The sequence below is a fragment of the Apteryx mantelli genome, chromosome 26 (assembly GCF_036417845.1).
Source record: "Apteryx mantelli isolate bAptMan1 chromosome 26, bAptMan1.hap1, whole genome shotgun sequence".
Classification (NCBI taxonomy): domain Eukaryota; kingdom Metazoa; phylum Chordata; class Aves; order Apterygiformes; family Apterygidae; genus Apteryx; species Apteryx mantelli.
Window position 1 is genome coordinate 4,095,778 of NC_090003.1, and position 71,400 is coordinate 4,167,177.

A 71,400-nucleotide genomic window follows, 5' to 3' on the forward strand; every position below is an offset into this window, starting at 1 on the left:
CAGCCTTCCTTCTAAGCTTGGCTGGGAACTAGGTTGTCTATTACACTGGATGTTGTGAAATATTTTTAGCTGCAAAATGAAAGATAATTGAAGTTTCTTGTAAAATTGAATTCAAAAGGAAGGGAGAAAGGACAAGGGTAAAGGAAAACTCGCCCTTCTGATTTTGACTAATTTCAATCTTTTTTATAGTCTGTTCACATTCTTTGACAATTGTTTTGTGCTGGAATCTGTTTTAGAAAACCAAACGTTAAGAACATTCATCTCAAATTTTTTAAAAGTTCTCCTAAAAGAAGAGAATCCTATTAAACAGCTGCTAGTGAAATGTCTTTTGTACTAAATGTCTTTCGCACTAAAAGGAAATTTTACAAAAAACAACACTTGGAAAATGTTTTAAACTTAAAACAAGCCACTATTTTTGGGTGGAAAAAATAACTTTTGATTAAAAATAGCCAATTGGCTATTGAATCAAGAGCCAAAGCCAAGCTACTTGTCAGTGGTATAAGAAGAGGTAAAAAAACAAAAAAGCCCCCTAAAACAGGACACAAACTTATTCTGTCATGTCCATTTATGTGTGCCGCACCCTTCTCTTTCTCTCTCCATTTTATATTGTGCAACAGAAAATGACAACTATAAATCCTTAACAATGAAATTATTGCACAATGAACGTACACGAGACAAACTCTTTGTTGCTTCATTATGGCTGCAGGCCTCAGCATAGAGATTCTCTGGCAACGCATCAGAACAACACCTTCTGAGCCAACCATGAAATTTTTCTGCAGGAAATGGAGAAGAACTGGATATACAGACAAAAGTGTCCCTCAAGCAAGATGCCATTTCTCTGTCTGCACTTGCTCATTTGTCATGCTGTATCCCAAACTGGGAGAAAAGGGGAACAAAACTCTTTGGTTAAAGTAAGTTGGTGTTTCTTTCAACATCTGGAGGCAGATTATGGAAGTAACATTCATGAGAGAGTCCCTTGGAGTTGCAGAAAAAAGACCATGCTATAATTATTTGCAGTGGGGCGGAAAAAGTCTATTAGTGCTAGTAGTAATGTATGGGGGGAAAGAGTAGGTATATTACATGCTTGGTATAGCAATGACAAATGTCAGTGGCTGAATACACCTTCTGGACATGTTATTTTTTACACAGAATGATGCCTTCCACAGGAGTCTTCAAGCCCCTTTACATGGGACAGTTTGTTCCACAGTTTGGCTGAATGGAATGACATCTCATTTTGTTGACCAAAACAGCATGGGTAAGAAAATAAAGGAATCTACCATTTCACTTTTAAACATTTACACTGATGCCATGTATTAAAGGAACTGTCCACATCCCACGCTCTTGACCGTTGGCTCTACACTAGCAAAAAATCTATTCTGTGAATCAATGTTCCTCGTGGAATGGACTCAGGCCCTTAGGGAAATATGTTACCAGATGATAATTTTTATCCTTGAATGTTTACCTACCGCTGGTGCATGTCAAAAAGAAGTTTTATTTGCTCTCCATGGAGTAAACCTCTTGTAATGCTGACTTCAGCCACACTAGACACTAAGCAGATGAACTGTTCAGACAATGTTCAGTATGTAAAAATTTCAGCGTGCCTACCCCTAATTACGTTTGTTGTCATAACAGGCTTCAGTTAAAAAAAGAAGAGTCACAGATTAAGCTGCAGAATTTTAGTGATGATCTCTAGCTAGTCCCTCTTGCTGTGATTGGCTAGTTCTCTACAGCTCAAATACTAATATTTTGTCCAACTTTATTTTAAATGTTCAAAACAAGAGGTGCCACAGTGTCTGGACTTCTTGTAAAAACAATGAAATTAGTGAGATCAGTCTGATCAGACAGATAAGAGTGTTTTTTCCATTCCCTAAATTACACCCTTCCCCCCCCCCCCCCCAAAGTACTTTTGCTGTGACCCTGCAGCTCATTGAAGCTCCAACAAGGAGCTGTGCTGTTCAGCTTCCATAGGAACAAGAGGGGACGCTTTATCAGCTCATTCATCAAGACTTTCCCAGTTCTTTGAAATTGCTTGTGCTGAGAGGCCTAAAACAGATTATCAAACTGAAATGACCCATCAACACCCTCACACTTTTAGCAGCTTTACTTGCTGCCATACTGCACTGTAAACTTCACGCTAATTTGCTGTCCACTAACCACACAAGCTACCTTTCAGCTATTAACTTTTTCCCTCTTTGCATTTGTTTCATATTATTGTGATCTCTCACACTTAAGTGTTTCATTAGTTTGTATTCTTATTCCCAAACTTGCCTGTGCCTTCCAGATATTCTCACTCCTTTCTCTATACCTTTCTTCAGTCTGTGAACTAAGAAAAGCAGCCTTTAGCATTGTTTTCCCTAGCAGTGGAAGGGTTATGGAACAGATCCTGCACCCTCCCTCTCTTCAGGAGGCTTTGTAGGTCTGAAGTTTAAACCTGGCTTTTAGCAAATCTTGCTTTACTCACGTCACTTGTACCTACATGGATGGTGTTTATTCCCCAGGGTACTGTCAACTCATCTTCCTACATATTCTCTCTTATTACACAGGTCACAGCATATCAACCCAGTTTTCTTAAGTCACAGTTTACCTCACTCTGAAATCAGCATGACTTGCCTCCTCAGGTTTTGTGGAAACTCCCTCAGAAGTGCCTTCTTCGTGGCCACTAGACAAGCCAGTCTATTTCTCCTCCCACCCAAAAGCAGACAAGCTTCTGTGGGCAGCTATGGAAAAAGAGAAATTCCCAGAAATTCCTCTTTGCATTTTTGCTTGGCTGTGCTGTGCTTGGACTTGAATTTGCATGCATCAGACTGCCTCCTGCATTTTTTCTAGTTCTTACTAGCCAGAACCACTTTCCCTTCTTTTCAAAGCAGAACACAAGTCTGTGCTTCTCTGCTCTCCTACTGGAGAAAGGAGCAGTACTCAGAGGTATTATGGAAGTGCTGACAACCTGTTCAGTTCTACACAAGAGGTAGAAAAAAGGCAATCCCTGCCCTCAAGAGCTTTCAGATATTGCTTAATGTCTCCTTTTGATCCTGCCCCAAACTTTCCTGTACTGACTGTTTTTTCAGGTGCTTTCCTCATCTCCTGGAATCTCTCAGTGTTGACGCTCTCTGTTCTCCAAAATTTCTTCCGAGAACCTTGACATTTATTGCTTTGCTTGTTTGATGCTTTGCGCCACGGCTGAAAGAATCCATAGCTTGAAACCACAGCCATATCTGCAAGAATAGAGTAACATTGACATACCTCAGCTTCCCTTCTGTACTGGTTTTCATCTAGCCAAAGAAGCTTCAAGTGCTGCAAAGGCTGCCAAACCTGCTCAAGGAAGTAGGTGAACACACCTTAACTTGTGCTGAGCTCTTTGGTGCTCTGGTTTGATCACCGTCAGTGCCTGAGCTAGCAAGGCTAAAGCTGGCTGGGACATCCTGACAGAACCAAGAAATCCCAACAATGAGCACATATACAATCTGCCCGTCACCAGCCATTTAAATATTCTTTAATTACAGCCCTTGTTATCATGAAGAAGCCCCAAATAACCCCTGCTTTTCATTAAGCCTCCACCAGAGGCGCATGGAGCTAAAAATGAAGCTTCAGTAGCAAAAACTTGTTCACTCCTGTATGACCAAGCATTCATTTCCACTCACTCACCTTTCTGAGTAAGATGTCTGTAGCTGCTCCTGTCATCCCTCTGGGATAAGACTTGCTTTTTTCTTTCTCTTCCTGTTCTCTGCTCTCCTTGTTTCTTTAGTCACAGGCCTTTATAGATGCTGCTCCACCCATTCCGACCTGTCTACCCCTCACCCATTTCAAAGATTCACAGCCTGCTGAAATCCCACTTTCCAGCCTTTTCTTATCTTCCTCCAGCTCAGACGTAGTATCTGTAGGAATGCTGATGCAATTAGGACTGGCAGAGGTTGGAGAACACCAATAAAAGCTTCTTGTTCTGTGGACATGCAAGACAGCCACCTTGGAATCACAGATACCATATCTCCATCATAAATGAAGCCCAAATCTCCCTGAGCAGTTGGCCAGACTCCTGGAGAAAGTGGCAGAGAGTATCTCCGGCTCCTGCCTTCTCGGAATAGGCATGTGGATCTCCCCTGGTGATCCCTCTTCCTCTTGGTACCCAGGAGAGAGACTGCAATGCACTGCTTGTTAGTGATTCTATGGGTTAATCAGTCCAGTAACTTCAGACTCTCTTACTGGAAACCAGAGCAGATGTCAACAAGAGGAAGAGATACTACAGTAAGGCAACTAGGGAGGAGGGGAATGAAGAAACTGAGAACAAACTGCGCAAGGGCAAAACAGTCATTAGCGAATCAGTAACTGAAACTAGCTATTATATAAGTGCCTGTGTCAGCTGTCATACATCTTCAAATGGATGCTTTTGGGTTAAATTCAGGTGAAATACTATATTTTACATAAACAACCTTTGAATGATTCCTTCACCATCTAGAGAACAAGTTTATCTGCATTTGAGTCTAACTGTTAAGTCACAGAGCTGGTACCACAATGGCAAACATGCACAAACAGTGCTAAACAGTCTACCGACACTCAAAACTTTTAAAAGCATAGTAATAATAGTCTGGATTCATAGTAATAATAGTCTGAAAGAATAGTCTGAAAACCTCAGGGAAGCATTGTGGCTGAAGAGAAGACCTGTTTTTAAGAAAACACAGTTTTGTAACTTTGATCTTTTTTCTAAAAAAACCCAAAATAAAACAAAACTAAAGGTATACATGAAATGGTGCCAAAAGCTGCCAAATGTGAGGATTATATAGGTGACTTTTTTTGATTAATTCAAACTGCAGAAGATTTTGTGGGAGACTTGTGAATGTTTGAGAGTCCTGGGTCTGTTTGCTGCAATGTGTGGAGAATGCTTATTCACATGGAAAGCACCATATTCAACTGGTAAGCCCTAGGATTTGCTATTAATTATTCATTTTTCATATTTTTTATGATCAGTTTTATCTGCTAATCAAAGAGCAGAAATGCTGCCATATGACTTCCACGACCTGTACATCACCATGAGTAATGTGGAGTGAATATTGCACCTGAACAGTGCAAATACTTCTGGTCTGACCTGTCTGCTGAGCACTAACAGAAATCCTCCACAAAAGTCCCCAAATAAAACCTAAAAGATATATCAGGAATGATTTGTAATCAAAAGGAGCTAAACTGGCCTAGTGATGTTTTCTCACTGAATTTACCCAAGCAGCACCATATATAGAACCAAAATAAAGGCAAAAATCTACAAACTTTTCAAAACCATTCATTTAAAATGTAGGCCCTGTTTACTGGAGGGTCACTGCTTGCCAAGGATATTTTGTCCAATCTCTAGCACATTTGCAAAGAACAAATGCAACAAGAAGATACCAGTTTTTTTCTCTTATCCACCAGGACTGGGAAAGCAAAGGCAGTAAAGAGGATACTCCCCACACAGATGAGGATAGAGTCTGCCACAATGTGGACAAGAAAATACGAAACTGAAAGCCTTAAACTATTGAACTTTTCTCCTCTCTTGCTGTGCAATCTTGGGCAAATCCTTTTGCCTCTCTGTGTTGCTTCATCTCTGAAACGGACATAATGACACTTTGCAGCATTGTTGAGATGGTTAATTGGTGTTTGTATAAAGCTTTGGTGATGTAAGCTGCCATGTAAGCATGATGATGACTATTGCTTTGATACTGCTGGTTAATTGCCTCAGGATGGGTAGTAACCATGTGTGGCGGATTGAAACGTAAGTTTTTCAGAGATATTCCTAGATCTCAGCTGACATTTTAAGGTGATCTGTACTTACTCCTGTATTAGATGAACAGGTCACAGAATTCTTTGTGCATTTTACAGACCTGCAGATATTTTCTGACCATGTGCAAAGGGTACTCCCCACACCAGATCCTATAGATTTGGGCCTTTAGCTTTCAGCCTCAGCAAGTAGCTATCTCCTTAATGCTCATTGCTTAATATCATAGACTTCTCACTTCACAGCATGAGAGGATAAGACCCTGAGATTATTTTCATTCCTAAAGCCATTTATAGTAAAGAGGTCTGTAGGTCAAGAAACCTTAAATTTTACATTTGCCATCCAAGCCATTTAACACGCCTCCAGAAGTGATTGTATATCATGACGGCTTCGCTCCTTTACCTGATACTTCTTAAATTCTCTCTCCCCTGTGACAGAATGAATTCACTTCTTGCACAAGGACTGATATTTAGGCCTACAAAGTAATTAAGCAATACATTTTGTATTACTTAATTTTGAGAAGTTTCTTAATGTCAAATATGCTGGTTTTCTTCATTGCCCCTGTCATTTTTCACTGGAGTCTTCTAGCAAGTATCAGCTTCATATTGCATTTCATCAAAAGCCTAAATATTGGCTTTGACTTGATAGATCAGCAGCAATTACCTATAAAACCTCTCTATCCAGGATATTCCCTGCTTTCCCATGCCCTGCATTACCAGTGCAGCTAGATTAGTTCTTTGTTCAAGAATACTGTATACATGTGTGCACTGTACATTAAATACTATACTGGAGCTACAAAGAGGCTAAGATTTTTTTTTTGCTGTTGGGATGAACAACAGCGTATTATCTTTGCTCTGTCACAGGCTTTACCATATGCCTTGGGCACTCCTCAGGGAAAGACCTTCTAGGACATATTGTCATGAACATTCAGTGTAAACTGTAAGATGGGGTGTCATTCTGTTATTCTGGATGCCATCACCATGCCTTGCTGGCCTACATCTGATAATATGTCCTACATATATTTATTTTAAGTTTCCCATGAGGCTGTGCTGGCAGACAGAAATTAAAAGCATTATTTATATCAATAGTTCCAATTGGCTTTCCTGTTCTTCTTCAAAGTTGTGTCTTCCAACTGCAAGGCTGAACCATCTTCAAAAGCTTGCATCAGTCAGTGAGATGTCATATGCTTGAACTGCTTATCTACACCTGAACTGATCATAATCTGGCTGGATAAGACTGTATGTGGTTCTATGTCTGTTCCAACCATTCTGGCATCTGGTGGCATTCAGTGCATATCCATTTCTCTTGCTGGGCATAAAGGAAACAGCAGATGAGAAAGTGCAGTGGAAGAGCAAGAATTTCAAACTCACACTTAGTTTAGCAGACATTCTGTGTTGCTTAGTAAGCTCTATAAAGCAGGAAACACTTTATCACTAAAAGGCTCAATTCCTCTTTACAGCACTGTGGGCAATTCCTCTAGGTCAAGGCAGAGGCATATTTGCCAAAGAAATTTAGCAATGCAGCCTATTCAGTGAGGCTCATTTTGTGTCTAACCACATAATATCAAACTACTGGACATCTCAGATAGCGTCTGCCTGTAGGACTAAATTAATACTTCAAACAAGTAAGAAAAAACATTTAGACACAAAAACTTGCTGTGAAATTGCAAATCATCTTTGTGCAGAATGATTATCTGTAGAGATCCATATAGAGATAGCCTTCTGAAGGAAGTTCAAAAGTAATGAAACCACAGCCATTATAATCTTTTTGAAGGCACCTGTTCACTTGCACAGTAATAGCTTAATAATGTTCTAATATTAGGCATGCTGTACTTTGATTATAAAGAGCAATGTAATCATACAAATATCAAACACCAAAGAGGAGCATGTGAAAGCAGTGAAAGGCTCTGAGTGAGAGTGATCAACAGTAAGGAGAAACTGGCATGTAGTACTTTTTGTCTTAGCATCTAAAAGTGATGCCATTGTAAGACCACTTATATGACCACTGATGGTTATGTACCGATTATCATTGGGGAATATAAGATGGAGAGGTAAATGGGCCAGGTGATGGAGCTCCTTGTCTCGTAACAGTGGCATAAACAAAGAAGAGGACCGACCTTTCCTCTTTCTTACCCAGAAACAAGCCAGAGTTTCTAAGTAATAATATCCCACTGTCAGCCATCATGAAGGAGGTCACTCCAGACCTTAGCCAGGCAGGAGAGAAAATCAAAGGGAAAAGAAGCTTGGATACAGCAAGTTTATCAAGGATTCCACTACTAGTGCTGAGGCTACATTGTCTGTGATTTTTCTGGGTCATCTAAGGCTGTCTATACTGTTTGTATATATATATATATATATATATATATATATATAAAAAATACAATAATTCTAAATACTATAACTCTAGAGAGTACCAAACCTTATTGATAGGAAAGCTGATGCTAAAGATTACAAAAACATGTTGCCCAACATCTAGGACCTTCTGTTTATAGGGAAGCCTATTAATGTGTCCCAGTCATCTACTATCTTTTGTACACTTTTTTCAACCTTGGAAAGCTTTGCATGTTTAAAAAACTGGAAGGGAAACAAAGCACAAGCATTGTACTTATCTACAGACAGTGTGAAATATTCATTTATTCTGAGAAAAAACATGCACTGTAGTGACAAAGCTTTCACTGAAGGAAAAGAAAGTCACCCTTCTTTAAAAAAAGTAATTATCTCAAGCTAAAATACATAGGACAACTTCATTCAGTAAATGCCAGTATGGTAGTTAAAGCAATAAAACCCTTCAGAATGACAAAGAACTAAAAAGAAGAAAAATAAATAAAAACACAACACTGCATACATCTAAATTGCTTTTAGGCCAAATATTAAGCAGGAGCAAACTTGGCAACTCTTTATTAGAAAACCAAAAGAAAACCCACTTACAAACATTGTTTCATCCATCAATGAAATGGAACTCCTTCTAGATGGGAGAGGAGCAAGATGTTTTAATGCAAATGATATTGCTCAATAGTGTAGGCCTGGAAGTGACACATCTCATATGCATTTGAAATTGGAGGGGAATTCAGGAAGGCAGGATACCATTGCTTGAATTAAATCTGGCCAAGACATTAGCATTAATGTCCTGGGCTCCTACAAAAAGATCTCTAAAGGACTATTGGTTGAATTCCTTCCTGGCTGTTGTCTTGGGAAGGATATTCCTTAGTCTGAATGCCAGGTCAGACTGTGGAAAATGTGATCAATTAGTGCTCTGTTACAAACATCAACCTGGGCAAGCAATTTAGTTTCCTGGTGTCTCAGTTCCCATCTGCACACAGTTACATTTGCAGTGCATCCAGACATCAGAGTGAGGAAGACTCACACTATTTCTCTACATTAAGCAGCAGATATCCTTCTGCCTTTAATAGGGTTCAGAATTCCAAATTTCTTTTGTGAAATCCCCCCCAAAAAGAAAAAAAACTTGTAAAAGTTTGTCATCCCCCCAAAATGAAGAAAGACACTTTTAAAAGTCATAAGGGAATACAATTCAGCAATATTTATCAATGCCCAAACACAATACAAAGTCAAAACCCAAACCAAGGTCTTTCAGTGACCCACGAATGACTGGAACACAAGTTTTACTCAGCATATGAAAAAATGGCTTCACCAGCATTATTCAGCCCCCTGCAACTGTGCCCCATCTTTGGCAAACATGGACAACAGCCATGCTGATAAATGGTGTTCCCCTGCTGAACAAGAGGAGAAGACGGCTTTGTAGCTTCCTGGGCTAAATCACCTGTTACTCATGGGATGAATTTTGCAAGGTGATTGCTCAGCTGCCACTTCTTCCTCAACAACATCATAAATATATATTCTTTCCTCCCCCGTGCCTTTGCAAAAGCTCAGGCCCATGCCTGACATTTCTTCCAGCCCATTCAGATCAAGGTTGCCAGAATCTCCTATTTTCTGAGGCCCTGGAGTATTTTTCCCCATTTGTTCTTTCCTTCTGCATTCTATCCAAGTTCCTTGCCCCCCTAGCCAAACTCTGTCCAACTCCACCCTCACTTATATGTGCTTAATAATCTCTGCTCACACCTCTCCTACTTGGGCATAAAATACCCAAGCCTTCCTCTTCACTGATCACTTGTGGCTTTTGCCTGCTCTGAATCTTGGATGTATCTTTGGTTATGGAGCAACCTGCCAGTCAGGGTTGGCCCAGCACCTTCAGTTCCCTGAGGCCCCTGTTCTAGGAGGCAGTCAGGCATAAGAGGCCACATGACGCTCTTGCCTTTACTCACTAGGCAATGATCTCTTTAACGCATCTTATGCCTGTAGGCAATAAGCTCTTCATAGCTAGCAAATTCTGCCTTTGTACACCCAAAATATTTATATGGTGCCAGTTACCACGGCCTTTAGACAGTAAACAAAATGAATAGATCTGTGGTCTGACTATAAGACAAGCAAAATAGTTAAAGAAAACAGTAACTGACTGATCTTGCAATTCCACAGGTAATACAGAGACTGCAAAACTAGTAAACAGCTTGAGGGGTAGTTCTCTGTATTCAAGGTAGAGGTGAAGATTGCTGACTCTTTCACTACTTAAGCTAAGAGACCTATCTTGGTTATCTGAAGCAGCAGTGGGCTCATTAACATCAATGGTCAACTCATGTGTTACTGAAGGAGAAAACTGCTGACAGAGTATATATGAGTTATGCAGTTAGGTCCTCTCTTGACCCCACTGTAATATGTCTGTTGGTAACAGGGCTGGGGAAACTGCTTCTCCATGGATAATTCAAACATCTCATGATGGCTCATCTAGATGGTAATAAGTTAAATCCATGTTTGACCAACAAGGCCTTCCAAAGTTGCAGCATGTTCTGAAAGTCAGCATTTGGCTGCTAGAACACCAGAGACTACAAATCCAACAGCCTCTGTTAGACAGATCCTGCTTCTGATCAAACTAGATTTGGGCCATGAAGATATCAATAAATATCTAGAGATATTCTATCACAAGCACCAAAAGATGTTGTCATGACCTTTAACCACCAATGCGATCTGACTGAGGGGCCCATATCAAATTAAAAATCAATTCCAACGTTTATGAAATAGTGTATTTCTATATAAATGCATGGCATATTCTCCAGTGTACTGACAGTTCAGTTATTTCTGTCCTGGAGTTAAGGGCTTTCCAAGTTAATTTAGGAATATGTACTTACCATTTATTTGGCGCACTCAGTGATTTAAGAACACAAACTAGGAACTCCTAGTGACTTCCCCAGCCCAGGTTTAAAATACACGTTCAAGACTTGATAGCAGTATGCCAAAACTACTTTTCAGAGAGAAGCAATTCTACGGTGTGATTCATTTGCATTCTGGAAAACAACTGTGAACAAAAAATGAAATTACTCTGAAAGAAGTCTCATTCAATACTATCATTAGTGTTTAGAGTAACACACCAGACAGATGAATGGAATGTTAATGACAACACACTTACGCATGAAATACTTCAGGCTTGAGGAACATTAGAGAGAATGACAGAGGAGTAAATATAAGATCCAGAATCCCTTCTTATAGTCTCCAGGTTTACATGGTTCATCACATCTCTAAATTTAGATGACTTGATAGGAATTCCAAGGTAAACATGAAAAGACAAAACAGTGTGGCTGAGGAAAAAAAAAGTAATTGTTCTCAGGTCAAAAGGTGTAAAACTAGGTCTGTATTATACTGCATGAGTTACCATGGGGAATTTATTAGGTTAAATACATCTAGGCTAATACAACAAGCTAATAATACCTTCCATTTATACAGTCCTTTTCATCTTGAAGCATAATAATAACTTATAGTTCCTTCTATTCTGCAAAACCTTTAAGCATCTGTAAAGAGATTAGATATATCAGATTAGATATAAAGATGAGTGAGTACAAGAAATTAAAACAAAGCAGGTCAACTCTTACTCTTTTTTGAAATAAATCATTTTTCCATGAAGAATTTTATGGCATTGAAATCAAAGCAGTTCAAAGAAAACAATATGGCTTGATAAATTTCTAAAATTAAAACCACTCAAAGTTGTGAAGCGGCAACAGGGGCGACATGAGATCATTTTGTGTAAGAAAAATCCTGGTACCGTGATTGAAGTTTGAGCTAATCGTGGAAAATATCAAGCATTTGAAATGAAACAACCATGAAATTGCAATTCTGACTCCCCTCAATAAACTGAAAATATTTTTGTTTGGTTAAATTCTCTCTTCATCAAGATTTCTTATTGGCAACTTCTTTCTAAAATCTCAATGCTTTTCCTAGTTTTTGAAAAATATTTCTTGCCCATGTTTGAAGTTTAAGTAACAAAAATGGTTACATCTCTCAGCGTGGTTCTGTAAGTCCAAATGTCATTTCTGTTTGCTACACAAATGTAGATCTCTCTGGGGGCTAATACAACAGTCATTCTGCATCAATAACACTGCCTGACTGTTTAGGAAACACATGAAGACTAAGTACTCCCACTGAAATTGCTGAACAGAGATGCTTGAGTGCGATTTTTTTTTATGAGGACATGGTATCTTGCAATCCCCAGCTTGTAAAAACAAAGTGAAATTTACCATGTATAGATGGTTCCAAATTTCGTATTCACTGATAGGTACTGACTTCACGCCCATTTGCTGTATTTTTCCTGCCTGCCGTTGACTAATCTTCGTTTAGCTAAGCCCAAGATTCCAAGCGAAATTACAGCGCAAGTCTGGACAGCAGTCTATGCTATGCTGCCAACAGAAAGAACTAAGAACAGAGCTTAAGTATGTGGGCTACCACTGCCCTCTATTGGATACAAATGCAGAAGTGCACAAACACATAGGAGAACCGTAGTAATTGCAAGAACTATTCATATGGGAGATGCCTACATCTTTTGAATCTTTAAGAAAAAAATCTGATCTTTATTGTAATCATGCAGTTCTGACTATGGCTCCATTGCATACTCTTTGAGCAACTCATTCATTTGCACTTCTGCCTTTTAGTTCTGTTTTAGGCAATAAGGTGGATTACAAACCCAGCAGCAGAGATACACTGTCCTTTGAACTAGGCCATATGTTAATAGTTAAGAATGCAACACAGTGGCTATGTTCTACACAGTGGCTATGCTCTAGATTGCTAAACACAGATTTATCAATCAGGAGTCAACCTCTTCCTCACTTTTTAAAATTAAATATTGGAGAATCAAAATTTCACGAATCCCCTTTCAGAAACATTATCTGAGTTGCAAATTTCAAAAGCCCTGAAGGGACAGCATTGGAAGGGAGCTAGCAAAAAATTGCTCTCAGTTGAGATAGTAAGTTTGTATTTATCCATTCTGTGAAAAATTGTATCTCAACTGAGATACTATTCAGTATGTAGGTGACAACTGAAATGCTAAAACCTTAAATATTAACCTTAAATAGGTTATTTCTTAGTCTTTTGAAGAGGATTGGATGAAGACTTTTGTGTGTGAACAAATACAGTAGAAAATACAAGCATTCAGATTCAATTTATTTGAAAATCAGTCTCCAGCTGGACTCAAATCACCAAAGATGACAGATCAACGTAGCCTTGACATTAAAGGCTGAGGTGAAATCTTTTTTTTTGTTTGTTCAACTGTTCCTCCACGCATGTGAAAGACTGAGTTAGGAAAAGGCTGTCATGAATGATGCCTGCTAAATCCTGTCTTGCACAAAGTGGCATATGATTTGAGAGCTAGCAGGGACAAAGTAAGCAGATGTGGACCTATTTCATCTGTTAATCAGCTTCTGTAGAACAGTACTCTCGTTCAGCATGCTTATTGTGCCAAGGATGAGGTTAAAGCCAGGTGTTCTTTATGCCAAGTCTTATTTCCTGAAGCAATCCTTGATTTTTCTTTTGTGTGTGTGTTTGCTGACAGACGGTGTTCACAGTCTCAAATTACAAATATTCAGAAAAATCAAAACATACCTATACTTGGGGTTAGTATATAGATGAATCATTTTCTATACCACCTGTTATTCACATGCTCTTTGTTCTTTTAGAGTTTTGGTGTTAATATCCCTGCACTCCACACTCACACCTTTGCTTCTTTTATGTAAGCAAGCCTATTGTGTTTTAAAACAGATACAATGTGTTCTGGCAGAAGGGCTGCTAGTCTATAGATTCTCATGGCAAGATACAGTGGGAAAGAAAAAACTTAATGTTACAGCAAGTGTAACCTCACTACTTATGTTTCTATACTGGTTTCATAAAAACCAAAACATTTAACAATAACCATGCCATTAAAATGTTTTAATTTTCAGCTGTAGGCATCTGTCAACTTTTATGGAATCCTTTAAGAGGGCTGTGTGCTGTTGTCCTAGACAGTGAGCTAAAGATTTAAGACATAGGAGAACTTTGCGTTCATTTCGATGGAGCAGGATTTTGCAGTGTTGTCTCAACACATGATCAGGATATGCTATTTTAAGTTAAGGAAGACAGAACACCTAATCACTCTTTATCACATTCAGCTTCCTAACTTATAAGGGAGTAATTTGCTTTACTCTTCTAAAATAACATTGAAGCAACAAATACACGTGTATGACACAAAATGTTTTACTATATTTTTATGGGGCTATTACTGGAATCTTGTGACAACAATACTGACAACTCTTGTGTACTGAATGACTGAAAGTAAGTTTGCATTTATCCATTTTGTGAAAGACCACTGGGGGGGTCAAAGAAAAGAATCAGGACACATAGCAGAAAAAAACCACATAAAATTAGAGGGTTTTTTTGCGTGAGAGAAAAGATTAGACAACTTTGAGGACCTTTCCAAGTATAATTTTCTGTGTTTCTACAAAGCTACGTTAATGCTGAATGCTATGTCAAGACACGAGTGACACTTCTTTCGTCACCGTCACAGGCTGTTCCTTGCAGTTGATTTTCTACCGTGACAATATGGCCATTCACACCCGCTTTTCCGGTTGCGCAGCCTACTCGACATTCGCGTGGTGCCTGGAAAAAGCCTCATCTAGCAGCAACTGCCTGACGATGCACAGCACCCCTCGGTGCTGTAGCGGGTCCATCCGCAGGCGGGGAGGCAGCTCACGCCCGGGGCTCCAGGCACGACGAGCGCCGGCCTCCGGCCACCGGGCCGCTCCTGCCCGCGCCGCAAGGCCGCAGCAGGGCAGGCAGGGCTGCCGGCGCGCTGCGGAAGGGCTGCCGGCCCGGGGCCGGGCCCGCTCAGCTCACACTGCCCCACTACACGGGCGGCGCAGCGCGGCCTGGTCCGGACGGCCCCCGCCAGCTTCGGGGCTCGTGTCCACCCCGCCTAGGCCGCCATAGAAGGGAGGGGGGGGGGGGGTCTTGACGCGCCAGCGGAAGTCAGCTGAACCGGAAGTAGCGCGCTCCTTGCCCCGGAAGCGGGGTGGCTCCCTCCCGGAAGGAGAGGCCGGTGCTGCGCTGGCCCCGCCTCGCCGGGCCGCCATCTTGGCTGGGAGCCGCGGTCGCGCCGCAGCGGGGAGGTGGGGGGGTCGCGGCCCGGCTCGCCCGGCCCTGCGGCGCTCGCTCGGCCTCCGGCTCCGGCTCTGGGCAGGCGGGGCGTCCCGGCGGCGGAGGGACCCGTTCTAGCAGGGAGAGGTGAGCGGGGCCTGGGCCGCGCCGGGCAGGCGACGGCAGGGCGAGCCGAGCCGAGCCTGTGGGGGACGTCGTGGAGCCGAGGGGCTGGGCTGGCTGTCTCTCTAACCTCGTTTCCCGTGCTGGCCGGGCCCTGTGGCGGCCCGCAGCCCGACCGCCGTCGGAAGCCTGCAGAGGGTGGGCCGTGGGCTGCCTTGTTGTCCTCTTGCCCCTTCTCCGGCTCTTTCACCTGCTGCTCGGGCACTGAGCAGCCGCCGGCAGGGCCGGGATCACCCTTCCGCGCAGAAGGAGGTGCCGGCTGCGGGATGTCTCCTGCGCGGCTGTCTGCCCCGTGGCCCGCACTGGGGACTGGGGGCTGTGGCGTGCCCTGCTTTAATTACCTGACCCCCCCGCTAGGCTGGGAGCGGGGCCGGCAGGGCCCGGTTGCGTTATGGTTCTGGTCTTTGGGCGTCTCAACACTGACGGGTTTCGTGCTTGCTCCTGCTGTTAAGCTGTATTCTTGAAGCGTGAAGGTCCTATGTGCTGAGGTAACTTTTGTAAACATTTTCTTTTAACTTATTTTTTGAGTTTAAGAAACAAGTATTATTTCAGATAAGGTTTTGAGGGTTGTCGGAACCCCTGTAACTGTATATTATAGAGACCTTAAGTATATTTTTGCAGTCTATAGTGCGGGACTCCTGTGTGAGACTTCAGAACAAACAATTAAAAAAGCGTGATTTAATCTTTATTTTAAAGTCGAAGCTGACTGCTTTAGAAAGAGTCCCTTTTAATTTTCAGGTTTCAAGAACAGACTTAACAACATGTGTGACTTTCTTCAAAAAGAATACTGCATATTTCAAATGACAATTAGCAATACTTTTAACAAAAGTTAGGTTAAACGTGTTCAGTTTGAACATTTGACCACATATAATTAACTGTAGTGGTATAAATACAGCTTTTCAAAAAATTGTACTTGGTGTCTGGTTGAAGTGAAAGACTAAAAAGATTATTCAAAGGCACTTAACATAGTTTTAGTGTCAGATGCTGCTATCACATACTTGAGCATGGTTTTACCTCTTTATACAAGCTGTTTGTAAGTATTTCCTTTTTTGAATTGCTAAATGTAAGCCTCAGTTCCTTGCTAGATTTCTCTAAGGGCAAGTGAGTTAAATGAAAGTTATTAATTGGTATGTGTTTTGTAGATGTGTTGTAAGGCCCAATACTTTGTCTTGTAAGCATCATGGAACTTCTTTTATTCACTCTCGTTTAGAATGAGCTCTTTGCTTATCTGGAAAGGAGTAATCTGGCTCAGATGTGGCCTTCTATAAGTTTAACTGACTCCTAAGCAAGCAGCAGATTTAACTTAAAATCATTCACCACAAAGTCAGAAATAAGTTTTTTCTTTTTTCCTTTTTTTAAAGTAACTGGAAGTGATAGAAACAGCAAATGGATTTAAATTGTGGAGAAATTTACATAATAACCATTCTAACTGAATAGGGAAATGAATTGCACTCTAAAGGCCTATACGCCTTTAAAACAGCATTGTAATGATGTGTGTTCAGCCTAAACACAGAACAGGTTATTAAGAATTGTTGGTTCTACAGTGCAGCTTATTTTTCTGATAGCAATTCAATTCACTTACTGCTTTTGGAAAACTGCTGTATATTTTCTTATTTTGACTATATACAAAGTCTCTTTGGAGTATACTAGTTGGTTAAAATTGTACATGGTTCTTACAACTTGAAAGTTATAGTGTTTTTATTTATATTTTAAAAAAATACTGTGTACAGTAGATTTTGCAAGATCTAGAGTTGTGTTCAGTGAAGCATAATAACTGTGCATTTATTAAGATTATATAGAGATTATATTTACTTATATCTGTATATGTTTAAAAAAACTAGATGAGCAACAACAGTAATAAGAGAGCACCGACGACAGCAACGCAGAGACTTAAACAAGATTACCTGCGAATTAAGAAAGATCCAGTGCCTTATATCTGTGCAGAACCCCTCCCATCTAATATCCTTGAATGGTAAGAATTAGAATGAATTGTTCATGCACTTGTGGAGACAACAAGACTTTCCAGGTCGTTAAGTCCAGCTCCCTCACTCTTACAGATTGTATGGGAATCTTTGATTTGGGAGGTGGAGTATGAAACTGCTTTGCTGAAGTGATATCAATCTTCCTTTTTTTGTAAGGAAGTTGATGGCTGATTGTGTGCTGGGTTTCATAACATTTAAACTTCCTTCTTTGTTTTAGGCACTATGTTGTACGGGGACCTGAAATGACTCCATATGAAGGTAAAAACTAGCGTGTAGCAAAAACATGCACGTACATTATGTTATCATTTGCATGTCTGAGAAATTGCATGGTTGTTTGGGCAAAATTTAACTACTATAAGCAGCTCTAAAAACTGTTAGTGCAATTTCAAAGCTGTCTCTGTTTTGTGTGATAAAGAGGATGTTGAAAAGAGATAGTGATACCACTGCCCATTAGTAATTTTTCTGTGTTATCAAGGATTCTAAGAAAACCATATTTTAGGTTAAATTTCGTTTTTGTACCTTGGTGCTCTTAAGCATTGAGGAAAGATAATTTTCTGTTAAGTAATTGCTAAAGGTCCTTGAGCAGATAATTCACTTTACATAGCATGCGACAGTCAAAGATCATTTAAAAAAAAAAAAAACATTTCATTGGGTTTTGTCCCTTAGGTTTTTTTTTTTTTAGTATAACTTATTTATGGCTTAACATATAAATGCTCTCACTGAACTGTGACCTATAGCCTCTTTATGAATTTGCAGAAAGAGAGGAAAGGAAAAGCCATATTAAGTTGCTGTAGCCCCATATTTCACATTGTCTTCTGGAGTCTCCCATAAGATTCTTTTTGAAATCGGATTCTTCATAGAACTTTATTTCCACTTAGCAATGTGTGTGGAAAACCAACTCATTTGTGTTGCTATAAGGCTTAAGTACACTTTGACAGGTCTTCCTTAAATATATTATGAACTTGACAACTGGAAGTATTATTTGTAATGTGCATGTGATAGAACAATGCTTCCAAAGTAAATCTACTGCAGGTGTGGATCATCATTCCTGTATTTTAGAGGCACAAGATGTTGAGTTTGATCTCTTTAGTGTGAGGGGAAGAGGGAAAGAAGTTTTATTTGGCCCAGTTTATTAGTAGCTTAGGACTTCATCTTCTTGCAAAATAAGTAATTCATCTCTTTATGTAATGCAGGTGGCTATTATCATGGGAAACTAATATTCCCCAGAGAATTTCCTTTTAAACCTCCTAGTATTTATATGATTACTCCTAATGGAAGGTTTAAGTGTAATACAAGGTAAGGATTTTCTTCTAACACTTAAGCAATTAACACTGTTTTAGCAATATGTATTATCTGTAATCCTTTCAATAGCAAAAATAAAACATACTGTCTGTCTTCTCTTTTTGAAGGTTGTGTCTTTCAATCACTGATTTTCACCCTGATACATGGAATCCAGCTTGGTCAGTCTCAACGATCTTGACAGGCCTTCTTAGTTTTATGGTGGAAAAGGGCCCCACACTGGGCAGCATAGAGACCTCAGAGTTCACAGTAAGCTCCGGCCTATGTTATGTGCCTTTTGTCAGCTCAAGGAATGTTGAATGTGACCTCAAAGTTAGAACAAAGACCAGCAGCCAGCATTTAAATATCTGAGATGAATACATCATTATCCACAGATAGAGGCAATGGGCAGGTGAATCAAGTCAGTTTTAAGGTACTGTGGGGATAGGGAGGATTTCTTAGAAAACTTACAATCATTTCTAGTAAACCATATTGTTAGGACTTTCTCCTTCTTTCCCTCCCCTCAAAGTGTCTGCTGAGTAGGCTCACCAGTTCAGAACACAAATCACATAAAAAGAAGAGTGGAGAACGCAAGTTGGTTTTAGGAATGTCAGTATTCACAGATACGAAGTTGTTGTAAAAGTTAGAAATTAGTTGGCTAGCGGTTTGCACCATTCTTGTGGGAAGTAACCAGATGCTGAATTAGAGCATATTAACTTCATTTATATGCTACTGCTGATAATTCTTTTTGCTTTCACAGAAGAGACAGCTCGCTGCACAAAGCTTAGCGTTTAATTTAAAAGATAAAGTCTTCTGTGAACTCTTCCCTGAAGTGGTGGAGGTAAGGGAATTCATCCATGCAATAATTCTCTTCTGTTGTTTTTGAACTTGTCTGTGTAGATCTGTAAGCTAATTGGTTAGGATTTTTCCAAGACATTTTTCTTTCTGCCCAAACAGAAGAGGCCTTTTTGGGCAGAGTTGTGAGTGCTTCATTTATATATTATCCTTTGCAAAGTTATTCACAAAATACTCTCTCTCCTTCTCCCCTTTTGGGAAAGCCTTCTGGGAAAAGAAAAGTTTTTATCTCAATTTCTTTTTTTCCTCACTCAGAAGTAATCTTGAACTGAAAGTTTTAGTTGCTTTTCCTTACAAATTAATTATAGAACGCCAGAGAACAGTAAATGTTCTCTTCACTGCTGTCTTCCTAGTAACTTGATCATTTGGGGACTCTGAAGCTTTTTTTATGTGACAGTAACTAATATTTCTGTGGTGGTCCAAATACAAGCAGATTTTTAACGTGTGATACTTCTAAGATTTGGTTTTTCAGTTTTTGAATGTCTTGCCTTCAAAACAAGGTGGACATGCAAGATTTTTGTTGCAAGAAATTCTCATTTCTGGAAAAAAAACTCTCAGCAAATGTACAAGTGAATTAAAAATATCTTGGCCAAATGACTGTTAGTGTCAGTTACTGAAGTAGGTGACTTTGGAAGAAGTTCAGGAGACTGCAAATTATATATATATAATGCAGTTAATTTAGTTTAAAAGACCTACAGTATAAAAAAAGTATACCATAATCCTTTTCCTAAAGTTACATAAGAATTTGTGTTGTAAGATCTGTTCAAAACACCCAAAAGCTTCACCACGTTCACTTCCAGGTATTCCTTCTTTTTTTTCTTTTTTTTTTTTCCCCTTCCTCTTCAGGAGATTAAACAGAAACAGAAAGCACAAGAAGACCTCAGTAACAGACCTCCATCCCTTCCTTTACCAGATGTTGTCCCGGATGGGGAAGCACACTATGGTCAAAATGGAATACCCCTTCTTAATGGGCATGTACAACTGGCACCTGCCAATCATCCAGGTCTCCAACAAGCCAATCGTAACCATGGACTCTTAGGAGGAGCTTTGGCGAACTTGTTTGTTATAGTTGGTTTTGCAGCCTTTGCCTACACAGTCAAGTATGTACTGAGAAGCATAGCACAAGAATGAGGAGTATAACAGAAATTCAAGACCAAAATAGTGATAGTTGCAGAATGAGTGGGACTCTTTGGGCATCTGACTTTGGTACTGGGATAAATATTTGTACTACCAAGTTGCAGGTAAAACATTGGTTGGCTCATGGGTTAAGTTTGGGAAATGGAGTAGGCTCAGTCAGAAAACTAAAAGACGTTCTGCTCACAGATCCTGTTGTCCTCACTACTGTTCAGTAGTGGCTCATGAACAAGTCAAAGCATTATTGATGAGAAACTAGCATTACTAATGCTTTGATTTTTATAGCTTTTCTCCATTCTGTTATTTGAAATTTGAAAATATTAAGCAAATAAGGCTTTTTACTAGATTGAACAATTTTTAAAATTTCGCACTTGATGCATATCGTATTTTAGTTTCATTAGCAAAGAGTCTGTACAAGGTTTGAAATGAGTAAAGTGGAGACTTAGTAAGGGTCTGGTTAATGTGAACATTGATGCTACAGAAGATAGCTGGTTTCTTTTATAAAATAGAATGAACATCATTGCATATCTAGTTGGTAGTGATTAGATCAGTGGGAAAGTAACACCGTGTGTGTTAAATGTGTTGTCTGAATTGTCACAATATAACTTAAGAAGGTCTTATTTGGGCTACAAGAAGTGCAGTTGTTGGCCTTTAGGAAACAGTCAGAAAAAATATTTGAATCAGTCTTAGTGAGGATACTGATATTCAATATTGTTTTGAATTTGTTCACTTAGTTACAAATTTCCATTTTGGGAAATGTTATATTTTAAAACTGTAATACTTTATTTTGATCACAAGGTGCCACTGTTTGAAAATAATAAATCTGCACAGACCAATGAAAAGTTAATTATGTATTCAGAAGAAGCTTCTCTGGATTTCTTGGGCTTTGGTAAATGAAAAACAGTAGCCCTTGTGGAGCTAAAAAGACAAATGAGGCTGCATACTGAACCAGATTCTTCAAAGTCAGCTGAATTCATCTGAAGTGCCACTAGCTGAAGTGAACTGCTTAGAATTAGTATTGCTTACTTTGCTTGAAAATTTGGGTAAACTATTAAAAAAACAAACAAAAAAACCCACTTTCTATTTTACCTGAGTTCCCAGAAGCTTTTGGCTTCTAAATTAAGTTCCTCTCTGTTCCCCTTCAGATGATAGATGACTGAAATATCAGTGTTTGTTCCTGAGGTTACATGATTGTGGATAAACACTAAAACTCCTAGTGTAGTTTGACAGTCTGAAGTTACTTTTTCACTCAGTTTCCTCCCCCCCCCGCCCCTGTTAGTTTTATCCAAATGCTTTGACTTATCAGAGGCAAACTTACTGTGCCTTTCATAATTAACAGTGATGTCATCTGGGGAAGAAAGCACTCACTGTTAATGATCTAAAAAACTGTAAAAGGTGATAGCAGGGTAAAAAGCTCTGCATTTAACTGCATATTCTTTGTTAAATGTTGTGAAGAGCCCAATAAATATTACCTCATGTATTTAAGAAATTTTTTGAAGCTGTTTTATTTTTCCCTTTCAGATTTGTTTGATCGCTCTGCTTCTCCTTGGTATCTTGAATTGTATGGAAAAAAGCCTGTGGTAAACCCATGAGCCATGTAGCTTAGAGCATCAATAAATAAATGTTAATATCAATTCTCTGCAATAGGTAGTAATTATCAAAACTAGTGGAACAGCTCCATACTAACGAAATCTTAAAGCAGATCTTACTGAGGTAAGGAGGGGAAGGAGGAAATAGGATGCATGTAGGCAGAATGTGGAAAAGGCTGGATTTTAAAATGTATTTATAAATTTTGCCTTTTTGATTTTTGTGGTTTTGATCCAATCTTATTTATAATTGCTCTTTAATTTGCCTCTCGTATGTGCTTAATTAGCTCTCCTAAGAGAAACACCAGTTGTATATGTGTCCAGAAACAATTATGTTCTGTCAGTCTGGGGATGTGTGGGAGGGAAAGGGGATTGTCATGTCTTTCCTGGAGTGATAGGATTTTCAAGATGGCTTGTAAGACAGATATATATACCTGTGTGTGTGTATATATATATTTTTTTCCTTCAAATCATACAAGCTGTAGCTAGGGCTGCTATGCCTTATACAGCTTAATATCATTCAAATATGTTTGTGTTCTCACAATGCCTTTTTCTATCATTGCCTACAGACAGAAGTTTATAAGGGGTTATCTCTGTTTGTCTTCTCATAGAAGTTTTTACCCACATAAAGAAAGACAAAGGCAAGGAGACCTTGGGCTTGGTGTAGTCGCATCTTTTTGTGAAATGTAACTAACCAAGGTAAAAGCACTAGTAAAATCAGAAGATGTCAATTTCTTATAAAAGGCGTTTTATTATGTGACAAGAAGTTGGCCTTAAGCTACCCCTAAGCATCTGAAGGTGGATCTCTTGCTTGTAGCAAGTGTCACAATTAGAAAAAAAATTTACACTAAATCTGAGACATGCTGTTTTTGTTTTTGTTTTTTTTTTTGAGGATTGGGGTTTTTGGACTCCCTCCCCCCCTCCCCCCCAAAGGAACTTGTCTTCCAGTAACAGTTTCTCTTCAGTACCCTGGATTCAGAGAAAGACTTGACTGTCAATTCAGGTGCCATTTGTGAAAAGGAAGAACAGATGACTGAACCCTTGCACTCTCGCTTAAAGACTTTCATACGTGTCCTTGCTCCTTGCCTTTGGTAACAGAAGATTTATTTACTCCAGTGTAGGTTGTACTGATTTTTGAAAAAAGCTTCTATTGACAGTGTGCAGTATCTGATCTTTTTGTTACCAAAGTCAGTAGATGAAGCAAACCATTCTTTGCTGCACAAAAATGTTATTGTGCCCTGAAGCAGTACATTACTTAATATAATAAAACTAAAAGCTGTCCTTTCATGTATGATACTGGAACAAATGTCTGACCCTTCCCTTTCGTGCTGCAACTTCATAGATTTACGTAGGATTGTCATACACAGATGGTAGGGAAGTTTTGCGACTCAAATCATGAGACTTCTCAGTGGTAGCCTTTAAAAATCTCTTGATTTTAAAAATCTTGGATTTGTGTGTAGTCATAACTTTTTTCCCCTCCAACATCTCAAAGTCACAGAAGTTACATCACTTAGCATGTACTGAGGAGTAGAAATGACTGCATTGTAAAGTTGTTTGTTCATAATAAACATTCATATTAAAATTCACACTTTCTATGGGACTGTTTTTGGGGAAAGGGATCATTGGGAAGAAGTGTTAACTGAATACATCTGAACTAGAAAACAAAAACTATGGTAAAACCGCATGTCCCCCAACTCCAGATTTTTTTTCTTCAAGTTAGTTTTTGGTAGCCCTTCCATCTGTAGTAAAGCACATACAAGAAGTGTATGCACTGGCATTCCAAATGTCTGTGTGTGGATCCAAAAGGTAGTTGTTTGTAATAGCAATTTCTTTGTAATTTAGTGAAAGCTTTTTTTTTTTCTAATTGACATCTGTCAAAGCCCAGTTGCATACTAATTTGTCTTATGAAATGATGCATCTTCCTTGATAGCATTGTTATTTCTACCTTTTTTTCCTTATCCAAAAGAGTACTTGTGTCTGCAGTTCTTTTGAACTCTGTTGTTTAGACTGACAAAAGTGTCTTTAATTGCATCAGCTGACCTGGTTCAGGGTCCAGAGCCTTTCAGTGCTTTTGTTAGCTAAACAGATAAAACTTGGGAACTAGTCAGCTGAGAATAGCCATGCTGCCATATTCGGGACCAATGTAGTCATCCAGGATGAAAGTCTTGCTATGAGGACAGGCATTGTTTTGCCCCTATGCTAGACAAATTCTGTAGGAAGAAATTCCTTTTGTGTTTGCACATGTGTTTGGATTTGAAACTGATCAGTTGAGAATTCTGATAGTAAATATCTAACCAAATATTTTGAGGAACTTCACCTACACAGAAAGTCAAAGAAATGAGATGCTTCTAACACGTCTCATGGATTCTCCAATTTGCCTTAAATGTGCAAGCAGTCAGCAAGTGACAAGCTCTGTGTTTTTCAGAAGAGCAAACTCCTAACTGGAAGACAGAATTACTACCTTAAGCTCTGTGCTTCAAAAGTTTTTTTTTTTTTTTTTGAATATGTCTCTAAATAATTTCTGGTGGTAATTTGTTGTTATTAATGGCTTATCATGCAACCCAGTAACAGAAAGTCAAATGAATAGCAAAGTGTGCAAGATGATACCCCCCCCTTTTTTTTTTGCTGCCCAGTAAAGGCCAGACCTTACTTTCTAAAGTAGAAGAATCATGTTTTCAGTGGAAAAATAACCTGCTTGTGCTCACTCTCTTGCTCTTACCCCCCCCCCCCCCGCTAATTGAAGATGAACTCAAAGGATTCATATCTCATGTTATTAGGAAGTCATTTCTGGAATTCCTTTTTGAAATGAATGAGGATGATTTGACTCCCCTTATTAGGGTTCCTGGTGCAAAGTTTTTCCTGTTTCAAACCTTGGTCACACTGAAGAGCATGCTACAAGAGAAGAGTGAGTCTTGTCTTTGAAAGTGTCTCATTGTTTCTATAGATTTGCCACAAGATGGCATAATAATACCACCTAGGTCTTGGGTGAGGGGCAACTAGATGGCTGGGACTATGTGTTTGCTTGGGAATGCATAAAGGATGTGAATGAAAAGTTTCTTTGAAACATGGGATACAATCAGCTGTGCCGCAGTATTCTGCGGACAGCAACTGATGTGACCTTGAGCTCTTGGTCTTTCTTCCCCAAGCTGCTCTTTTGGCTGCTGTTATCTTTAGGTTTGTTCTTCTACCAGCTTTGTTTATTAGCCCAATCAACAGTTTGGGCTTATAGCAGATTAACATTGGGAAACCTTGGATTTGAAGCTAAGGGGTCTGTGATAGGAGTACTTTAGTGGCTATTCCAGTTCTTGTTCTAATGTTGCTGAGCTCAGAGAGAGGAAGCTGCTTGCATTTTCAGGTGTTTTGAGATCCTTGGGTTTCATTGCTATTAAGCACAACATCAACCTATTTCTAGTTTTTGCAAAGGGGTGTTGAATGCTCTTCCAGGTGCTTGTGAATTGACAAGATTCAAGTGCTTTTGAACTGCTGCAACTGGGCTGTGAGAACAGCAGCAGCAACATCTGCAAGTTTCTGTAGATAATACAAATGGTGATTTGGAGGTCAGGGGAGATGTAACAACTGTGCTGATGCACTTATTTCAGCCCAGCACAGAGAAAAGTATACAATGGGAGTTAGCTACAGTTAGTTTATCCCAGTAGGCCACCAAGTAACTTTGCCTTGTGCTTGCAAATGTAGATAGGATTCATTTTCCCCCAGACCTGAGGATATCACAGCCTTGGCATTTGTCTCTTGGGATGAGAAAGGGGATGTTGTGAGTAGATAGGGGCAGCCTGCACCAGCAGACCAAAAAAGCAATTGCCCCTTTCCAGCTTTGAATGTCATTTCTTGCCATGGTGTGTGGATCTGTCAGGCTGTTTAGCTGCAGTATGACAGATTGTCCTATTAATGTGTCATCAAGTGCACTTTTACAAATTCATGGCTTGTCTACAACTAACCTGAAAAAGAGGCTTAAGTATGAGAAGGCGCCAAAGAAAGTTAAATATTATTAACAAATAAAGTCTGCCACGTAGTTTTGATGGAATGTGAGCTAGTTGGGGGAGGGGGGATATGCTGTTAACTATTTAACTTCTAGCTTCCCTTCATCCTCTCACTCTCTTCCCCTTCCCAAACACCATTTCTCTCTCCCTTTAATGATGTTTTTCAAATGTTTATTCTGCTGTTGACTTAAGAGTTCTTGATTTTGTGCTTGGATTATTTCTGTCTTAGTTTCCTTGAGACGGAGATAATAGAGATAGTAGAGATAATGCTCCTGTTCCATCCTGCCTGCCTTTAAAGTCCACTGAAGAGGTGTGCTGGTGTTATTACTTGGATTACAGAAGGCATGGAAAGGGGGTAATTAAAAGAGAGCAAGTCTGTTGCTTGCTGACTGAATTGGGGACTTCAAATTATGTCATCTTCAAATTTCATTGTTCTTGAACAGTCTCATGGTACAACCTCAAATAATTATTTTGTGCCTCACTTTCCCTATTTGTAGAAAGAATAGGAATGTTTGTTCTAGGCTGTGGGGAACTGGCAAAGATTAGCTGCCTCTGTCCAAGGACTTTAAAATCTTTATGAAATGTTTGTAGGAGAGAGTAACATGTTTTCTGTTGTTTTTAATAACCAGTTCCCCCCCCCCCCCCAAAAAAAAAAAAAAAGCTCCCACTGAGCCTCTAATGAGAGCTAGGGGAAAATGTTGCATGGAGCAGAGCTAACTAGAATATAAAATAAGAGTTTTGATGTGTGGATGTGTGTTGTGATGCTGAGTGCGTATTCCAAGCCACATATTTCTAGCACTACCACACACTCGTGTACAGTTTTGCAAACTTCCCAGAAAAATGATGGTTTCTCTGAGATAATGAAGGGGAGGTATGGAATAGAACTGAGGGGAGGGAGCAGGGAATGGGCATTGACTTAAATCTGCCTGGCACACTGGCCAGCTCTACTTATCAGTGAGTCTAATAGGAATGTGAAGAGAATAGGCTTGACAGCTCATTAGAATGTGATCCCTCCTCCTCTCTCCCCCCCCCCCCCTTCAAGTTGATGGAAACTCTTTCAGGAAAGAAGTACTTATTTGCTGAGGTAAAGCAAAGGCTGAGGAGGGCTTTGCCAGTGTGCAGCTGGGGAAAGGAGCAACGAGAAAAATCAGAGGTGATCTACACTTGGAGGAACCTGAAATTTCTCCCGATGTAAAGGGAAATGAGGATGAAAAAAATACAAGACTCTGCATCCTGACAGCTGTTTGCAGCACAGGGATTTACTGCTCATCATCTCATTAAAGAAAAGGGAAGATAAAGCCAGCCAAAGAGGGAGAGAAACTAGACTTGGGAAAACTTTATCTGCTCCTAATGGACTTAGGTACATCCTCAGATTCTTTGCTTATCTGTTTTAACTTTTATCGTATGTGAGAAATCAATTTGCTTCTTAGAAGACTGAGCACTTGGCTGAGCTCTAATGTTTTCAGCCCCTTCAGAAAAGCAACAGCTGTAGCAACCTTGGTTTGCAGTTCCCCAGCATCTTGGAAGGAAAAGATGGGAACTTGTCACTGAGGAAGGGGAGGTATCCTTGAAGCAAGGATGGATGGAGCCTATTCAACCCTGCTTTGAACTGGATGCAACACACTAACTTACAGAAGGCTAAATCTTCTCTTGAAGAGGAATAACCTAACAAACACCCTAATGGGTTTGTGTTGTCAACTGTGGCCTGAGCAACTGTTGCCCTGAGCCATTTGACTTCTCTAGGTTTCATAGTTGTGTGCATTTTAATTGAGTCTGAAGACTTATTGGGCAAGGTGTGTGTTTGCGGGGACACCTCAAGGTAGGTGGCAGGACTTTTCAGGGCCTCTTGTATTTATGTAAACTTCAAAGGACTGAGTGGACTTACCTTTTCTTCAAGTGAATCCAAATTTTTAAACAAGTTTATCCATACCATTTCAATGTGTCCTGCTTGAACAGAGATTTTTCCAGCAACCAGCATATTTGCACATGCTGCTCATTTAACGTTGCATAGCCCAGTGGATCATCGTTAGTAGCTTTAACCTTTTTTTTTATTCTTTTAGAGAGAAGTCTGTGTTTATTCCTATTATTGGTGGTGGAAGTTTTTGCACTTGGAGAGTGCCCTTCCTGACTCGGCCCCTCCCTTTTCAAAATGAAGGGGTACATCTGGGTATTTGTGGCAACTTTACTTTGTCAGCAGCTCTGCCTCTTCAGAGTGATGGCAGCAAAGAAAGAGAGAAAGATGAAGAAAGAACCTAATCAGTATACAGAGCCTTTCAATATTACCCTGTCAAACAGTGAAGAACTGCATGGGCATCCCAAGGTAGGTGCTTATGTGTTGTCAGTACTTGGTGGAATTCATTTCTGACTGTAATGTAATGCTGGCTCCTTTTTTCATTGATTCAAGCAGGCTTGCCAAATTCTTTTTGTTTTTAAAGAACATTCTCTCTCTTGCCTTGGCATGAATTATTTTTTAGCTTATTGAAGAAATGACTGGAATACTGCAATTTATGGTGATAATCTGTTTTAGAGTATGCATGACTGAAGTTCCAGTTCCATTTTAGCTGTTTAAGTATAAAGGCATTTGGGAGTCCTAGTGTATGAATTATCCTTCTTCAGAGACAACTGTTCGCTTTCAGAAAGAAATGAAGCAGATGGGCTATCATGACACAATTATGATAACTGAATATTAGTGAATCTCTTGCATGCAAATCCTTGAATCTTTGAAACATTGTGTCAAAAATGGCTTATGCAAACATTACATTATAAACACCTGAGCATGTCTGAGCTTTCTCTGTGCTGCACCTTCTACCACTGAGGCCGTAGTGATTGAAAAATCTTAGTGTAGTCAGATGATCTGTTTAAGGAGGCATCAAGTGACAGTGGCTCTTGCAGGAAAGGATTTAGGATGAGGCTAATTGTGTATAAGTGGCAAGCGTAAGATTGTGTGTGTGGTACTTTAATCTTTGCTCTGATAAGTTGCTAGGCATAGTGAGTGAATTTTGCAGGGCTGGATCCTTCCAGTTAAGGGGGAGAATCACTCCTGGCTGAAGGCTGCAAAAAAATTCTAATCAATTGATCAGAGTCCCCAGAACCTTTTAAGATGAAAATTCACATAGAATGCTTGGGAGTAGGAGAGAGGGTTAGAGAATTAAAAGCAGGTCCTAGGATTCAGAGCAGGATGAAATGAAAGGGAGACTGCAACAGTGAGAAAGGAGGGAGTCTTCCCTAACACACATCCCCCTTTTCTGTCTCTCCCACTTGCATAAAAATCTCCCTTGTATCAAATGGAGATGACCTCTAAAACATGACTTTGATCACAAGCATTAGGGACACAGTCACTATAGCAATGCAGGAACAAACCTGTCAAAAATTGGGGCATGGCTGAGGGGGCAAGTTAAAACAATTGGGCTGACATTTTAAATATCCCATTCAAAGCCATTGTGAGAGTAATTGGTTAAGGTTGGGCAAGTCTGGGAAACAGTATTCTGTATTAAAAGGCTGGCTGCTGCACTTAAAACGATCATTAAGGAACTGTAAGCAGCACTTCTTCAACTAATTTTGTATTTATTGCAGGGCTTTGTCAGGACAAGTTTTATGCCTGTTAAATTCTTAAGGCGCTCAGATTCAATCACCTTCTTCTGCTTCATTCTTCTTTTGCACAAGGGGTCAGATCCATATCTGGTGTAGCTCAGCTGCAGTCCATTTTGGAATTAATTTGGTCTGATGGGAAATATATTGTACCATAAGGAGGATATATTCTGACTGCAAAAGCAAGGCAGAAACTGGTCCTGGTTTATTCTAATATAGTCATATACATATTATTGCTAGAAGATACTCATTTGGAGGCTCGTGGGCGTATGTTAAAACCAACATTGTTTGGAAGCTGCAGCTTCTGCATTGAAATACTTTGCTTTAAAATTTCCATGGTGAAGGTTTGGCTGCTGTTAGAGCTGGAGAGAGAGCTCAGTAAAGATGAGCTCTATAAAATAAAGATGGGACCAAACCAAATCTTGGATGTAAATGCTCATGAACTCTGCTTGGTATCCACTTCCAAATTTTGCAATGTGGGCTTTTCTTCTTGGAATCTCCCTAAGATTGAAGTCCACACTCTAGTTAAGTATTGCTTCTAAATGTCATGGATGACTATTGTATTTTATATTTATATTGCACCTGCTCAAGATAAGGGTTTATTTTACACCTACTGTAAAGGCAGCGCTTATGAATTGCCACCTTCTCTAGTGTCTGTTAATAATCCTGGATTAAAAGGAGTGTGCTTATTGCAAAGTTGCTTACCTTTCAGGTGGCTTTTTCAAAGGTTTTAAAAAGGAATCCTTTTGTTTCCCTTTGCAGTACAGAAGCAGACACTGCCTTGCACCCATGCATTAGTCAGCATCAAGATGATGCGACCAGCTCCTCATTTTGGGTTTAGAACAACTGGCTGCTGACAGAAGGCAACTTAAATGCCATAGTAAATAAAGCACTAGATGTGAAAGATGACTAGACAAAAATGAGTGGTTTGTAAATTGCCACTAAATTCCTATCTTATTGTGAGCAGTAACTGATACACTTTGAAGAGGCAATTGGTCTCTTTAGGCAGTTGTAGAGAAGCTGAAATTCAACAACAGTGCAGAGAACTGCGTACTTTTTCTATACTGTTTTGAATACAACATTACTCTTCTGAAGTATCTCCTCTCCTGTTGATTGTATGGGGAGGAAGTTATGAAATAGTGGAGCTATCCTTACTTAACCCATTGAACTAAAGCAAGGGTGAAAGCAGTCCTCTCCATAAGGCCAATCTCTTTGAGTCTTGAAGGTACTTCTTTGAGGAGTTTTGTTTAGTGAAAAGATGCACTGCACAGGAATCTGAAACAACAGCAGTGTCCTATTTCATTTCTCTACAGTACATAACAGGAAAAATAGAATTTTTTTTGACCTTGTACAATAAAAATTAAGGCTGTTTACACATTGGAAGACTCAGTGGCCAGCTGGTAGGTTTATCAAAGCAGAAGGAGCAGGAAATGAAATATTAGTTGAGAGTATTGATTTTTATTCGTACTGTTCAAAAAGGTATGTTTGTTTTTCCTGTGATTAACCAAAATATTTTGGAGCAAATTTCTCTTGTGCCGTCTGTTCAGTCAGGAGCTGAGAAAGCTCCCCTGTAACATTCACGATGTATGGGTTATACGGTGAAACCTCTATCTGAAATGGGGAAGCTGAAATCTCAATTATCTTGATCATCCTGATATTTCTAAGGAAATAGTAAGAGTCCCTTAAAGGTGGAGATTAGCCTTTTTTTTTTTTTTTATCTTTGAGTTGCTGTCAATGTGATGTACTTGCCAAGCACATGAGATTTTTCTTCTCTGACACAGATGGACTAGGAGAAAGAGCAGAACATGGATGGATACAGAGGTTTTTGTCTACAGAATCTTCTTCCTTTGGCTGGGTGTGGCTGAGTATCTGCAGCTTCCACTTGCCAGGCTTGCTTTTCCCTTTTTAGGCATGGAAGCTTGTCTTGCAAGAAGGTGTAATGTTAAACCAATAAGGGCTCAATGGTAGTAGTTTGTCCAGTGGTGACTGATCGGAAATAACCATTTGATACCTGTCTGGGTTAGATTTGCGGTAGCTATGAGAGTCGGAGTGCTCTTTGTTGCATGCCTGAACTATGTTGAAAATTTTTTTGAATGCCTGCTTCCTTGTGCCTAGCCTGAATGTTGGCAATACTTGTGCTAATTAGTGCTTCCAGATGGAGAAAAATCCAGTTCCTTGATTTCAATAGTGTCTGTTTTTAAGGATTTAAAAGTTGTACCTGACTGTAGCTAGATTGTTTCCAGAAGTTAAATGTATTATGGATCTAGCTATGTGTCCACACTCAGGTAAGGCGCAGTGTGAAATGCATTCTTCTTGCTTGGTGTAGTGTTTTCTTCTCTGTCTCCTTTGGGACAGAAGTGTCCTCTGAGCACAGAGTAAGCCTATTGTGAGCTCTCCAATTTCTGTCTAAACTGGCTGGCATAGGATTTTATCAGTGGTATTGAAAACTGACTAGATTTTCACACTTAGGACTTGTTAATAATAATGCACTGGGCTAGGCATTGCTGAAGGAGGCTAGTGAGAAGCTGCTTTTTTGGCATACGGATAATGTATTAGCTGTGAGCATGCTGAATGTATGAACCATACTGATTATTGAAGTGGTCATCTCTAATATTATTTGTCAAACAGAATATAGCCTACACCCTTCAGTTAGTGGAGCTTTTGACACTGTCCCCCATAACATCTTCATAGAGAAACTGATGAACTATGGACTAGATAAACGGGCTGTGAGGTGGATTGAAAACTGTCTGAACTGTCTGACTCAAAAGATTGTGATCAATGGCATGAAGTCCAGCTGGAGGCCAGTCACTAGTGGTACCCAGGGGTTGATACTGGGGCCAATACTGTTTAACATCTTCATTAATCACCCAGATGATGGGAAAGAGTGCACCCTCAGGAAATTTGCAGATGATACGAAATTGGAAGGAGTGCTTGATAGACCAGATGGTTGTGCTACCAGTCAGAGCGAGCTCAACAGGCTGAAGAAATGGGCCAACAGGAATCTCAAGAAGTACAACAAAAGAGAACCTCTTTTTTTTTTTGAACTTCCTGCACTTGGGGAGGAATAACCCCATGCCCCAGTACCAGGCTTGGGGCCAACCAGCTGGAAAGCAGCTTTGCAGAAAAGGACTTGAGGGTCCTGGCGAGCAACAAGTTGATCATGAGCCAGCAATGCGCTCTTGTGGCAAAGAAGGTCAGCAGCATCCTGGGCTGCTTTAGGAAGACTGCTGCCAGCAGGTCAAGGAACATAATTATTTCTCTATACTCAGCACTAGTGAGACTGCATCTAGAATGCCAGGTGCAGTTCTGGGCTTCTTTGTGCAAGAGAGACATGGACATGAGAATGCAGCGAAGGGCTGTGAAGATGATTGAGGGATTGGAGCATCTGTCATTCAAGGAGCAGCTGAGAGAGCAGGGATTGTTTAGCCTAGAGAAGAGGGAAGTGTTGGCTCGGGGAGTCTTATGAATGTGTAGACTGGTCATGAGTAAAGAAGGCAGAGCAAGACTCTTCTCAGTGGTGCCCAGTGAACGGACAAAAGGCAATGGGCAAGAATTGCAATGCAGGAAATTCCATTTAAACATGCAAAAAAAGATTACTGTGAGGGTGGTCAAACACTGGAACAGGTTGCACAGAAAGGCTGTGGAGACTCCATCCTTGGAGATACTCAAACCTGAGTGGACGTGGTCTCGAGTAACCTGCTGTAGTTGACCTAACCAACAGGGGAGTTGGACTAGACAGTCTCTAGAGATTCCCTCCCATTTCAGCTGTTTTGTGAATCTGTGACAGTGTGAACTGCTCATAGGGATGGTTCAGCTAGATTCAAAGGAAGCATCTTAACATGGGGAAAATTATTGACTCAGCTGTCCCAGTGAAATTTCAGGAACAATTTGAAGTAAACAGGATTTTACCTTCAGTGAAATTTCTGCAAAAAATGGTGTAATGCTTTTAATTCAGTTATCCACTAGCTGGGAAAAGACTTCTTGAAATTTTATTTCCTCTGGAAAGCAGCACTCCGGGACACCCCTAAGTTATGTGTGGAGGAAGAGTTCTCTACCGCCTGTACCACTTCCTTTTACAATCTGGTCTTACCTTGGCAATTTCCCAGTAAGGTAGTGCCTGGGCATGAACTTGGTTATTTTGTGTGATCTGATAAGACCATTGTTTTCAGGCAGAAAGCTAATGATCCTGAGGCTCACTCCCCTTTAAGGGTGCTTAGAAAGGGAACAATTCAAGTTCTGGGTTTGGGTCCAATGAAGGTTGTATGTGTCTGTCAACCAGAGAGGCTAGAACTGTCTCTCACTTAATATGTAAGAGGAAAAGAAAGCCGAGGATGAGTCCAGCTCTGTTAAACTGCTCCAGATCCTTGCTGTCTTAGGATCTAGTTTTTCCATGGTAAGCTCAAAGAATTTACTTGCAATAAGTTTGAATTTATCACAGTACCGTAATTCAAAGCAGGTGTCACAGTTCTGCTCCATCCCCATTTAAGCCTGTTGGCTCACATGATACACAATTGCTTTTCTCAAGGCAGAAGTTCCAGTGGGAAATAAGAAGTGCCCTGTTCCTTCCTGAGGTCTCTGTTCTTTGCTGAGGCCTCATTTCAGCCTAGGACAGGAGGCATCCATAACAGGTGCTGAAAACAGCCTTAATGACTGATAAAACGAATGCTTGAACTTGAGTGCTAACACCAGAGCTTTTAGCTTTTGGATTAGAGGCATGACTTATTCTGGAGTTGCAGAAGGCTGCAATGATTCTTCTGTCTTGTCAAATATCTAGGGCTGGGTCTATCTGGTTTATTACTTCAGTCTCTCTGAATTATTTCTCTGGGGCCTTTTGCTTCCAATTTGAACAGCAGCTGGTTAAATAACATTGCACAGATTCCATTCCTCCTCTGTAAAGTGATTTCAGTCTTAGCCTGAAGTGGCTGATTGTGTGTGTGATTGAGGAAAGTGTTTTTGTGTCTGACAAGTTTTAAAGTCCTGTGAGAGCATGGGAGAGACTAGGCTGTGAGCTATCTGTAGTAGGAGATGTAATCTTACATGTCCTGAGTCTGTCATCATTGTCAGTCTCATGCTGGCATACTCTGAACAGGAAGGGCTATGACAAACGAGAAGACACTTCCCAGCACCTCTTTGTGGACCATGTACAATAATACTGTATACATAAATCAGACTCAGTATGTGACTCATTGAAATAATTCAGTGTGTTTGGTCTCCCAGCTCAGGGTTGTTTGTAAAGTGTTTAAATTTCACTATTAATGCATATAGTCCTATATTAGATGTATTTTCATCTGCTAGATGTTTTGTGCTGCATCTGTTTTATTAGTGCTGTTCAGTTCCTTACCTTTCTGAGAGTGTCTTTGCCTAGAGGTAAAACTCTGCTTGTATGTTGTACGTTCAGGGATAGCACTGATTATTATTGCAGTACAGCTAACGCAGAAACAACCACTATATTTTCTTCTCACCCAGAGTACCTCTTGCTCACATGAACAGTTCCATTTGATTCACTTTAAATTCATTATGGGTGTGACCACCGAAGGGAATTTGCGTTTAAGTGGAGGCAAGAAAGCTTTCTGAGATACCTGTTTAGAGAAGAGAAGAATAATTTTGCAATTGAAAAACATAGCAGGAATTTATATAGGAATTCCAGCTGGGATTTGGCTAAGATACCAAACTTAACACTTCTGCTCCGGGGAAAATTCCTGAGAGATCTGTAAAAACCACAAGTGGTCAGGACCTTGGTTTTACATCTCATTAATAATCAAGAGTGTGCATAACCATGACTTATTAGCAGTTGACAGGATTTTTTGTGCTTAAAAAAAAGTGGTCTGTCACTTTTTAACCAGTTCCAAATAAAATACGCTACTGAAGTAAATCATTTGCTCCTAATTTCATAATGAAGTTGACAGTACTTTGCTGGTGTAAATCAGGCATAACAACATGGAAACTTGTGGATTAAGATAATTGAAATGAGTCATGTCCAATTTTTGTCTGGCCACTGCTTAATTATTAAGCAGAGAATTCTTAACATTCATGACTGATGGACCAATACATTTGATAAATCTTTGAGCAAAACTTGCAAGGCAGTAACTTCAGGTATGAACTCTATGGACCAGAATGGTTAGGTATATGTTCTTGGAGATACATCTCTAACTAATTGCAGGTGGAAAGGGTGCTGTTCTCTCACAAAACCGTAACCTTTTCATACTCTTTCCATCCTTCCCTACCTGAAAATTATTTAGCTGTGCCTGAGAGCATTCTGAGGTGCTTTTGATACAGGTACAGACTTTTATTCATCCAAACTCTGAAACTATACTTTTCCGTTTCATTTTGGTTCCTAACAGAGATACAGGCTGTCTCACAGTATCCTTGAATTTCAGGAAAGTTCAGATACAGTTCAGATATTTCTCAGAATCCAAGCTCTGCTGCTTAACCGTAGATTTCTACTAGTAGTTTTTTCTGTGATGGCTGAATCTGGGCCAGAGTCTGTGCATGTCTCAGGGCAGTGCAAGCTCTTCTGGGAGCTACAGAGCCAGAAAGAATCACAGGTTCTGCCTGTGTGCAGCAGCCTAAATTACAGCTCAACTTGTCTTTTATTGTGAGAGAAGTTAGGGAGGGAGGGGGCTAATTTCTTGTCAGTGCTGTAAGCTCGTTCTGAAGTGATAGGAGACTCCAAAGTAATGTTAAAAGACGTGATTGAAAGTTCATTAAAAATTGATGGCAAGATTTCTGTTTGTTTTTTTGAGGCACTGGTTCAAGTGTTAAGGCCTAAACTTGATTTCACTGTATTTAACATGAGAATTTTTCCTGACTCCTGAAGTTTAGGTTTGCTCTGTAACCAGCAGCCCAGGAGGGACAAGTCTCCTTTGCTGGGATTCCAAGGCTCTTCTCAGTCCTGAGTGATACCTGAGTTGGCTGCAAGTTCTCTCTGGCTGTTGGAGGCTGCCTCTGCCAAGAAAAATAGAGGCTTGCATGCTTATTGCTGGGATTGCTCATGCATACCATAGTAATTAAATAATAATACCACAAGGATGGAACATTCATTTTAACTGTCAATCATGCTTGTGCTAGAGAAATTGGGGAGTGCCATGGCTGTCTTTCACAGGGATTTGTAATTTAAGGATGCCACTGGAGAGATTATTATTATTTTTTTAACTTTGGGAAGTTTCCTTTGTCATTTGTTTTCCTGGGATGTGCCATCTTTCCTTCTTTTTTTTCCCTCTGACAAGACATCTGCTCTCTGGCCTGTTTCTGCTCAGTTGGAGCTCCAGAAAGGCTGCAGACATCTGTTTGTCTTTGCAGTTAAAGCTCAGAATCTACCCAAGACTGCTGGCTTTTGCTGCTGGCTGACCTGTCTTCCCATTTTTGCAGTGGAGGGGGATGTATGCCTGTTTTGCAGCCTGGTGAGACCCTGGGATATTTGAGCAATCTCTTCCACATCTGCAGCAAGTGCTGCATCCTGGTTCCTAAGAATCTGGTCTTGTGTTTGCTGTGTTCTGGAGGCTGTGTTTCTGAGTTCCTGCCACATGAACCATCCCTTTCTGCACAGATGGATTGATTTTGTTTTCCTTTCCTTTGCAGCTGTTCTTTTGGTGACTTATGTCACAGCATTGAGGGAATACTCCATCCTGCCTGAGCTGGGTGCTTCTGTTATCTGGGTACTTCTTTTTTTTGTGAGCTGCACTGCAGCTTTACCACAGACCTGTCAGTCCCCATCGCTGGGGGAGAAAGGCATCTGCTTTCTTTGGGCAAAGCACAGGTAGACTTTTGCACGCTTCTACATTTATGAGCTTTGTAAACTTAGATGCTCATAAATACAGTCACCTGTAGATATGACCTTCACCTATATGGTGGTGCTGTGCCCATGTGTTTTCAGATGGAGCAAAGTAGGAAAGAACTGAGTTCTCCCATCAGAAACATTTAAGTCTCCATGAAACTCAGATAAAAAATATTTCACGTCTGTTATGGAAACAAGCTGCACCTGTTGTGCTGTTCTAAGGACATCTGCAAACTTTATGAAGGTTTGCTTTCGGGCTTTACATTTGCATGTTGGAATAGATGGAGAGGTTTGTACCAAAGGACGATCTAAGCATGTCTTTGATTTCCTTCTTATGCTTTGCAAAAATCAGCAGTCAAGCAATCTCTGAGAAGATTAAAAAGTGTTTCTGAGGTTACTTAAACTCGCAATACCTGGGATTTTCTATGGAGCTCCATTTCCACTCATTTCCAGTGAAATTTAGGAAAGCTACTTAAGTCCTGGGTGCTGTGGGTAAAACCAGTGAATAATAAATAATGTAACTAAAACAAACAACTTACTAGAACCCCTTGGCTAAACACTCAACCTACAACTGATTGTAAACATGGTTATAAATGTAAAAAGTCTGTTCAAAGCTAATTTGTGTACAGAAATAATGAAGTAGATTGCTATGAGTAGCTTGTCTTGCTCTTGTTTTAGAGAAGTGCTAAATCTGAGCATTGGGGGAGGAGTGTGCCTGACAACCATAACTCTGTCACTAATTACTTAATTACAGAGGAATGCATGAACAATATGGCAAAATTACTTGGGATAGCCTTGCTTTGGCTTGGAGCACAGACACCAGCTACTATGTTTGCAGCCATCTACCTGGAGGGAAGGATGAGTGGACTGTCTGAATAGAGCAATTCGATAGGAGTAGATCTGTCTATGGCTCACGTCTGAGCAGTAAATCACCCAAAATTGCTGAATGGAGAAGATAGAGTTGGCTTCATAGAGTTGCTCAGACGTATGTTTAATAAATATCTTTGCTCAGTTCACAACACATTTGTGATTTCTGGGGGACTGTTCACATTCTGCTGGTTTGTAAACTACCTATTGACCCAAGCTGTTTGAAATAAATACTTGTTATCACAGGAGCTCAGAATTATCTGGACTAACGCATTGTACTGCACCCATGTGCCTGGATGCATGCCGGAGAGCTTTCCAGGCTCTGCGTCAGCTTAGAAACACCAGCATTCCTTATAACCACAAGCTGGAACTCCAGCACACTTCCAAGATCTACATTTGAAACAATTTATTTTGCAAGAATTTTTCAGAGCAGATCATACAGACTGTGGTCTTTTCTCTTCCATATGGGCTTGCCCTGTTATTTCAAGACAAAATTTGCCATCTCCTGAATCCAATTCCTGGTGCTCTTGGACAGTGACATATATTGCAGGTATTGGGACTGCAGCTCTACCTGCATTCTAAAGTTGAATTGTTTCCTACTTGATTCTGCAGAGTGTTCGATGAAAGGGAATCTGTGCTTATAAGTAGTACTAGAAATTCTATCAAAACTCACCATGGTACTCTGAGAAGTGGTAAGTGCTTTAAGGAGCCAAATGAGACATGTAACGAGCAGACTTGGATGTTTTTGCTAACTTCACTGCATTGAAAGCACCTTGTAAGGTCACTGTTACTACAGAGGCCACTGTGTGTAGAGTTGGAACATCTGAGCTATGGCAGAACTGTGTCTAGTAGTCTCAGACTAGTAGGAGCTTAATAAACACGGGCAAACACTTCCAGATCTGAAAAGTGCACTGTTGTTGACAGACTTTGCTTCCATGCTTTTCCTGCTCCCATATTGTTTTCTCCCTGCTGAACAGATGGGTCAGTATTGATTTATTTTAATTCATTTAAATTTTTAGTGATCTAGGAATCCTTTCAGTGTTCTTTAACCCACTCTGCCTTCTGTTACTTTCCTGCTGGAATTTTCATCTGTACCTGTTCCATCTCACTGGGAGAAGAAAAACCATGTTTTTTGAATACATTTCAAAAGTTGCCAATAGTGATTTTGGGGGGGGGTGAGGGGAGGGTTTTTTGTTTGTTTTGTTGTTTAGGTTTGAAGTATTCATTGTAGTATTTCTGCTCTGGCTTTTTCATTAATGAATCTGAATTCCTAAGTATGATTCATGAAACTTTGGGAGGGCTTGTGCTTTTATCCTCACTGTAATGGACATTTGGCATTCTGGTGCATGAACAGATTGGAACCTCCATAGTCAACAGTTAGTTGTTTTTGACAGGAGGTTGGCATGGTATCAATAACAAATGATTTCTGGTGCTGTTTTATAAAATTTAAAGTTAGAAGTTCATCCCAAGCCCAGGAGAAGAACAACAGGAATGGCTATTTGATCACTTACTTCTGATTGTCTATGGGAGGTGAGTACTGGGAGTTAGAGTCCGATATGAAGTGGACCCAAACTCCTAAGAACAGATCCTGTTTTTTTGTCCAGACTTTGTTTCAAAGGAGTCCAGAACTGGGCGCTGTAATCTCTCAGCTTCTCTAGATGATTTCTCTATGGCTGTGATATACTTGCAGAAAATTGGAAGGTGTAGGTAGTTAAATTTGCGAACATGCATCTTTTCTCTGGTCAGACATGGACTTTGTTTTTCATGTGACTTGTTTTCCTCTGTGTGCATTTGTCATTCTACAGCCTGTAATTTGAAAACTATGGAGCATTTCAAGGTTTTCTGTTGGTTTAGGCAGCAGACAACAGTCTGGAGATTTTGCATTCTCTTAATTCATGTAGTGGCTGAAGAGATACAATGACATCAATCTTTGCTCTTATTTCTCTTCAGATTCTAGAATCTCCGGATCCTCGAATCACAGATCCACGACGTACCTGGATCTCCTTTGTTCACCGCCCGGATGATGGCAACACCTCCAAAAGGAGATGCAAAGGGAAAGACAAGAAATTAGTAGGTTATTGCTAGATTGACACCAGCTAACAAATGTGCACCATGGCTTCCCTTCCCACTGCTGTTACACAAGGTGTTTTTTGTGTTCCCAGCTTTTGCATTCCTACCCCAGAGATCACATTTTCGTTTGTTTGTTTCATTTCTTAAAGTATTTTTGAGAAGTTTGGGATAATAAGTGCTATATACTTTGTAAGGTGGTAAGTGTTTGTGCATTCTACTGTCAGCATTGATTATTGTTTAAACCAGCTGTTTCTTGGACTGAAAGTAGCCTTTTTTCTGCTGAGTAAAAAGAAAATTAATGTTTTGCTTTCACTATAAAATACAGACATCTCAATAGATCATAATCAAGGTAGGGACAAATCATCACAAGCTATATTTATTTCAAATTAACGAGTTACTGCTCAGTGATGTTACTGCTCAGTGATGACTGATCATGTGTGCCATTCTTAATCTGCCATTTAGACAATCTTGAATATGGTTGAAATGAATTCCTTTTATTTCCTAGTGAGCAGATAGACAGAAGTGCTTCCAAGCAGGTTTACTGCAGTTTACTGGATGAAACAGGAACTCCCAGGCCACAAAATACATTGAAAGAGCGTTGATAACTCTGCTGCATGTTCATACTACCAGTTTAAAGCCCTAATATGTTTTGTGGATAACCTTTTACAGGTGTTTTAAATTAACTGTTTCCGTTTTTGTGGGAGTTCTGCTGTCATACCAAACATTCACATACTTAATGTGGTCATTCCGTCAAGCAATATATATTAATAATGTAAAATGTGGCTAGGTGGCTGTTCTAATTAGCTGATAGGCAGAATAAGAAGCAGCTTAAAAGGCTGCAGGTATGTTACTTTGGCAATACTGGAAGATGAAGAAGCAGCAAACTTAGCCTTGTGCCTGTTGTGCTTCACACTGTTTATATGTACCTGAAGAACTCGTTAGTGTTTACCCAAGCGACATTCATCCTCCCACATAAATATGTGAGTAAATTCCAAGTGCTGGAATCCACTGATGGCTGGAGAGCCAGTTTAAGATTTACTGCATTAGTCCTTTAGTTGGGCTGACAGCAGAGAGGGGCTGATCACGTGGCTGACAGATTTGTAGACCTGGCTCATAGCTGACAGAATTTTCAGGATGTCAGTGCAATTGCCTGGTTCTAATTCTGATATTTTTCTTTGGCTACTTCCTTAGCGTGGCCTTGTTGGGCCACCAGGACCTCCTGGCCCCCAGGGACCTCCAGGAGCACCTGGTGCTGAAGTCACCCGGGAAGTCCTTCTGCAGGAGTTTAAGGATATATTAAAAGGTAAAGATCATAAGACCTTTCTGCTTCTGTGACCTATTTCTTTCAGTAAACACCACAGCAAAAAAGGAACGGGCTTTGCAAATGTTTACTCTAAAGCATTCCCTTACCTAGCAATGAAAAGTTAAAAAAAAAAATTTTCCCTAGTGCTGCTTAGTCCAAATGTAAGAGTTGAGTGCAGAGAAGAGGTCTAATGACACAGCTAATAGCTTCATAGACTAGGCTCTTAAACTAAGTCTTTCTTGCTTTACTTTTTCTCTTCTCCTCAGAAGCCATTGAACGGCGGGCATCCCTGGCTATCTCAGCCCATCCTAGCCAGCTACCTCCACTCCTGCTCTCCTTGGAGGAAGTTTCACCCCACAGACGCATAGAGGAGGCGTTCCACTGCAAACTAAAAGGACAAGTTGTTGTAGATAAGAAGACCTTGGTAGAACTTCAGAACTTCCAGTCGGTGAGAGGAAGTCACAGACTGAACCTGTGCAGCTCCACAACAGCCATTGTGCATAGATCAGCTATCGTTCCCCTAGTCTGCAGAGCTGCTAGGTGGCTTTGTAGATGAAGATGTTTCCTGAAAGGGAAATCTGATCCCAGAAGCTCATCTCAGGCCTGGATGCTGTGAATACAGCACTATTTTTTTTTTTTGTAATTGACAGAGGTGGGATCTCATATGGCAATGTCAGCCCTAATGCTCAACTGCAGTAGGATAAACATTTAGCTTTGAGTCCGCTCCTTCCTGACAAACCCGAGAGGCAGATTACTTCTCTTACAACTCGGTTGAGTATCATTACAGTTCTTACTGAAGTGCTAACAGGTCTATGCTGTCTCACAGGTCCAAACAATAGTCAGTCACTTCATTTCAGTTAGTGATAGAGAAAGACTCGTCCACATTTGGCATTAGTCTGAAGGATCTGTTCTCAGTGCACACCCTATTTTATTCCAGAGAAACTTTCAGATGTAGAAGAATGTCAGAGGCAGACAAAAGTCACTTGGCATAGATTTGTGAGCCCGCAAACAAGAGGCATTGTTTTGTTAGATGGGTCAGTCTTCGTGATAAAATTCTATATATAATGTCTTACAGAGGACTAATAAATGTTATCTATACAAATTCATTATGGTCATATTATAATGATAAGCATACCATTAGAGGATGCTGTAGGTCATTATAAGCATAGTTAAAAGCAGCCTGTTGAATTTGATAAGTTATTAAAACTTCTACTAACCACTTATGAACCAGTTGCAAATAGGACCTGAATTTGAAGTATAAATGTTAGGTGCAAAGTACTAGCTAAATACAAATAGTTATTTGGTAACTGAGGAGACTTATTTTGGACCCTGCAATCAAAAAGACTTTCTAATAGCACAGAGCCTTTATGTACATGGCTGCTTTTGTGATGTGACAAGAAGAGTCTGAAGTGTGTGAACAGGGAATATGGCTCTCAGTCAGCAGTGTTTGCTGACACTACACTTGTAGCAGGTACTGAGCTTTCTTGGCAGCTGCACTGAGTCCTATCTCTGAAGAGTCCTGTCCAGCAGATCCTTCCCTGTGGAGTAGCTTTGCTTTTAGAAAGACTTCTCACAACTGCAGGACTAGAGGCAGTGGTTATGTTGCCGGATGGGTTGCTTTCCTGAATCTTTCCCAGATACACTAGTGGCAGCCTGGTTTGACAGCACTATGAGTGCTGGCACAGAGGCAAGATTGTACCTGAAGTGTGGGCAAGACTAGAGAGATATGTTGCCTCATTAATTAGAAGGAAAAATATGAATAAAGACATCTCAGCAATCAGTGCGTAGGCTGATGCTTTCCATGCTTTGTTATCATATGCCTAGCTTCTTTCTAATTGCTCCTGGCCCCGAAGCTGATGTGGGAGGGCTGGCAAGCCTCTGGATGCCAGCCTTTCAACTTTGGGACAAGAAGTGTCTAGTTTTAGCTTGTGCTCTGATATAGGGTGAATTTGGCAGGAGGGAGACAGTGGATTCTCTTGCAAAAATGAAAATGTTGTCTTTAGAAAGTCCAAGGGAGAGAGAGAATTCCCCTACCCTTGTCCTGTCAGTTTAACTGTGTGGAGAGCCAAGGGTTTGATACTTTGTGTTGAAATGATAGGAAATGAATCTTATTCCTGGCTTTGGACTAGCTCCAAAACATTTTGAGGTAAGTGGAAAGACAGCGTGTGCTGGAAAAGGACCTAGCTCTCCTACACTCTGTCATTTGAGTCTGGTGCCTCTGTCACTCTGACATAGAGTATTCAGAGGGCTTGATGGTTTTCTCATCCTTCCACACTAATTCTTCTCCAAAAGCATTCCTTCTTCCTCTTCCTCTTGGTCTCTCAGTTTTCTTAGTATGTGGAATGAAACAGGTGATACTTCTTCCCTCACACCTCTACCTCCAGTGTCTCAGTCTTTGAGGTTTCTGACAATTGCTGCTTGCAAATGCTTTCAGAAATATACTTTACATAGGAAGACTTGAAGTAACTGCAGCCTCTGACAGGCCAAGGAAGTGGGATTTATCTGGGGCCCAGGAATACCACTGGAGTTGTATCAGATCATTTAAGGCTAAAGTAGCCAATGTGCTGTTCATTCTGAAAGATCCCATAAGTTCTGATGTCTCTACTGTCTTGAGATCAGGCTAAGCGTCTATGGCAGTTGAATTTAATGCTGCTTTTGGGAGATCAGTGGATCCCCTGTGCTTTATGGTTGTTGCACAGCACAACTTACCCATTTCTTTAACAACAGATAAGTAAATGCATCCACAATGTTAATCACTGAAAAATGAAACTGGCAGTTCACATCTCAGTTCCTCTGTGCATGGTTCCTACTTTCTACCAGGAAGTAAACTATGGAATAGTACCTTATGGAATGTATGAGGGAGATATGGGGACAGGGGATGGGCTGAGGAAGAGAAGCTGTCCTTGATTTGAAGAGAATGGTTGCACACTAGCTTGTTTACTTGTTTTCAGGTTACTTGTTGAAATAACAAGTTTACAAATTGTTAGTTTCTCAGGTATAAATTCCTGCAGCAGTTGAAGCAGCTATGTGAGTATGCAGCTGTGAAGCAGCAAATGCAGCGGGGAGCTCTAATTGGCATGGAGTTTAATGGAGCATTTTTGCCCAGAGAAACCTCTCCTTTCTCAGAGCCAACCCTTTGCATTGTCTACTTCTATGAGCAGAAGAATAACAAAGCCACAGAGGGCATGAAGAAACAGGAATGCTTTATCAGTGATAATTTACTGGTGCCTAAAATTGCCTTCCATGCTCAGCCAGTGGTTTTGGAATTAGGTTGCTGATTCTGTTAATAGCTGTAACAAGAAAGGAATGGATTAACTATGCGGAACAGTTTTGCACATACAGGGCTTGGCTCTGCTCTCACAGAGATGTAAATCAAAAATAGTGCTACCACAAATGATGGAGTAGTGATAGCATAAGAAGAGAATCAATCACATTTCATAGTCTTTGCAGTTAGGGTAGCTGTTATATTTGTGTGCGTATGTGTAAAGAAAATAGAGCTCCTTTTGTGTGTGTATATATACGTGTGGGCATATGCACACACCAATGCACATTGATAAATAAAGGGACTTAGAAATCATGGTATGAAACCTATTTGTTCTGCAGTCCATTGTTAGTGTTTTCCCCATTATGCATATTTGATGTAGTGAGAAAAGCAATTGCTATTGTCCATGAATACATTTTCACTACCATGCGTGTACATACAACATTTCTAGCAAGATTTTGTAAAATTTAAGACTTTAGCTGGATTCTGGACTGGGCATCATTCTTCTGTGAGCCTTGCCTGGGATCTGCTGAATAAATGCAGGTTAGTAATTTCAGTCCTTCTACAGTGTAGCAACTCTGTACACAAATACCACCATACCCAAATATCTTCAGCCGTATTTCCTTTCAAAGACAAAGCTAAATAAATGATTCCTATTCTGCATTGTGAAAGCTTGTAATTTCTGGTCATGATGGATCAGAATGGGAAGGCATTTAACTTTTCTCTGATACTTGAACAAAGTTGTTCCACTACTACTTTTCTGTAATGTAATAGCATCTACAGCAACATTGCTACCAATTCTGGCACAGTCTTAGGCCTCTCTCTCCATCTACTGTTTGTAAGTGTACTCAGATGTTGGGCTGTTGAGAACTTTTGAGACTGCCCAGTTATGCATTTGTGCATATAACAGAATATACCATGTGTGCATGTCTTTGTACAAAGTCAGGTTTGAACAACTCTTCTGTCCCACAAGACCAATGCAGGACAATTCTCTCAGGAGAGCATTCATGGGAATGCATTTACATTGCACAGAATGCCCTTGTGGTGGAAGCAGAGTCTGACTAATGTGCTTTCTTGGCCCACTGAAGCCAATTGCTGCTTCTTCACAGCTCTAGCCAAATCCATATCAAGCAGGCCAAAACTAACAATAAACACTTCACGCAGAGTTTATTTTAGCCGAAGTCAGATAATCTGCTGCGAGTTTGACTCGAGACTGCTTCCTTGCCATAAGGAGATGCTGCATGCTGTTTTACTAGGTTTTTGCTTATTCTGTAGAATTCAAGGCCAAAAGAGATTGAAGCTAAATATGGAATCTGTAAGAATCCAAGGGGTGTTTTTTTAACAGCATCAGAGCAGTCTGACTTAGACCTGAAGTGGGTAGACAACCTCTGGAGACCCATATGATTGTTTCCTCTGTACTTGTATCACAAAAACTTTGTATAAGCTGTCAGGTTTTTAAGTCTGGGAGCACTACTGGCCCCATCTAGGAAGTCTTTGGAAGTTGGAGGGACCCCTTGACTCAAATAATGGGAATATTGCATATCAGAAGATCAGTGGAGGCTAGTGGCCACTAGGACCAGCAGAGCGTAGAGATGCAATAGGCAAGGTCTGAGATAGGGTGGCAGAGCTGCTGCTGAAAGACTTAAGTCTTGGGCAGGCAAAGCCAAGATGAGTTAGCAGAGTTGGGTAGTGAGTAATAAGGGTATTTTCACACCTGATACTGATAATTTTGCCTTTTGGGGGCATCAAATGCTTAGAGAGAGTTCATTCATAAGATGCGTTCTGGTGAGATAAGGCAAAATTTTTCAGCTCTATCTTCATGCGTGTCAGCTTTTTATTTTTGTTGCGGGCAGATGTAATTGGTGAGGCTGCTGGGGATTGTTCAAGGTCCGATTTTCTTATTTTACAGCCTCTGGCTAAAGGAGCTTTTCTCCGGGGGACGGGCTTAAATCTGGCAACAGGACGTTTCACAGCACCTGTGTCTGGCATCTACCAGTTTTCAGCCAACGTCCACATTGGTGAGTTTGGTCCACAGAAGCCTTCTCTATACCACTGGAGAGGTGCAGCAAGGAGTCCTGGAGCACTGTCTGGGTCTCTCTTGGGTCCTGTTTGATCTGAAGCATGTGCAATGGTAGCCCTTTGCAGTAAGCTCTCAGCAACCCCTTTGGTACCATGATCTGAAACCCTGGCCTTAGAGCTGGGTAACTTCACCGGCTGATAGCCACAACAGGCTGCTCCACTGCAAACCAAACAAATCAATGCTCCTTATGGAATATGATATTAGGGTCCAAATACACTGATGTGGGGAAGGTATGACTTCCATAAAAGACATTAGAAAGAACAAACATGATAGGATAGAGATGAATCGAGACAAGTTTTAACTGTGACATGTCACCAGTGCATTCCTCCGATTATATTCATCCTTCAGTGATATTTTAAGGGTGCTCTCTTAAGAAGCTACAATGTTATTGGTGACTCTGTTAAGCCAAACACCAGCAAGTCGTTGTCTGCTATGTTGCAAAAGTGTTCATTTTTGTTCCACTGCTTTCCCAAGACCACAGTGAGTTGAAGAGTAAAGTCCAGCTCCGAGCCAGAGACAATGTCCGAGTGTTGATCTGCATTGAATCTCTCTGCCACCGATACACGTGAGTTACTGCAATGCTGTCTTGTCAATTATTTTTGTCAGATGCCATGTGAACAGAAAACACCTTACAAACTTCCTTTCAAAAACCTCCTGGACCATCTAAAGTGTCCTGAATGTTGGTCTCCTAACAGGTTCCAGATTCAGTGGAATAAACAGGTGTGTAGAGAATTGTAGTATCTTTTATTAATCCAGCTAGCAGAGTTGAAAAGAAATTAAACTTTTAGGCATGGCCTGAAAAATACGCAACAAATTCCAAGCTAAAACTTGTCAGCACAACAGCTCTTAAAAGATGACATAATTAAGTTTAAGCTAACTTTGTTTTAAACCAGCTGGCTTTAGTTCCATTCGTAGACAAGCTGTGGCAGCAGTGAAGTCAGTGCAAGATTCATTCAGGTACTCTGGCAAATTTTATAGCTATTTCAGAATAGAGGTCGCTGATGTGCTTGTGGAAGTAGTGAATTTGATGGGCCAATGTTTCAACCAACTGTGCAAATCAGATTCATCAAGAATGAATTTTGAACCAAAAATGCTTGTAGAACTTTTCCTAAGAGAGTGATTCCATCTGGCCTTTAGGCTTTGTGTGTGTTTTATTCTGATTTTTGACTTTTCAGTGGATAGTGCTAATTGCTCTATATAAATAAATACTGCATATGTTGAGAGAGTTGTGAATGAAATGGTCTGAAATTGGGTGTAGCTATGGATGCTGAAAGTAGAAGACTGGGAGGGAAATGGAAGATAAGACTCTTCTGTCATGTTTTTCGGAGACTACAGTGTGATTATGGTTCTGAAATACTGAAGTTGTTGTGATTTTTACAAGTTTTATTAGCTGTGAATACAGTTCCTTGCCTGTCCTGACTTCACACAACCCCACACTCATCAGCTGTTTCCTGAACTGAACAACTGAAGCACTTTGCTAAATCCCTGGGGTGTACAAGTTGTCGTTATGGTTACCTATTTGACCAACCAATGTGATCATTTTTCCAAGGAGAGATGTCCCTGAACACCCACCACTCAGCTATTATCATAAACATACAGAATGGGAGGAACATTTTAATTTCATGTCAGAGATAGTTAGCTCAGTTTTTATAATTTCAGCTGCATTCTGAATGGAGCACAGCATTTCACAGATGTTGCCATTCGAAGTGCTGGAGTGATGAGAAGAATGAACAGGTAGAAAATTGAGGTGTATGGGTCCTGAAGCAGAAAGTGCAGGACTTGCATAAAGGTATCTCATACCTACTCACAGCCCTTAGGAGCCTTGTGGAGCTTGCTCAGATGATTATGCAGAATTTTCCTCTGCTGGGGGCCATTAATAAACCTCTGCTAAACAAGCTCTTTTATTAGGCTGTAGTAAGCTTTGGTGTCACTCCTCATGTGATGGGCCATGCCATCAGCTGCTGCTGTTTGCTGTGCTTCTGTTACCCCTTCTGTTGCAGCGCAGAACTGCCCTGTACCTCAGTAAAGACTAGCTTCCTCAGGAGGAGACAGTCAGGCTTTGTTTGGAGGAAGGGTCTGGCAAACACCTGGGAGGGCTGAAATGCACCTAGCAGGGGGCAGCACTGCTTGCATAGCTCATCCCCTGCCTCTGAGGCCACGGCTTGGCCTTTGTCTTGGGAGAAGAAATGCCTGTGGAGAGCTGTGCGGAAGATTTGCTCTGCCCTGCCTGCAGATCCCCTAGGGTGGCCACAGCAACACTTTTGCAATAACACCACTGAAATATATCCATAAAACAACTCCAGAGGTACAGTTTAAAATCCAAGAAATTTGCTCCTGGGCTGGCCACTCCAGCCTTCATCTTCCTTGCTCCATCACTTGGAGCACTGCAAATGGGACTGACCTCTCCATGGCTCTTCAAGTTAGAGACTTAATTGGAGCATAAATTTGACATGAAATGTCATATAACAAATATCAGCTTTTCATTGGCCTGTGGAAAAGATCTGCTTTGTGCCAGAGTACCCATTAGTAACTAGGGTAGCAGGGAGCTGTGTGCCCACTGACTGGGTAGGAAGACAAGGAGCTTGTTGATCAGAGCAGCTGGTACCTGTTCTGCTTTGTAGACTGTTTTATAACAACCTTTTATGATTGCAGCACTTTAAGTGAGGCAGTGACACTCTGGCTGCAGTTGCAATGTCAGAAGAAGGAGGGGAGTGCATCTTCCCTCTTGAAGGGATGCCTTATGTTATGGTAAGCTGCAGGACTTATGGGACATCTCATTTCTGGCACTTGTGAGAAGTCCTTGAGCTCATGCTAAGAACTTACTTCAGCCTGATCTCAGAATCTGGGACACCTGCTGACACTGAATGCTTTAAGGGAAGCCCAAGCTTTTATTCGCATGGCTGGAACAGGCAAGGGTAGGGCGGAATGTTACTGTCATTTTTACTGGTAGTGTAAGTGATAGTTCAGATCCCCATTCCTGTGTTTCACTGTGCATGGCAAAGACCGCTTACATTCAAGCAATCAGACAAGTTTTCCTTTTTGCAGTGGTAGACCTTCTTTATTGCACCTACAGCAAACTCCTCTTTATCTTAGCAGTTTCATCAAGAGCAGGACTTATGCCCCTACCCCTTGGACTCCCCATGGACAGTCACTGAAGGTCCACAGAATCTTTTTCTACATGCTTTTGGCTTGTGGAAAGATATTCCCAGTTGGTGGTGTTGACCTGGTGAAGTTTTCAATAAAGATTTGCATGAGTCAGTGAATGAAATTTAGGAAGCCACTCAAAATGATTTAAAAGTGAAACTGATCCTGTGGATCTCCAAGAGTGAGAAGGTATTTTTCCTTTCTGAACTCTACTCTACATTTTCTTTAGTTACAGAATAATATAGAGGATCAAAATTCAGTTTTCAAGTAGCACAAGACTTCTGATTTCTCCAAGGTTTAGAGAGTGTTACAAAGAAACTGAGATAGCTGAAAGTGATTACTTGGATATAGGTGAAATCTGATTGTCATTTTTTACACATCTATGGAGTGGGTGCTAATGGAAAAGGATCTCATTATATGTTCATTAGAAAGCTATTTGCAGAATATTTCTTAAACTCCAATCTCATTACTTGAAAATAAGTCTCTGATTTATAGAACCTATGAAGTCATTGCACATTGGCTTGGGACTTGTTTGTTTTAAAGACCTGATATTTTTAGAACCTGAAGCACTTTGGAAATAATTGACAATAGATACTTTTTCAAGCAGGAAAGATAAACCATTTCAAAAAATAAATGAAGATACCAGTGGTGAATTTTTCTTCCTTATCTGATTCCCCAAGCTCCCACTGCTTTGATGAAGGCATCAGAGAGAAAACATAGCGGTTTTCTTCTGGGAGGCTCACTATTCTCTCCAAGGACAGCGTCTGTCTGTATGTCTCTTTTTTCTTTGCTGTCCATTTCAGTCTTCCTTACAGTACCATTATTGAAGAATGGATGTCAGTCTGACTGCTTTAAACATGGCTTTACCCTTGCTTCCTTGTTCTTGTAAACACAGGCACAAAGACTTAGCCAAAGCATGCTGTGGAGGTGTGGCTTAGCTTTACCTGAATAAGAAGCTTCCCTGCAGGTTACTGAAAGTCGTGTGCCTTCCTACATTGCAGGTCTTTTCCTCTGTAAGCTCCTAACAAACTCTTCTGGTACCAGCTGGGATGTGTGTGAACAACCTTCTTGTCGCCTAGTGCCCAGGCAGATTTATTGGGATGTTTTGAGGTTAGTTTGTCATTCTGAAGAATTTATAGCTGCGTTCTCCAAAGAACAGTAGCAGTAAAATTTTTTTTTTTTGCTTAGTCAGGACTGATCCAAATAATAGCTGTTTAGATTAGCTCAAGCTCTGTGATATCTGACTCAGAGTTTTCATCAGCTATCCAGGGTAGCCATTTATGATCTGTTGTCCTACAAGGCTGTTGTGGGTTGAGTGAGTTGAACAGCGGTGGCAGTAAAGTGGGATCAGCACTGGCTCTGAGACATCTCTCATTCTCATTTGGTGGGTGAGAATATGACTGGCCTGTGGAGTGGAAGGAAGGTGGGTGGAGGGATGGGAACCTGTCTGGACAGACATTCTACCAGCACAGGCTGAGTTGCTACCAGTGCTTGTGGAATTTCCTGAGGATGTCTATGTACACAGTCATTCATTTCAGGGAGCTGAAAGAGCCCTGAGGGTTTTCAGTGGAGGGAAATGGAAACTGAGAGGCAAGGAGACAGTAAAAGTAGGAGAGATTAATGGTGGGAAGTTCCCACCCAAGTTAAGCTTTTGGCAGGATATGATGCATAGACTGAGCTCTTCAATCAAGCTGGTGCCAAGTGTCTTGTGCTCTCTGGGCCAAATTGCCCCTACCTCGTATGCATATTATTGGAAAAGGGGCTGGAAACAGTGCATGCTTGCACTTGCTAGGTTTTGTCATTGCCCCTTCATGGAAAAAAAAAAAAAAAGAGGGGAGGAGTTGGTTTTCTTGGGAAAACAACTAGAGCTGCTATCCACTGGCATAGCAGATTTCAGAAGAACCAGTCAGGCAAGGAGCTCTGTGCTTTTTATATTACTTTGGAGCTGTGCTTACATGAGTTGTTCTGATGGTTGCTGTCTTAGGCACCTCCCTCTACCCATACAAAGAAGCAGAGTTCCAGAAAGAGAGGATGCCATAGAGAGAGGCCGTCCTACATCTTACTACTGCAAGGAATATGATGGCTGCTAGAATATTAGGATGTTAGAAAAGGACAATGCTTGAAGGGTGACCTGGAGCTCTCCCTCAAACTTTAACTGGAGCACAGTTTCTTTGGATTGTAGGTGAGCCCTGAGCCAAATGTCCTCCCAAAATAGCTTTCTGCTGCACAGTATGTTTTCTTGCATAGGCTGGCTCTGTATATTGTTAAGGTGAAATAGTCTTTCACACCTTGGAAGTGAATGGACTGTTATTGACAGAATGCATATAGCAAGGCTCTTTGTAGAATAGCAAGAGTATAAGCTGTTATGGGGGTCAACAAGCTGTTGGATGTGACATGTAGATAAAGCTAAAGGGCATGTTTAGCACCTGCGTGAAACTGGGAGATCAAGGCCACAGGACCTTCAAAAAGGCCTCTGTGGCAGGAGATGGCTCCTAGTTCCTGGCTCCAGTTGTTTCAAATTCACAATCCTGTATACTCAGTAGGTCTTCCATTAGTTACGACAGTGAAGACATGGTTCCACTGTTCTCTTTTTGAGGCATCTGATTACTGCTAGACTCCAGTAAACAGGCCGCTTGTTTAGTGTGGATGGATGCCTGAACACCAGGTCCTACCTCTAGGGAGGCCATGAGACAATTTTGCTGCTTCACGTACAGCTGTTGTGACTGCCTTAGCTGCTTACCCTGCTTATTCTATTTTTATTTTGCTACTATTTAGGTCTTTGGAAGTCATCGCTGGTCTGGAAAGTAACAGCAAAATCTTCACTGTCTGTGTGCATGGCTTACTGCAGCTGCAGGTAAGCCTTCACAGACTGGAAATCAATGTGCTACTTTGTCATGAACAGAGTATGGCAGGATGCGAAGTGCTTTACTGGCATGGCTGAATTTTCACCAGGAGGCAGGGGAAGTTTTTATTAACCTCCTTTCTAAGATCAAAGAGGTTAAATGACTTGCCTGGGGTGACTAGAGAGAATCTGTGACAGGGACCAGAACAAAAGCCAGATTTCCCTGTTGCACATTCTCATCTTAAAACACAGTAGCAACCTTCCCTCTAAGAAATGACAATAAATATTTTTCTCTCTCAAATCGCCATTCAGATGTCCTGCCCTGTACTGTCAAGAGGGGCATCATATTATGCATTCATATAAGGGAATCTGAAACAGAGATGGTCACTTGGCTGCAGTCACCCAGGAAGAGCCTGGTGCAGTAAAGACATAGTCGAGTAATAAACCTAGAGCACAGTTTCACTACAGAAAGTTTCCTCCACCAAGTGAAATCCTCAGTGCTGCAATGAAAATTACCGATCAGATTCTGTCCCCAGAAGTCACAGAAAAGGACAGGAGACTCCTATGCTCAGCTCATGGTACTGAAATGCTTTTATTTCTCATATTACACCAGGCTGAAGTGTCAGTTTTTTTTCCTTTCCCTTTTGTTCTCTCTGCAGGCTGGTCAGTACACCTCCATATTTGTGGACAACAGTGCGGGAGCTCCCATCACCATTCAGAATGGATCAGATTTCATGGGCATGTTAATGGGTGTGTAATATCAACATCTGCAGCAGTGTAGCAGGGAAGAATATGAATTAGAGCCTTGCAGTATATATTTGACTGAAGAGATGTTTACTTTGACCCTTGAGGACTGCTTCCTGTAACTTGTTGGCGTCTTTTTAAACACAGCGAAGAGCCTTTTCTTTTGCAGACACTTCAGCTTGCTTTCAGGGGTTTTTCAGGGTGCACACCAGTTCATCATAAAAATAAACTTTTATAATTCAGAAACAAACTCTATACTATTCAACTTGTGCTTCACCAGATGCTCACTGAACAATACACTGAAGTGTGGAATTTGTTACTTTATAACTTTGTCACAATAACGCTTGTAATCAGCATGTCTTTGGCATTGATTTTTGGGGTGTTCGAGTTTGTAAATGAAGGATTCAGAGGAGAAGTAAAGTAGTGGCTATATTCTGTGTGTTGTGGAGGAAGGAGACAAGGATTTGCCAACAAAACTGTTTTTTCATACAATTGGAAAAGGTACAGGCACTCTGTATTACTCAAACTTGTATATACCTGGCAAGAGGCATGTTGAATACTCAGACAATGCCCACTTTGCAGGTGTGAATGCAAGGCCCAAACTCTTCAACTGTGGTTCTTTGCATCTAAATATTTCCTTGATCTATTGATGAAACTGAACACTTTGTTGCCTGCATAGTTTTGTTTTTATGAAGGGGTAAGACCAACCAGACAAGGGCACCAGTTCTAGCATGATCAACATGTATTCTTATGTTTTAGTAAGATGTAAATTTGGTTTTGGCCATATATTCATTTAAAAATGTGTCAAACTACACTAGAACCAAAAGACAGGCAAAGACAGTGGGACAGCCTCAGATCAGATATGGCACCTGTTTATGGTGCTTGTTGGACTGCATTGAAATAACGAATGAAAACCTAGGATGACGCTTACTTCCACTGGGTGGCGAGGGTCATATGAAGTCTATCTGAGCTCTACTTGAAGGTTGCAAGTGCTGTCAGAGACCCTCTGAAAGCCAACTTGAAGGCAGTGAATGTGTTCTCGGTTTGTACAAAAGTCTCAGTTTGCAAATATAAGCATGCAAAATTGATCCTCAAAATCAGCTTTCCATGTAGCACCAGACTATAAACTCATCTTAACAAAGTCAAAAGTTATTGACACTTCATGTGTCAGTCAGGATGTTGCCCAAGATGTGGTTAACAACTCTGTAATTAAACAAACAAACAAACAAAAAACCACTCATTTCATGTACCTCTGTAGCTTTCCCCTTTAGACTTGGCCCTTCTGTTGATGCAACTTAACTAAGGAAATGGCTGGATAACAATCTGATAAATAGGTAATAGCAAGGCCAAAAGTGGAGTCCAGATACTTGATCCTGAATGTCCATGGTGAATAGGAGATATCCATTGTATAATGTTGTAATTTTTGATGATCTGCTGCAATATCTTCATGCAATGAAAACAGAGACTGCTGAGGACACCAGGAGGCATGCAAGATTGTCATCCATTGCTGTGTCTATAGGTCAGGATGATCAATATATGCTGTTTCTACAAGATCCAGTAATACTGCTGTTGAGGTTGGTGCACAAAGATGTCTTATTTCAAGAGCTGTGGAAAAATCTGCTGTAAAACAGACGTGGCTGAAACTGCTTTTTTCATCTCCATTCTAAATACCTGGAGACAGATCTTTAAGGGAGAACTAAATAGTATTTTCCCTTTGCTAAGAATGTATTACAATGGTACATAATGGAAGAGAGAGGAGAGAGTAGCAGGAATAATCTAATAGTACTATTCTATACACAGGTAAATTCATCCTACTAGTCAATAGAATGAAATTGTTCTAACTGGATCTGTGTGGCTGTCTAAAATATAGCAGCTATCAAGGTATATATTACCCTGAAATATTTCTTGCTTCACAATATATGTTAGCAATTCCTATGGATTTTTTTTGGGAAAAAAAAATGCTTTGGGAAGAATGCACTTCTAAGCATAAGCTGTGGTGCTCCCTTGACAGATGGAATGCACACCCATGGAAAGGCATAGCAAGTAGCCACAGTAATGATTTTGGGGCTTCAGAAAGCACACAACACACATGAATATCACTAACCCTGTCAACAAAGGTTGGCTGTTTACATTGGGTTTTGATGGGGTAGATGTAGTCAGGGCAAGGGCCCTATATCCGAACATGTATTACTCTACTGTACTTTATACTGTGTGAATATTTGTAATAAATTGGGCTGTTTCGTATATGACTTACAGCAACAAAATCAGTGTGTTGTGACATTCAATGTATATTGTTATACTTATGGGCTTTTTTGAACAAACCCTCACTGTTCTTGGTAAATCAGAGTTAAAATATTTATTTTGTTGTAGAACTAAAAGTGTTTGTCTGACTTTGTTTTGGGATTTATGGCCTTATCCTGCCGTTCCCCCCCCCCCCCCCCAATTTTATCCCTATGCACTTCTTAGGAAAAGATGAATTGTTCTGCCTTTATTTATATAAGAAGTGCTGTCCTGACAGGTGTGTCCCCAGCGTGCTAGAGGCAGTCTAAATGCATAGTCAAAGTCAGTCCTGAGGAGCACACAGCCTAAACAGTGAAGGCTTAAATTTTCCTTGGAAGAGGGAGTGATTTGCTTGTGGACACCATTGGAGATGTAATAGAGAAAAGAACATGCTAAGAGGTATCAGGACATAGCTCTAAGCCACATTACCTTTCTGGTCAGACCAGCAAAGAGCTTGGGTCTGACCCAGGACAGACTCAATCTAATAGTGATGGGGAAAGAAGCCAAGTTAGCAGAAGAAATGACGTTGTCTCTTTTGAGTTTGTCCTGAGTTCACTGCCAACAGTGGAAAGCTTGTGGGGTTTTGATCGGCTCTTTTTATCCTCAGTGCAAGAAGTCATTGCTTAAGAAATTTTCCTGTGCATCAGCATGGGACTCTGAGCTCTGAATGCCACCAGACTGCAGTTCTCTTGTATCCTGGGGCTTTACCAGCAGTGAATGCAAGCTTGAGATTGTTCTTCCAGTAGTAAGATGGTGGTGAGATGAAACAAAGTGCTTTGAAGCAAGCTGGGACTGCCCTCCGCGTGTCTACAAAACTCATAAATAGTATGGACCTAGGTGAAAGCAAAAGCCTCCTGGCTGGGCTGTGGCTAGAACAAATGCTCTGCTAGGCTTCAGTGCTGTTTGGAGACTGAGGAGATTAATGGTGTGAGAAGCAGTGTTTCAGTGCTACTCTGTCTGCAGCTCCTCTGTTTGTGGTCATGAAATTTATAGTCCAAGAAAACATGAGAACTCAGGAAGACTTGAGTTCAATGTAAGGAAGTTGTTTATAACAAAATAAAACCCATGTGCTTGAGCTTATAGTGTAATGGCTAAGTGTGTTAATCCCACCCAAAGGGAATGGAGGAGATGTCTGGCAGGCAAGAGGGAGAAATCTGAAAGAGGCACAAATTCAACAGCTCTTTTTGAGAAGTCAGCATCTTCAGTCTGGCCTTTATATGCCTGATCTGTGAAAAGTCCCTCAGAGAGGAGAGGTTTGGTTTGGATCACTAAGGAGTGGTAGGGAGGCTGGATTTAGCAATGAAGAGATTTATGGGAGCAAAAGTGAGTAAACAGATCAGTGAAAAAACATTTTGTCCATGTATCACTGCCACTGGAAGGGCAGCACTGAGGGGCTCGAGCTGCTGCACACCCTCCTCACAGCCTTCCCTCTGAGTTCGTGCCTTTAAAGAATATTTTGTATTTCTCATTAAGGGCTGCATGGTTATTACCAGGACCGTGCTCATGGCTGAGAGTTGTGCTAGACTGTGATCACATATGAGTAGGAGAGCTTCTAAGATAATATCTGGGCAAAGCCTATGTTCTGCTAAAGAAATTGCCTCTAGCATGTTGGCTTCTCTACTTCATGACTGGAGAATGACAGAGAAATGACTGTATCTTCCCCCATACAAAAAGAGACTGTCTACAAAACGTAAGAGGAAATTATTTAAGGTTCTCGTCCCATCCTTTTGTACCTTCTTTTTTCTGGATACTACCTGCATGCTCAGTATGTATCCCTCTGTATGAGCCGAGGCAGGAGGACATAATGGAGGCACTCCATCATGTGGAGGTACCCACAGGTGCTAGTAGAATAGGAAACAAAAACAATCACTGCTTTGTAAAACAAACAAACAAACAAAAAAAACAAAACAAAACTAAGAAGGTTAGTGTTGCATCCTGGACAGTGTTTCAGGGAAAGAGGAAGTCCTGAAAAGACATCTGTGCTTTATCAGAACAAGTTTGCTTCTTAACCTCATCTCTGAGTTCTTTGTAGAAATGTTTGCTAGAGGAACACCTTCAAAGAGTTTTAAAACATGAATAACTTTTGCTTGCAGTCATAACACAAGAACATTTTCAAAAGGGGTGTATGATATCCCGCACAGATCATAAAGCTCTGCTGTCTTCCCCATATTCTTGCTCACTCATCGTCATCCCAAACCCTTCCTCTGCAATGGCCTCACTCTACCTTTGTAACAATCTGCATTGAGCTTATTACTCTGTGTGCAGTTCCGAAGCAGAAAAAAATAGTGCAAATTGTGACAGTTTTATTGGAGTCAATGCTCTGTGCAGATCTCCCTCAACTGAGGGAGATGTGTTCACTATCCAGGGTTCTGAGATTTCTTGCATGAATTCTCCCTACCTGAGAGAGCCTTTTGCTTCTAAGATACTGGCACTGAATTTGATGTTCCAGCCACACACTACTCTCTGAGCTAAACATTCTCGTTGTATACCGCATTGCCCAGAGCTCTTTCTGGTTGCTACAGTTCCCTCTTACACAGACCATGATGTAAACAGACTGCTTTGCTGCATGGCTTATATTTCAGGAACAATAAACCAACCCATACTAGGATGAGCAATAACTGTTAATTTCAGTGTCTATTAAAGTGATTATCTTTGCTCATAATTCCTTATTCTAAACAGTCTAGCTAAAAGTTTCCAGATTCAGGCTAAAGTTACTTGTTTAGTGAAGTGATAAATATTGCAACCTCATGCTTCTGAGGTGTGCCTCTGCCTTTGCCTCAAAGGTCTAGGCTAGACAGTGTTGCTGGCTGGCTTTTTTAGCTCCCTCAACTTTGGGTGCCCTCACAAAACCTGGTGATAACTGTGGTTTGTGAACCTGATGCAAGGCTCACTGAGGTCAGTGGAAAATCTGGTACAAATGCCAGCAATTCATCCCAGAGTGTAGACATTTGGGTCTAGTTCAGGAGTTAACTCTAGGGTTGCTTTCAGGTGTGCTTCTGCTGGCATGGCCACTATGAACTTCATTATATGAGCTTTTTGGATAAAAGATTGCTGGGTTGTCCTTATGCTGCTGCTTTGCTAGCTGGCTTAGAAGGGCATGGTAAACTGCTGAATCAGATCTTTGAATGCAGATTCTGTAGTGAATGCTCTCCGTTTAATTTACACAGGGCCTTGAAGAAGCCCCTGGATAAACTATGTTAGAGTTAAGTGCTGAGCTGAGCTAACTCTGTAATGCTAGGGTTGTCCAGTCTGCACCCCAACTCCCTCTGCTAACTGCTTAGGAGAAATAAAAGAAAACTTCTAGGCATTGAGGTTCCAGTCGCAGGCAGTCTGTGAGTATTTTCCCTGGCTGGGAGCTGACAGGTTATGAGGTTTTAAGCTCTATTCAAATTTCAAGTTTTGTAAATGATTTTGATGCCACACTCCAGACTGACTCCAGGGGTATTTATGTTGGATTAGCAGCAGATTGCCTGCCTTTTTTCACTCAGTAGAAGAGATCCCAGCACATGTAAACTCCCCGTGAATGGTGGGCTATTAACCTTCAAGCAAAATGATTACTTTGTCTTATAAAACTCGGTTATAAATAGGGACAGGTTATAAACCAGTCCTAAAGATGATGATGAAATCAAACAGAAATAGAGAGCTTCCCAAGTCTTTTTGCTTAGAGAAGCCTGCATATACAAGAGAGCAAGAGAGTTTTAGTTAAATGGTTAGTTAGTCTTAAAGGAAAACTCAAGGGTAATATGAAAGCTATTCTGAAATGAATAGTAAAAAAGCAGAGTAAAGTCAGCCCTATATATGCCTTAATGCTATATGATATTTATAAATTAATACCATGTACTTTGCCATTATAACTACCTGCACAGAGAAAGGCTTAACAGCAGGTTTCAAAGGGCTGAGTCTGTTAAGGATCCATAGAAAATTAATGGGCTGGTGGCCCTGTAAAAATAGAGTTATATACCTAAAAGACCTTGAGTCTTTGCTGCTTTGTGCCCTGGCCCACATATATAGAATGAAAGTATCAGACTCCGATCGCCTAACTTATTCTTACTCACTAACTTTTCTTAATACTTATGTTAGGCTGGTATCAATGAAGACTAAAAGGCCATGGCATTAGGGGATTCAGGTGTACCAAATTTACTGCTGGATAACCAACTTCCTGCAGTGCTTCTAGGGCCCAGTATTCCCCTAATAAATCACCAGTTGGAAAGGATAGATAGGCTCTTACAATAATAGTGCAGATGAGTAGGTGCTGGATCCCTGTAGACTGAAAGAGTTACATCTGCAGGTTAGTCACACAATTTCATTATCTGATGTCTGGAAAGAAGTCTCCTTGTGTTTCTGCTCAAATGTCCTTTATCTCCAAGATATCTTCTGTGGTCTTTGAGGAACAGTGCTTTTCCTTTGTCCTTGGCAGGCAGTTCTGATTTAAAATAGCCTTGCAGGTTCCCAGATAGCCCTTGAAACAGATAGATTCAGGCCATAAGAACTGGAAATGCCTCCTTCTTTATGGCTTTGTGAGAAATTTGGGCCCTGGGGTGTGCTAGAGTATGCTTCATAATCTCATATTCTTAAGAAAAAAAATGTCTTATCCCCCTTCATTAAGTATTTCTGAAAAATGGGATGGGAAAGATGGTGTGCCAGCTATGTCAACAATGTCATTTCTTCTTTGCAAAGGCTATAATATTCCAAAATTACTGGTTTATTTAAGTTACTTCAGCTCAACTTGGTGCTGAATTTGTCACATCTTGCAAGGGCTTGGTGTACAGGAGTCAAACACAGGTCCTTTTAAGATGTCTCGCATTGAAATCCCCAAAATCTCTCTGGAAAATCTGAACTCCAGTCCTGAGATACCTTGGCTGAGTTTTGAGTCCAGAATAGACTGAATTCAGAGCACAAGAGCCCAGGCTACCTCCTAGCCCTACTTCTCGCTATGTTTCTCTGTGCCAGGTACTTGGTCTTATTTGTCTGTAGACAGGCTGTTCCCACCCTATACTTTTAAGCGGCTTGTTCTTATTTGAAGCAAGGCTGTACCTATGCAGAACTGCCTTGATATAGTTGCTGTGCTGAGCATCTAGATGAGGATGGAGCAGGCAGCCTGGAGTACAGGGCAAGGCAGAGGGGATGTGTGATGGAGGGAAGCTTGGCACCCTGGTTTAGCCAGAGGATGGGAGTTAAGGGTGGAACATGTGAACACACAGCTTTTGTGGCCTGTCTCTTCATCATAAAACACTACAAACTGATCATAAAATACTACAACCAGTCAATCCTCTGTTTAATTCCCTGCAGATACTGAAAGGTGTCTTGTCTAAAGCCACCCAATCTACTCCCCCTAGTGACACAAACAGGGTTTACAGAAAAACTGGAGCATTTCAAGGCTTCGGTGTGGTTTTAGGTTCCTACAACTAGAGAGAGTTATACCCCCATTTATTTCATGCTAGGGCTGAAGAAGATGTACATAATGATAATAATATAACCTCATAATAACCTGATTTTTCATGCACACAGTTAAACTTTCTGGCACAGATCCCCATGGTTCTGTAATTGCCTGGAGCAATAAATCTGCTTGGAGGCAGTAGGGGTAGGGGTGGAAGAAACAATTGTGAAACTCCAGTCGTGCCTTTCCTTCACTTGTGTAATCAGTTGAGCAATTTATATGGGTGCTTCCTATAGAGCTAAAGATGGAATCGCCCAACATCAGCTTGAAAGTTATGCATGGAGTGCATGGCTCTGCCTTGTAGTGACAGCTCTGTGGGGACTGACCAGTGCAGACCCACGTGTTATTCAGGTGCTTTTACATGGATATCTCTGCACATTATTCCTTTCCTGTGCTGAGTTTCAAGACAGCTCGGATGCCCCTGCACACAGTGCAAACATGCCTGGAAGCATCTCCTCTAACCTTAGGACTTCCAAAAAATAGTTGCCACACTCCTGTGAAAGATAAGAGAAAGCCAGTATCACACACAGATCAGTATTTTGTATTTCCAAACTTGGAAATAAAATTTCTTATTTTTTTGTGGATTTTAAGGTTAGAATCTTAAATTTCATTTGAGAAACTTGTGTCTTTGTTAGATCTGCTTCTTATTTTGGTTCATTACTGCAGCATGTTTTCTTTCTGGCAAATAGTGTTGTTTGCTGTTTGTTTGGGATAAAGATTGCATGTTTGTCTTTTCACTGGCTTCAGTATTTGTTTCTCTTCTGCTGTTTGCTGTCCCTCTAGCTGTGGCTAGCTTGCAGAGCCCTGCAGAGAGCAGATACAGTTTTAACAGCTTCTTGGAAAGGAAACTCAACAGCAATGCTTTCGTGTGACAGTGGCCCTGGCTTATGTGGTGGAGACATGACAGTATTTGGAGCATTATCTGTCAGTAGGAAAACAGATAAGAGGTTGTTGTCTTGCTCTATTTACATAACACTCCTCTTCAACATACGTTTTTTCAGAACTTATTTTCCTGAAGGAGCTGTGAGAAGAGGTGTTGAGGACAGGGTGAAATGGGGAAGCTGGATCAGTGCTGGGTTAGTGGGAGGCAGTAAAACGAAGTGCTCTGAACCTGGGGAAGAAAAGGAGCAAGGCTGCCTTCTGGGCATCTATGTCTCTCATTCAGGCACTCAAGACTTGTTTATAAATGCCTGACAACACTTTCTAGTATTTTTCTTATGGCAAAATGTAGGCAATCTCTAACTGAGACATACAACTAAGACCGGGAGCATCCCTCTAGTGGCCTTACTAGCCTGCAGCTCCCACAGGTGGACACAGGCAGCCTGCCTGTGCACCAATGCCTGTACACCAATGCACGCAGCTTGGGGAACAAACAGGAAGAACTAGAGATATGTGTGCGGTCGCAGGGCCATGATCTCATTGCCATTACAGAGACATGGTGGGATAGCTCGCATGACTGGAGTGCTGTCATGGATGGCTACGTGCTTTTTAGGAAAGACAGGCCAGGAAAGCGAGGTGGTGGGGTTGCTCTTTACGTGAGAGAGCAACTGGAATGTATGGAGCTGTGCCTAGGGGTGGATGAAGAGCGAGTCGAGAGCTTATGGGTAAGGATCAAAGGGCAGGCTAATAGAGGTGACACTGTTGTGGGTGTTTACTACAGGCCACCTGATCAGGATGAGGAAGTCGATGAGGCCTTCTACAGACAGCTGGAAGTAGCCTCACGATCCCAGGCCCTGGTTCTCATGGAGGACTTCAACCACCCCAATATCTGCTGGAAAGACAACACAGCTAGGCACAAACAGTCCTGGAGGTTCCTGCAGAGCATTGGTGACAACTTCTTGACCCAGGTGGTGGAGGAGCCAACAAGGAGAGGTGTGCTGCTGGACCTCGTACTAACAAACAAAGAAGGACTGGTTGAAGATGTGAAGGTTGGGGGCTGCCTTGGCTGCAGTGACCATGAGATGGTGGAGTTCAGGATCCTGCGAGGAGGCAGCAGGGCACCAAGTAGGATCGCAACCCTGGACTTCAGGAGAGCAAACTTTGGCCTCTTCAGGGACCTACTTGGAGGAATCCCATGGGTGAGGGCCCTAGAAGGAAGGGGTGTTCAAGAGAGCTGGTTAATATTCAAACATCACTTCCTCCAGGCTCAAGAGCGGTGCATCCCTATGAGTAGGAAGTCAAGCAAAGGAGGCAGGAGACCTGCATGGATGAGCAAGGAGCTCCTGGCAAAACTCAACCAGAAGAAGGAAGTATACAGAAAGTGGAAAGGGGGACAGGCCACTTGGGAGGAATTTAGGAACGTTGTTAGAATATGCAGGGATGCGACGAGGAAGGCTAAGGCCCGTTTGGAATTAAATCTGGCTAGAGATGTCAAGGACAGCAAGAAGGGCTTCTTCAAATACATCAGCAGCAAGAGGAAGACTAGGGAAAATGTGGGCCCTTTGCTGAATGGGGTGGGTGCCCTGGTGACGAAGGATGCAGAGAAGGCAGAGCTACTGAATGCCTTCTTTGCTGCAGTCTTTACTGCTCAGGCCAGCCCTCAGGAACCCCAGACCCTGGAGGCAAGAGAGAAAGTCTGGAGAGAGGAAGACTTTCCCTTGGTCGAGGAGGAGTGGGTTAGAGATCATTTAAGCAAACTTGACACCCACAAATCCATGGGTCCTGATGGGATGCACCCACGAGTGCTGAGGGAGCTGGCGGACATTATTGCTAAGCCACTCTCCATCATCTTTGAAAGGTCATGGAGGACAGGAGAGGTGCCTGAGGACTGGAAGAAAGCCAATGTCACCCCAGTCTTCAAAAAGGGCAAGAAGGAGGACCCAGGGAACTACAGGCCAGTCAGCCTCACCTGCATCCCTGGAAAGGTGATGGAGCAGCTCATCCTGGAAGCCATCTCCAAGCATGTGGAGGAAAAGAAGGTGATCAGGAGTAGTCAGCATGGCTTCACCAAGGGGAAATCATGCCTAACCAATCTGATAGCCTTCTATGATGGAATGACTGGCTGGGTAGATGAGGGGAGAGCAGTGGATGTTGTCTACCTAGACTTCAGCAAGGCTTTTGACACTGTCTCCCATAGCATCCTCATAGACAAGCTCAGGAAGTGTGGGTTAGATGAGTGGACAGTGAGGTGGATTGAGAACTGGCTGAATGGCAGAGCTCAGAGAGTTGTGATCAGTGGCACAGAGTCTAATTGGAGGCCTGTAGCTAGCGGTGTCCTTCAGGGGTCAGTCCTGGGTCCAGTCTTGTTCAACTTCTTCATCAATGACCTGGATGAAGGGACAGAGTGCACCCTCAGCAAGTTTGCTGACGATACAAAACTGGGAGGAGTGGCTGATACCCCAGAGGGCTGTGCTGCCATTCAGAGAGACTTGGACGGGCTGGAGAGGTGGGCAGAGAGGAACCTCATGAAGTTCAACAAAGGCAAGTGCAGGGTCCTGCACCTGGGGAGGAATAACCCCATGCACCAGTACAGGATGGGGGTTGACCTGCTGGAAAGCAGCTCTGCCGAGAAGGACCTGGGAGTGCTGGTGGACACGAAGTTAAGCATGAGCCAGTAATGTGCCCTTGTGGCCAAGAAGGCCAATGGTATCCTGGGGTGCATCAGGAAGAGTGTTGCCAGCAGGTCGAGGGAGGTGATTCTCCCCCTCTCCTCAGCCCTGGTGAGGCCACATCTGGAGTACTGCGTCCAGTTCTGGGCTCCCCAGTACAAGAGGGATGTGGCACTACTGGAGCAAGTCCAGCGAAGGGCCACAAAGATGATTAGGGGACTGGAGCATCTCTCTTATGAGGAAAGGCTGAGAGAGCTGGGCCTGTTTAGCCTGGAGAAGAGAAGGCTGAGAGGAGATCTTATCAACATGTACAAGTATCTGAAGGGAGGGTGTCGAGAGGATGGGACCAGACTCTTTTCAGTGGTGCCGAGCGACAGGACGCGAGGCAATGGGCACAAACTGAAACACAGACACTTCCATCTGAACATGAGGAAAAACTTTTTCACTGTGAGGGTGACAGAGCACTGGAACAGGTTGCCCCGTGAGGTGGTGGAGTCTCCTTCTCTGGAGATATTCAAAACACGCCTGGATGCAATCCTGTGCAATGTGCTCTAGGTGACCCTGCTTGAGCAGGGGGGGTTGGACTAGACGATCTCCAGAGGTCCCTTCCAACCTCAGCGATTCTGTGATTCTGTGATTCTGTGATTCTGCTTTTCGGGCTGTGACCCACTGCTCAGGAGGGGGCTCTGGAAGGCAGGCCTCTCTCTTGGATTCACTTGCTGATTCTGCCACTAACTTGCGAGCTACTGGGGTCCTAAAACTTAGCTTCTGTGCTTCATTTTCTCTAAGTACAAACTAGGTTTAATGACGGGCACCCAGCTCTTGGCAGTACTAGTTGCTGTTTTAGTTAGCTGGGATGCTTGTGTGGACAGGACATCAGGCTTCAGTACACTGGAGCATATACTTCAGTGTAGCTCTAGGGGTGAGAAGAGCTTTAAGGACATTTTTCAGTCATAGAAACTTGGCCTATTTAAATCTCAGGTGTCTCCTTTAACAGGGAACTGAACGTTCGCTCTGTGTGTTTTACACTTGAAATCTAATAAATTTACAGGATGATGTAGTGTTTGCCACCCCCCCCCCCAAAAAAAAAAAAAAGTTCTCAAGGGCTGTTGTAATTCTCAAACCCTTTTTTTCCCAGCAAAGGGCACTGAGAGTTGCCAGTAATCTATAAAACAGGAATGACAGTCAATCTAGGGGAAATGATCTCAAACAGTATAAATTATCTCCAACCAGGTTTTAAAGTTTTATGAAGTGATAGAGGTTCTGGGGATGTTTTTATAACTGGATGGAGAGTGAGGAACAGAGATCATAAAGGTAGCTGTGTTATTGCTCTTAGGGTTGAGGCCTGGGTGCCAATTAGAAAGGGTTGAGAACACGGCTGTTGCATCCTGAGGGGATGCATGCTTGCTTGTGGAAGCAGGCATGTTTCAGAGCAAGGGATCAGAAAATCTAGGTTCTCTTTCCACCACTGCTGTTGACCTGCCCTCTGACCTTCTTTGCGTGTCTCACCCAGTTTAGCCACTAGTTCTTTGGGAAAGGGTCTGTGCCATTTGGTGGGTTAGGTGGGTTACAGCATCTGATGTATTAGGGCTATCACAAGGTTAGAGAGTGCTTGGGTTCTAGAGCTCACGTAGGTTGCATCTAAGTATCACCTTCTGTTCCTGTCAAACCACAAGAGCATATTCTTTGTGAAGAGTGCTAATGCTTTACAGGCATGGCTTAACTCCTGTCAACATTGCCACAAGTTGTGAGAGAGCCAGCTTCATTCCACTGCTGAAGAGGACAGGGAGATGAAATGAATTCAGTGCTTGTGCATAAGGGCGCTAACACTGAAGGATCTTGTCTCTCTTCCATTCCAAGAAGGCTGGTGATTCCTTCCCTAAGCCTTTTTGATGAAAATCAAATGGAAATTTGATTGGAAGTGGGGGGAGTGTCTGCTCTGAAACCTTTGAGTAACTCCTGGATAACTTCCATTGTCTTTTTCCATTGTCTTTCTACCTTTGCACTGCCAGAATTATTCTGCAATCAGAGGTGAGGAAACACTGACCTGGGACTATTTCCAGTTTCAACCACAGGCAGGAGCTAATGGAAAGGTCATCCCTTTGTTTCTGGTTCTGCGCTGCTGTCTTCTGTGGTTTGGATAAGACAGTGTGGCTAAATCAACACCTGGGCTAAACCAGTATCATCCCACCGAAATCAGGGGGCGGTACAGAAGATTTGGTTCCTACAGCAATGGATGCTGAACTAGATCAAAGTGTTTGGTGATCACTTGTTGCTGGCTTCTAGCCTTGTCTTTACTTCTAAGTGCAGTGAATCTAGAACTGGAATTTCAGACTTCTGCCTCTTTGATCTTGTTCTCACTCTCTTACATTTGCATGATTAATGACAGAGGCTATTTTTAAAATGCTGTGGTGTCTGACTAATGCAATCCTACAGGCATGTAGAATTCTTTATCTCCTCCCATTGCAGGCCTGTTAACTGACTGGAGAGTTTATCTTCCACTTTGCTTTGTCAGAGCTTTTGAGTGCCTGGGGCAAAGAGGGGTTTCATATTATCTCCTGTGTTAAAAGTAACTTGCGCTTTTTATCAGACAACTACGTATCCTTTGTATGGGTGAAAAAGAAACAAGAAAGTGTGTGTGACACAAAAATCCCGTTTTTTTAATAGTAAAATGTATCAGGTAACTTATCTGGAGGCTGTTGATTTAGCAATAACACACGCATTAATTAGCAAGTGCCTCCATCTGCACATCTTGGTGACTTGCTCATAGCAACAATTATCTTACGAGGCTGCACCCATCCAAATGCATTCTAATGGGTTACTTCACATCACTAGTGAACGTGGTGTGAAATGAGAGGGATGAAGTGCAACAGGTAGGGGAAATGGATTCACATGATATGTCTTGTATGATGAGAAAACTTCACTCTTGTTGAGATACTGCTCATTTTTGTCTCAAGAAAGTGTCACTGGGGGACAGGACCCCAAAACAATGCCAATGTTTTACACTGTGAAAGTATCTTTGCAGCCAGCCAACATAAAATTCCTGTTCCATGAGATACTGCTGATAGTTGCCCCTAGAAAACAGCATGCAGGATATGGAACAGAGGATGGAGTACAAGGGAGACCTAGTAAGAAACCGCCAGAGATTAATGTGATTCTGTGATTAATGAAGGGCACATTTTGTGCCAGGTGTGCTTCTTCCCCCTTCTTCCCACCTCCCCCGCCCTGCCCCCAGCACTGCCCACTGCCCCTATCACACAATCTGACTGAAGCTACAAATCCAGCTGCTGCTGGAGATCCATGCAGCATTGGTGGCTGAAGGCCATTCTTCTATTGCCTGGCCTTGCACTGACCAAGATGGAAAATAGCAATGAGCTCTTCATGTGAATTACCAGCAATGGGGAAAATATGCTCTTGGTTAAAAAGAGGTGGAGGCCATGCTGTAAGAGCAGCCAAGGACTTGGGTCTGTAGATGCAAGAAGAAAGATACTGATATTCTGCAGAAACCAATGAAAGCTGCAAGGAAAACTTAAATCCCTTGGCATTTTATCATGTCCTTAGTGTTCTACTCTCCTGGATGATGACGCACTGCTGACATTTATCAGTGAGGTTTGTTCTGAATGAGAAAGAGAAACAGAGTTGGCTGATTTCACAAAAGGGCTCACATCAAGTCCCAGAAAAAGGCACTGTAATCCTGCAAAAGCAGAAAGGTGGTCTGGTGATGAAAGGGCTGGCTTGGGGCCCAGCTGTATTAGCATCGCCTGATGTTCACAGGCTCTCTGGAAGGAAGAGAAGTGCAAATTCATCAGGTTCCTCTTGTTTTACTCACAAGCCAATGGACAGATATTGCAATGGCAGGAACAGCTGAGCCTGCCTATTACAAGGACCAGCTCTGCAGGTACACTTGCCCGCCCTAGAGCTGTGTCTGGGTTTTACTGGTGCAGCACTGACATATACTGTCCCACTAAGTGCATGATAGACATTATCAGTATGTCAGGCACAGGATGTGCCCTCTGAAAGGTGGCAACTTGCCAGTTTCTGTGCTATCATTTCACCAAGCTTTTAGCCCCTCTGGAGCAGTTTGAAAGTCACCGCCACAGGTAAATGGCACACAGGGGCATCAGCAGGAACCATTTCACAACAGGAACTGTTAACTCAGATCTCTGAGCAGGGTTCTTTTAAGGGTGTTGCTTGTTTTTCTTAATGAACAGTAAAATGAGGTGCAACTGCTCACTGGGAGCGAAAACACTTGAACTGGAATTAGTGGTGACCTAAATAGCACATGGCTAGTGCCAGAAATAAGTAAACCATTGCTGACTGGGTTGTCCCATGGTACTTGGGAAAAGATTTTGCCCAGGCATTTTAGGAAGGTGCTTCCTGTGCAAAGAGGCCATACAGAGTGCTCAGAGGTGTTAATTAATCTCCCCCTCCATCTCTGCACCAGGGCAAATGTTCCCCTTTCAAAAGACTGCTGCCACAAAGCCACCGGCAGCAGCTAGACAACATTGTGCAGGCAAGAGCAAGAGGGAAAGGAGAAAATTACACACACGCTAGCTCCTGCAGAACTGATTTGTGGAACTGGTCTGTGTTTACATACTTACACTCTTTCTTTTAAAGAAAAGTGCTAGGGAAAGAAGGAGAGACTGTCAGACAGCGCCACTAGACATCTCAGTACTGAATCTCCAGCCACTACCCCTTGCCTCACTAGGGCTCAATGGGTTACATTCTTCTTTCTTTTCCTCCTGTTTTAACAATTGGGAGCTGGAGCCTTAGGGTATATTACAGCGTGATAGAGATCTTCACTCGTAATACCTTTCTGGGCTATACATGAGGAAGCCATTAGCTTAAGTCTCAATGAACAGGATCTGATAACAGGGGAGGTAGAAGGTGCATGAGTGGGAGAGGAAGACTATTTGTGACTGTGCCAGGGAACAGCCTTGATGCTCACTCCATTTCATAAGATGCAGTGACTGTCTCAGGCCTGAACAAGAAGGGAAAGCAACAGAAAGCTTGCCATGCACTTGGCAGGGATGTGTGAACTGCTCTCTGGGCCACGGGTGACTGCAGCCTGTGTGGGTGTGTTTGAGAACTGAACGATCAGACATATTGGTGTGCACATGCATGCCCACTGAGCCTTGAGGGCCTTCCTTCAGGGAGTGTTAGCTTGCATCATAATGTTGGGTCTAGAGATATGCACAAATAACCAGTTCTTACCAGGATCTGAGCCCTGAGTGCCCCTTGTGCAGGCAGGTGAAACAACAAGCCATCTATTGATGTGGTCTCATGTGGAAGTTGTTGGGGCATTTCAGGAGTCAGGGATAGCTAATCCAGAGGGAATGGAGCATGAAATGAACCCTGCAGGGAAAAAGCATCTTGTGTGTGTGCACACTAGAGAGGAGGAAGGGGTGGCAGAGAGTGGGATTTGCACAATTGCAGTGAATGCAGTGGTGTGTACCTTGGTATACTTCCCCATCTAGCACTGAAGCCTATGTCAGCCCTCTGCCCCATCTCTCACACAGCCACAAGCAGAGTCAAGTGTGTGCATGGATCCCCTGCAACGTGGAACCTCATTAGACTTGTTCATGCTTGAGTTGTCAGTGGAGACCAGTTAAAAAGCCTGATCTCGCTTAAGGAATATGAGGATTTTTCTCTCTCCCTTTCAAGATACCTTTAGGCATTGTCAGATGCAGCCATGCTGAACCTGGCCAGGGCGAGGCAGCAGGCTTTGACTTCATTGCTACTATCTTCCACCTCCCTCTTTCCTCCTCACATGGTAGAGGAGAGAGCGAACAGCGTGTCTCTGTTCTCAAGCTACTCCAAGACAGAGAGGTCCAAAAGTTGAAAGTTTCCCTTATGCTTTATATTTGTAGCATCTGAAGGACAAAGAGAACTAGTGTCTGCTCTGCTGCAAAATGCCTGGAATACCTTGGGCAGCTATTCTGATGAATCTCCAGATAGAGGTGGGAGGACGAAGCAAACAGCCCTGGAAGCATGGCACAGGTGACTGTGTGTGGAGGGGCGAGTTGGTTTGTGGTTGTGCATGAAGGTCCAGAGAAGGAGGTAAGGGCATCTTCCCAGAGACTGATGTATGGCTCTGAATCCCCCTCCCCATCAGAATGGCAAAGGCAGGGATCCTCATGGATCAAGCTGTTAATCCTCTCTTGAAGCTATGCATAGCTGTTTTACCCTGCCCTTCCAGAGAACCTAGTGCTTCTCCCATGCTTCCTCACACTCCCTTCTTCTCTCTTTTTCCAAGCCATCACTAATGAGG

The 71,400-nt window shown here is 41.6% G+C and overlaps 2 protein-coding genes across 6 annotated transcripts; both read left to right on the forward strand.

The window, feature by feature from the left end:
* The first annotated feature begins 15,157 nt into the window (after positions 1–15,157).
* UBE2J2 (ubiquitin conjugating enzyme E2 J2) lies at positions 15,158–23,781 on the forward strand. 5 transcript variants are annotated; one of them, XM_013956076.2, is made up of 8 exons: positions 15,158–15,324; positions 15,718–15,848; positions 17,202–17,332; positions 17,560–17,600; positions 18,536–18,638; positions 18,752–18,890; positions 19,381–19,461; positions 20,322–23,781. In XM_013956076.2, the coding sequence occupies exons 3-8, from the start codon at positions 17,202–17,204 to the stop codon at positions 20,604–20,606; spliced, it is 780 nt and encodes a 259-aa protein (XP_013811530.1). In that variant the 5' UTR covers positions 15,158–15,324; positions 15,718–15,848; the 3' UTR covers positions 20,607–23,781. The 5 variants fall into 5 exon arrangements, with proteins under 5 accessions (XP_013811530.1, XP_013811531.1, XP_013811532.1 ...); XM_013956077.2 differs by having other exon boundaries at positions 15,813–15,848; XM_067310914.1 differs by lacking the exon at positions 15,158–15,324 and having other exon boundaries at positions 15,378–15,848; positions 20,322–20,575; positions 22,131–23,781.
* Positions 23,782–28,339: 4,558 nt separating this feature from the next.
* Positions 28,340–56,200, forward strand: C1QTNF12 (C1q and TNF related 12). Its single transcript, XM_013956051.2, has 8 exons — positions 28,340–28,510; positions 40,370–40,489; positions 41,681–41,792; positions 42,059–42,240; positions 46,964–47,072; positions 47,609–47,699; positions 53,054–53,132; positions 53,780–56,200. Exons 1-8 carry the CDS (start codon positions 28,340–28,342, stop codon positions 53,876–53,878), a joined length of 963 nt encoding a protein of 320 aa, XP_013811505.1. The 3' UTR covers positions 53,879–56,200.
* Positions 56,201–71,400: the final 15,200 nt, after the last annotated feature.

Bases quoted from the DNA above. Each gene is read 5' to 3' on its own strand.
- UBE2J2 (XM_013956076.2), top strand. From the start codon at position 17,202: ATGAGCAACAACAGTAATAAGAGAGCACCGACGACAGCAACGCAGAGA. The intron at 17,333-17,559 runs GTAAGAATTAGA...TCTTTGTTTTAG, and splicing joins CCATCTAATATCCTTGAATG to GCACTATGTTGTACGGGGAC. The intron at 18,639-18,751 runs GTAAGGATTTTC...CTCTTTTTGAAG, and splicing joins AGGTTTAAGTGTAATACAAG to GTTGTGTCTTTCAATCACTG.
- C1QTNF12 (XM_013956051.2), top strand. From the start codon at position 28,340: ATGAAGGGGTACATCTGGGTATTTGTGGCAACTTTACTTTGTCAGCAG. The intron at 28,511-40,369 runs GTAGGTGCTTAT...ATTTCTCTTCAG, and splicing joins AACTGCATGGGCATCCCAAG to ATTCTAGAATCTCCGGATCC. The intron at 47,073-47,608 runs GTGAGTTTGGTC...TGCTTTCCCAAG, and splicing joins TTCAGCCAACGTCCACATTG to ACCACAGTGAGTTGAAGAGT.